Source organism: Selaginella moellendorffii, unplaced genomic scaffold (genome assembly GCF_000143415.4).
Source record: "Selaginella moellendorffii unplaced genomic scaffold, v1.0 SELMOscaffold_10, whole genome shotgun sequence".
Lineage (NCBI taxonomy): Eukaryota > Viridiplantae > Streptophyta > Lycopodiopsida > Selaginellales > Selaginellaceae > Selaginella > Selaginella moellendorffii.
Window position 1 is genome coordinate 1846021 of NW_003314271.1, and position 62304 is coordinate 1908324.

Sequence of the window (62304 nt, forward strand, 5' to 3'; positions counted from 1 at the left end):
AGTGCCGTACAGCCACCTTGAGATGATCATCGTCAACCCAAGTCTCTTTGACCCAAGAGATCGTGATCTTCTCGACCCAGCCGAGTTAATTCCCTTTGTCCCTTTCGAGTTTTCATCAATCTCAAACGCATCACGCAAGTCCTTGCGGTCGCCCAGGGATTCGTAAAGCTTTCGCAGCTCGCCATGGAAGTATCTCGTGCAAAACCGTAAGCCTTTTCTCCTTCATACAAAGCCAAGAAGCCGCACACCAATTTCGAATGACGATCGAATCTTGATCCAGTAGCCATTATCAGAGCTAACTGAAAGCTTTATATTCAAACAGAAACCCTAAGCGCCACCTTTCCTTTAACGTAAAATTTACAGTTTTCGCTAGCTTTTGTCTTTCTCTGCATGAAGATCATAGCGTCACCTGAGGCTATCTCCATGGAGGCAGCTGTGAGCAAAGAAACAAAAAAAAACAGAAAAGCGTGCCTGTGTGTTAATAGTAGAAGTTTGGACGTGGTTGGCGATTTCGTTTCCGTTTGCGTTTTTTTTCATACGGGCTTCTTGATTTTTTTCGTCGTTTAGAACTTACTCCTTTGTCTCCCCAGATCGGGCTCCTTCTGGAATTTGGCGGCGAGCGCGACCGTCTCTCCAAGTATGGCGATGGCGATCGGCTTATAAACGACGTAAGCTGGCTTCGCATCTGGTAATCCTCCTCGCTGGTTAGTGGAAGAGGACCAGTGCTTGTGGATCTCAACCTGTGTAAGACCTCCACAAAAAAGTTTTAGAATGTGGAGGAAACATCCTCGATCAAGTACCTGTTCCATGGAGGCACGAAGTATCTCTTGGACAAAGGATTGTGGAGAACCAGATCGCGGAGAGTGAGCGCCGAGATCACGGGCGAGTCTGTAATAGATACACACAAACCAGTCGATATCGTGTTTGTAATCGGAATTGGATTACCTGGATACTCTTCTACGAAGCTCAAGCTGGCTCGTGTCTTGAGACTATACCTGCGGGGGGTTAAGGGAACAAGCCAGTTGTTGCGTCTTGCGCAAGAAAGTTTTCTTACTTGGATGCTCTTCGTCCTACAAGCGCTCGGATGAAAGTGTTCTCGCCAAGTTCTAGCATCTTGTGCCTCATGAGAGCGTTCTGCTTTCTCAAACGAGCAATCTCAACGTCCTTCTTCTGGCCACCTGCAGGCATGTAACTTAGAATCCATCCAAAAAAGAGCGTTTACTGCGTTTACTTCTCTTCCTTGCTTTAAGTTATCGTGAGACTCTGATGTGGTGGACGATGACAATACCGGCCCTCAAGGTATTTTGATAGGCACGAGCTTTCATGGGATCAACACGTAAAATTAAGTAAAACTGCTGCACAGAACCTGCCTGCACGAAAAATCGAGAAGATGGTCTCTTTATGACACCGTCGAGAAAAAAGAGAAGAAAATCAACACTTACAGATTTAGTCTCGCCGTCTACTCGCATTAGTGTCCAAAACAGCCCAGTCTCGGGCCATTTCAAATTACAATCCCCGAGAACTATTTCGATCATACTTACTATCCTCCTCCTGCGAGAAAATCGACAAAAAAAAATATATCAATGTCCCTGGCTAAAGAGAAGCTTACACTTGTGAAGGAAACAAACAACAACATATCGTCGAAAGACAGTTAGCAAAGGCGCTTCCAGACCAGCTGCACAAGAAAGAAGTTCTTACCATAAAAACAAAAACACTTTCACGTACCTGGAAAGAATCTGATTCACCATTTTGATTGTATCTAGATACTCCTCGTCGCTAACATACTCTTCAAGCCTCGACGTCTTATACAAATCTGCCGGATCAAACGCTCCGTTGGTGCCAGAGCAGCAGGCTGCAGGATAAATTCCATAGTCAGATACGAACGAAATAAAAGGAAAAAAGTATGCAACTTACTACCACCAGCAGCGACGAACTGGCACGCAATAACAATGGGGTCCTGTTCCTCATAATAGCTTGACGCTTGCAACAGGTCGGCTGTAAGCTTCTTAGGACCGTCCTTGGAACCGAACTTTTCCACCAGTTCTCGCAACACATAGGAAGGATGGACGTACTCGATCTCCGACATGCACACCGGACACCTGAAAAAAAAAAAAGTTTTGACGTTTAAGAAGCATGAGAAAGACATGACAACAAAAACGAAACACTTACAGCTTCGAGCGGCTCATCTTTCTCCGTAGGCAGGAGTGACAAAACGCATGCCCGCAGTCGATTTCCACGGCGTACTTGAGCAGCTTGTGGCAGATTGAGCAGTCCAGGAAACTTATGGGCTTCTCCTGACGCTTTTGAAGCTCCAGCTTCTCTTTCTGCTCCCTCGTCAACTTTCCTCTCCTTGCCTTCTCCTTTTGCTTCTTCTTATCTTCATGTTCCAGCTCTTCCTTGGCCTTCTTTGCTTCTTCCTTGGCCTCCCTCTGCTGGAACCATTGCTCCCTGTGCCTCTCGACAGCCTTATTCAACTCGTTCTTCCTTTCCTCGGAGAGTCCCCGCTTCTTCTTGCTTTTCTTCCCTGCTGGATGCTTGCGAGAAAATAAAGGAAAGCAAAGCCATCCGCCGGACTTAGCTTTCTTCTGCTTCGGAACTTTTTTCTTCACGGGCTTCTCGGGCTTCTTAACTTCCAGCTTAACTTCAGGCTTTTTCTCGGGCTTCTTCTCGGGCTTCTTCTCGGGCTTCTCAGGCTTCTTCTCGGGCATTTCAGGTTTCTTTTGCTTCTTGACCTGCACACTCTCCACACTCGACGCCTCGGACCTCGCAGGACTTGGAGTGGTCGGTCTACTCGTTGGTCGACTTGGAGGCCGGCTACTCGCTCTACTACTCCCTCTACTACTCGCCTTGCTACTTCCTTTGCTGCTATCACTTTCTACAGGCTTCTGGATCTTCACTTCCGGAGGCTTTTGCTTTTGCTTTTGCTTCCGCGGCTTCTTGGAGGACGAGAAGAAAGGCCAACACAAGCGTGGCTTTCCCGGTGGCCTTGGAGCCTTCGGGGCCTTCGGGGCCTTTGGAGCCTTTGGAGCCTTGACTTTCTGAGGCTTTGGAGACGATGGTGGTGACTTGGGCCTGTCTCGCTTTGGTGACTTTTCTCTTTTCTTCTTGCCTGCTTTTGGAGACGACGGACCCGAGCCAAAGCCACACAATCCCAGACCAGATGAGCGAACGTCCGCCGGCTCGGACCGAGAAGGGGCTGCTGGCATGTTGTGCTTACCCTGGTACAAAGGATTGTCCTTGATCTCAAACCTCCGAAATAGCGGATTCCGAATCATACAGGAACGCCCTACGCTGTTGAAGACTGCCCGGATCCAAAGGTAGAAACCAGCTGCTCCTTTCAAGTCAGCCCGACCATCGAGTGTTTTCCCTGAAAGAAAAAACCCCAAGAACACATAAGTTTCAGCAAGAAAAACTATGATCGTTCTAATGTCTAATGGAGAAAACGAGCTCGAGAGCTCGAGAAAAGAGGAAATCCTAAATGTAGCCCACCGTCTAGTTGTGCCCGTCGAGTTACAAGATCCGGCGCATGGCTACACTCGCATTCGCAGCGTACGAGATGCAACATAGGGCCCTACGCATCATCGTACCTCGCGCCTCAGCCGGATTGAAGAATGCGGGAACGAGATCGCGCTCTCTACGCCATCGCCGCACTGCCACTGCCGCTGCCGCCTACGCCATCGCCGCCGGGCGCCCAGCATTGGGACGAAGCGTCACTTCCGCCCTCACGCTTCAGCTGAAAGAACTTTTAGGGCTCCTAAGGTCACTTCCTTTCCCGTTTACATGTCATAGTAAGCAAATAACACGTCAGCTTGTTTACCTTTACATGTTAGCACATGTCAGACAGAACATCCAATCACAAGTTGACACGTCACTTTTATGTTCATCACAATGTCATAACCGCGTTTTCCACTTCTACTTGGATTGTTCCTCCGGAGAGGAGGAACTGGGCCTCTCCTTCTTCTTGTAAGCGTCTCCCAGCCTCGCCGCTAGCCTCTCCCGCCGCGCGTCGCGCTTCTCCTGGAGCAATTGCCGCTTCTTCTTGTCCGCCTCGTTCATCGCCGCGACAACCTTGGCGGCCTCGTCCTTGGACATGAGCTGCGGCCGCGGCGGCGCTGGGAAAATCCCCACTTTCCACAGCAAATGCTGGACGATCTCGGTGGGCTGCGCTCCAACCGAGATCCAATACCTGGAAACCAAACAGCGATCGAGCCCTGGAGAAATCTAGCGCCATTCTTACTTGATCCTATCGATTTTCATCCCAATGCGCTTGAGCCCATCTTGCCCTGGAGAAGATCATCGCTGGAGACACTCACAGAGACGGAAATCCAGTACCTGGCAAGGGATTGTAGTAGCCCAGGACCTCGACATGCCTCCCGTTGCGCGGGGAGCGCGCATCGGCGGCGTAGATGCGGTAGAATGGGAGATTGCGGCCCCCAAATCTCGCGAGCCTCAGCCTCACCACCATTGCCCTAGCTCCAAGGGTTTTTAGGGTTTTTAGAGGGGGAGAGATGCGAGCGCCATGAGCTTCTTGCTGCGGAGCTCCTTCCAGGCATCGCAGGAGCAGCCTGCGGTAGATGCCAAGCAGGAATTTCGCGGCGGCGTCACGAATCTTGGCCTCGAGCAGCAGATCCAGGCTCCGGGTGATCTCAAGGAGGCAATGCAAGCGAGGCCGAGGACGCGGATCCCAGTCCAGGGCCACGCGGATGTATCGAGCAACGAGGGATCCGTGCTTGTTCCTGGAAGTAAGCTGTTCATGGTCATGGATTATCCTCGCTCACTTTTCTTTGCAGAGGAGCTTCCGAATGAATGGAGCGCGGCACCAGATTTGACGCATCTCAGCCATTTGGATCGTGGATTCGTTTTTCCTGGTGAGTGTTTCTTGATTTCCTTCGCTAGAGCTTGAGAAATTCTTTGCTTTGCAGGTGAACAAATCAAAGTCTTTGTCACGGTCTCCTCTCGCGACCTCACAGTTCCCGAGATTATCACTCCCTTCAAGGTTGCTGCGGTGATCAACAAGAACGCTTTGCTCAAAGCCAATCCCGTCGCCGGCGAAGTTCTCGAATCGAATGCCGGCGAATCACTTCGCGAGGAATGGCACAAGAAGAAGAGCGCGCAGCTCCTCGAAAGCTTCCAAAGGTCCCATTTTTACGTGAGCGTTATCAACGAGAACAAGGTGGACGAGTCCGACCAGCACGACGAAGCTGAGAGTGTGGTTCCAGTAGTGGTGGAAAGAGATGGATTCGACCCTGTTGCAGCTGGAGGAATCGCGAGACGAGCCATCACCTCTTGCGCTCTTGCGAACGGAGACATTGTGGTATGCACCGAACTTTCGACTCAATTCTTTTCGAAATTGCTCATTGATAAGATGGCAGGGTACAGGTTATGCTGGAAGTGACAGTGGTGGTTCCACGCTCGATCACGCACGAGGCGGTCCTCGAGGTCCTACAGTACGAGCAACACAGCTCTCCCATGTCGGCTTCCAAGACGATTCCCAAGGACTTGGATCCAGCGCAGGATCTTTTGCACTGGCTGCTGCCTCTGGATAGGAACGCGTTCACGACGCAGCAATCGTCCGCTGTCCCGGCAGCAAACGCTGCCACTGGTACGCAGAGGCTTTCATTCGGAGCTGCCAACTCAACGCTTTTCTCGTTCGGTCACTTGAGATCGTCTTCGGCTGGTTCTTTGCCTCCAGTTGCTCCGGCCGCAGCTCCTGCGGCAGTTCCACCGTATCCACCATCTGCACTAAACACTGCTCCAGGGGAATGGAACAAGCTGTATCCGGAGAAAGATCTTGGCTCCGAAGAAGTTGGAAGCGAAGGATTGCTCTCTTTCCGGGGTGTACCGCTGGAACCTCAGCGCTTTTCCGCTCACTGTGGATTGGAAGGCCTTTACGTACCTGGAAAACGATGGTGCAAGAAGATATCCGTCGTACAACCTTTACGGATCAATTCATACTCCGCAGATTGCAACGCCGAAGATCTCATTTGCGTCCTTATTGAGGTTCGTTTTTAGTTTGAACTTTCGTTCTCATTTGCCTCCCTTTTTTTCCTGCAGAACGTTCTTCCTTCTGACATGTCCGATGTCTGTATTTATATTGATTCAATTAGTATCATATGCCAAGCGACTAGCCCCGGTGCAGTTTCACAGCCAATTCCTGTTTCATGCGTGGAAACTGGCGAAGATGACAAACTCCCAAATCTATGTCTCAGGTTTGAATGTTTTACTTGTTTAGTCTCTCTCATGGAAATACTCCTTTTTGCAGAACCGGAGAACAACATTCATTTATTTTGAGACCCACGAGTTCGCTACTGAAGGTAGAAAGTTCTGGCAAACAGAGTTATTCTACTCCTCGACAAGCAAAAGAAGCATCTGATGGCGGGAGTTATGCAGTTCTAGTGGCCTGTCATTGTAGTCACACTCGTAAGTTCTAGTTATGGCGTTCGATCTTAGCATTAACTTGTTATCTGATACCAGACTCGAGATTTTATTTGAAACACTCGCTGAAGTGGAAACCACGACCCGCGAGGGACCTTCTTGTTTCAGTCTCGCTGGAGAGCAGCACGCCAACTGGAGTTCCAAGTGAAGCTCTCCCCCAGCTCAAGTCACAGGTAGACAGTTTCAAGTTATTTGCCTTCACTGGAACTTTTCTCCAGGTCGTGACAGTCCAAGCCACAAACCTTACATCCAGAGAACTTGACTTGACACTTTTAGCTCCAAGCACTTTGGCATGCGCACCAGTATCAGTGACTCCAGTAACAACAAACGCAGCTAAGAAATCACCCGTAGGGAACTCGCACAGCTTCCGTGAAGAACAAGAGAAAGCTCGGAAGAATTTTAGATCCATGTCAATGCCTCCTGGACGAGAAAAACCGAAGGTCAAAGAAGCAGAACAAGCGAAAGAAGCCGAAGAGTCGTCAAAGAGAACGAGAGAGAGAAGAGTTTCCGCTGCTGAGATAGTAGCGGAGAACAGCCCTGCAAGGACTCATTTGTGGCTGCAAAGTACTGTTCCACTCGGGTAAGTTTCTCTCGATGGTCTTTCAAGCTTATCTCGTGTTTCTCTTTGGATTCTTTGTCTCACGAGAGTGAGCTTTTGATACAGGCGACTTCCTGCGCATTCAACCACGGTTGTGAAGTGCGATTTGCTCCCGCTCGCCGATGGGATCATCACTCTGGACACTCTTCATTTGGCCTCAAAGGATCGCGGTAAGCTTCCAAGTTTTCTTTTTGCTTCGTGCGTGGAGGGAGTTCTTAGACTCTTGTTCTTTCTTTTTTTCCAGAGACATTGTTTGTTCCTATCAATCCTCTCCAGATACATTCATCGTCGGGAATTTCCAAGTAACCAAAAATTCTACTAGTTCATGTTTAAACTAATAAAGGAACCCGGTTCGTTGTGCCCAACGGTTGCGATTGTGCCACGTTGTATCCTACGGTTGGGATTAATATATGGAAGCGCCTCTCTCGAATACAAAGAACGCACAGGAGCTTCAAGGGACTTCTAGGGCTTCTCTCGCGGCGCTTCTTCGCAGGTATGGCGATGCCGGGAGCCTCTCGCGTGTCCGGCGGCTCCACTCACGCATCCGCGACGACGTATTCCTCTGCAATCTCCTCGTCCAGGCGTATGGCAAGTGCCGATCAATCGACGACGCCCGGCGCTGCTTCGACGCCATCGCTGCCAAGAACGTCGTCTCGTGGACCCTGATGATCGCGGCGTATGGCCAGAATGGGGATTACAGGACAGCGCTGCGATTGTTTTGGGAGATGAATTTGCAGGGCGTGAGGCCGGACAGGGTCGTGTTTGTGGAGATTTTGAGCGTTTGCGCCAAGACTGGGGATCTAGCCACGGGAATTTCGATCCATCTCCAGATTTTGGGATCGGGGATCTTGCACTGCGACGTAGTCCTGCGCACAGCGATCGTCACCATGTATGGGAAGTGTGGAGATGTGGAAGCTGCCAAGGCCGCGTTTGACGAGATCGAGCAGCCGAATAACTACTCGTGGAATTCTCTCATCGCAGCGTATGGCCAGAAGGGGCATTGCAAGGAAGCGTTGGAAACTTTCCAGCGGATGGATAGGCCGGATAAGTTTACGTTCTTGAGCGTTCTTGGTGCTTGCTGCCATGCCGAAGAAGCTCAAGAAATCCACGCCCGGGTGGTCTCCTGCGGGCTAGAAATGGACGTGATGGTGGCGACTCAGCTCATCAGCGTTTATGGGAAGTGTGGAAGAGTTGCAGAGGCCCGTCGTGTGTTTGAGAAAGTTTGCTGGGAAGACGCTGTTGGCTGGAACTCCATGCTCGCTGCTTATGCCCAGAACGGGCTTCCAGATCAAGCGCTGGCTCTCTACTGGGCTCTGAATCAGGCTGGAGTTTCTCCCGATGAAGCGACCTTTGTGAGCCTTTTGGACGCCGCCGCTGCTTTGTGCGCGCTCAAGGTGGTGTTGGAGATCCATGCACAGGTTTCTTCGCGGAGGATTCAGTCTCACATCGTCGACACGGCTCTCGTTTTTGCTTATGGAAAATGCGGCCGCCCAATGGATTCGAGAAAGGTGTTTGACAGCACCAACGGAGCAGTAGTGACACATTGGAATGCTATGATCGAGGCCTACTCACAAAACGACATGGAACGCGAAGCCATCCAACTTTTCAAGTATATGGACCTGAAAGGAATCAAGCAAGATGAAGTCAGCTTTATAAACGTCATCGGTGCCTGTTCTACTCTCGAGGATCTAGCGGAAGGTGAAAGGCTGCACCAGAGGATTGTCGACATCTATCACAAACAAGATCGAGTACTGGGAACCGCACTGATCAACCTTCACGGCAAGTGCGGGAACTTGGCTCAGGCTCGGTCGCTCCTAGACTCGATGCCATCCAAAGACGTTGTGTCCTGGAACACGATGATAACGTCCTACGCCAGGTACGGCCACTCGAAAGCAGCACTTGAACTGTTCGAGACAATGGTGTCATCCACAACGTCGAGCTTGCGGCCGAGCTCGGTTACTTACGTTGCGGTGCTCGGTGCGTGCTCGGATTCGGGTGCCTTGACCGCTGGGAGGAGAATCCACGAACACATTCTAGCGAGCAAGGCAGAGTGGGAGCTTCCAGTCGGGAACGCTCTCATTAGCATGTACGGGAAGTGTGGAAGCGTGGAGGATGCAAGGCTGGTATTCACGGCGATGAGAGAAAAGAGCCTGTTCTCGTGGAACAGCATGCTGGCCGCGTACACCCAGAACCATCAAGGCAGCGCAGCGGAAGCGTTTGATCTCGGGAGGGAGATGGTCCTCCACGGCATCAAGCCCAACGAAGCGACTTTCGTCAGCATTCTCTACGCTTGCAGCCATGCAGGCCGGTTTGACGAAGCTTACGTCCAGTTCGTCGCCATGGAAAGCGACCACGGTGTGAGGCCGGTTGCCGAGCACTATGGCTGCATGGTGGATCTGTTTGGGAGGCTGGGATGGCTGGCGGAGGCCGAGCATGCCGCCAAGAATGCGCCGAAGGGTGGCGATATCGTCTCGTGGATGAGTGTTTTGGGAGCTTGTAAGATCCATAGCGACGATGCTCGAGCCAAGCAAGTGGCAGAGAAAGTTTTCCAGGTTTCCAGAAGTAGTCTTTCTATAAACAACTAGCTCCGGAAGGTAAGGTTTTTAACTGTACTTTTTAACTCGTGCTGACACGAAACTCTTGTTTTTCAGGGAAGAAGAACAAACGCAGCCGCCTCTTCTCTCTCTCTCTCTCTCTCTCGCTCTCGCTCCGGAATGGGTACCAAAGGGGATGCGCTTGCTTCTTCGAAGCTCAAGATTGAAGTTGGCAAACAACTATGGCTGGCGGTCCCGATGATCGGTGTGAACCTGGTGCAGTTCAGCCGGACTATAGTGTCCGTAATGTTCGTGGGTCATTTAGGGGAGCTCGAGCTTTCCAGCGCTTCCATCGCCTCTTCCTTCTGCGTCGTCACTGGCTACAGTCTCCTGGTAAGCTTGTTTCCATCTTTTCCCCCCAACCAAGCCGAAGTGTTTTGGGCTCTTTTTATTCAGATGGGACTTGGAAGCGCTCTGGAAACACTGTGTGGACAGGCTTATGGTGCCAAGCAGTACCACTTGCTGGGAGTGTACATGCAGAGAGCAATGATCCTCCTCAACATCGTTTGCTTGCCAATCGCGGTGATGTGGTATAACATGGAGCACGTACTAGTCTTCTTCAAGCAGGACCCTGATATATCCATGAAAGCTGGGATATATGCTCGGTACATGATCCCTGGTTTGTTCGCACTGGCTTTTCTTCAGCCGCTGGTGAAGTTTTTGCAGTCGCAGAGCAAAGTCCTTCCCATGTTTCTGTGCTCGGCGGCGGCATCCATCGTCCACGCGCTGCTCTGCTGGCTCTTCATCTTCAAGTTGGGAATGGGAAACACCGGAGCAGCAGTGACCGTAAGCTTCTCTTACTGGCTTAATGCTGTTCTCCTGGTGGCTGTTGTTGTAATGACGCCTTCGGCCAGAGAGTGCTGGCATGGATTCTCCGCGCAGGCTTTCGAGGGCTTCATCGAGTTTCTCAAGCTCGCCATCCCGTCGGCAGTCATGGTCTGGTAAGTCTACTTTTTTCAAATGACCCGGACTGATATTTCTTTTGTTGTGCTGTAGCTTTGAGTGGTGGTCATTTGAAGCTCTGGTCCTCCTGTCCGGGCTACTGCCAAATCCGCAGCTGGACGCATCCGTGTTTTCAATCATGTGAGTGATGTCTCTTTCTTTCCTTCTTGTTTATTATGTGGCTTTTTGACAGCCTGAACACGATCGCGACATGCTATATGATTCCCAGTGGCATAGGTGCTGCGACAAGGTACTTGTAAACAAAGCCCCTCGTTTATATTCTAAGGAGAACATTCATATCGTCTGCAGCACAAGAGTTGCCAACGAACTCGGGGCTGGGCGTGCTGCTCCAGCTCGCTTTGCATTTCTCGTATCCATGGGACTTGCAGTGATGGATGCAGTTATTATCTCGCTAATAATCGTCTCGTTGCGCAACGTTCTCGGGAAAGCCTACAGTAACGAAGCAGAGGTGGTGGCAGAGGTTGCCGAAATGGTTCCTCTGCTTGCTGCTGTTATCGTCATGGACGCATTGCAAGGCGTCACCTCAGGTACCTTTGAAGCATTTCAATTTTTCGAAGTTTTCTTGGGGCCTTCTATGTTCTTCAGGAGTAGCAAGGGGATGTGGCTGGCAAGCACTCGCTGCATTTGTAAACCTGGGGGCCTATTACGCGGTTGGACTGCCATTGGGATGCACTCTGGCATTCCACTTTGGACTCCTGGGAAAGGTAAACTTATTGGGCTGATCAAGCGTATATAATTGTGTGGACGTTTATCTTTGGTACAGGGGTTTTTGATTGGTCTCCTGTGTGGAGTCACCCTTCAGGCGGCATTTCTCTTGTTTATTTCTGTTTTGACAAACTGGACACAGATGGTATTACTTGTTTTTTTCTTTTTTCTGTTACTAATGTGTTGCAATCCAGGCGGAAGCAGCCATCAAAAGAGTGGAAGCTCAAGAAATTATAAGGTTGTTAGAATAACTCTACTTTATTGTTTTAGAATTTGTGTATACAAGAAAATCTAGAAGTTGTCTTCCAGATTAAAACTATTAAAATTATTTTAAAATTAAAGTTAAATATAGTTAATTTTCTTAACTCTGGTTTAATATTAGTTTTGAATCAACTAAAATAATAGGAAAAATTATTTATATGAATATTTGTTAATAATACTATTAGTATGTTGTAACGAATATATATATATATATATATATATATATATATATATATATATATATATATATATATATATATATATCACTAGCAAGGAATGGATTAATAAAAATTAGGATTCAAAGATGTTTTAATTAAAAATAATATTATAAGTATTCGTAAATTCTTTCATGTGATGAAGTGAAAGACTTGTTAAAAACATGCTAGTAATTTTTAAAGATTGTCAATCAAGTTTATCTATACTATTTATAATTTGTTTATGGTGAATAATAAGATTGTGTATAAAGATTTTGCAAGTTTGTTTCTAGTCTTCTTGCTCCCTCCGTCTTTGACATGCATTTAATGTGACATTCTTGAACTTGAGACAATTTTAAAAACAAATTAAATATAATACTGACATTACTAATCATGTCCAATTAGAGCACTACTGATACAGTAGATAAATAAAATTAAAAACAAGCTCACCCAAAAAAAAGGAGAGTTCTTGTCTTGAATTACATACTATTGCATTAATAAATAAGGGCTCTATAACTCTAACTTATAATACTACATCACAATATGTATATAAAGATGTCTTTTGACTTGGAAGAATTTCTTGGTTGATCATTGTAGTCTATCAATAAGTGCCTAAAAGAGCAAGGAAGAAAAAAATATAACACCTTTTAGAAATGTATAAAATATAAGAATTTTTCAAAGAAGCTATAGAAGGACCACAATTAAAATTGTTGTGCACATGCTAAGGAGCAAGAAGACACACAAAACAATGCTATAACTATGAGCTTATGTAAAGGATTGTTGACAAAGGGTTTTATTTTCTAAAACAAATATAATCAAGTAACCAATGTTATCACAACTTTCTATAACTTAAAAAAATATTTGGAAAATTTAGAGCAATTTAGCTCCTTTTCCATACTCCTCTCCTAGAAGAACTTTCCAGCCCCTTGACAAATGTTAATTTCTCTTCACAATACCAAACACATCTTTGTTCAGCATCAATGACTTCATATATTATATCTTTGCAAGTTTGTTCCTCATGATTTATGCCCCTAGAATCCATCCTTACAAAAATTTAGCACTACATTAACAACCTATGCAGAAACTAAAGAGCTTTTTCCAATGTCTTTGAAACTTGAGTCATTTAATGTTTAAGATTTGTCCTCTTTTCATCTTTAACTCAAGAGTCAAGACAATAGCTTCAAGAATTGATGGTAAAGAGGTAGTAGAAACTACACATAGAAATACACATTAGTTCCTATTAGATTTTAAAGATCTTGAAGTTAGGAATAAAAAACAAACTAAAAAGCTTTGGCGGACTGTCAAAAGTTTTATTAGGAGGACGCAAAACGGGGGGTTTTTAGCACCTCAAAGGCTAGCCTCTGGCAACTCCTACCCGTTACTCCATGCAGTTTATGTTGGCTGGCATTATCCTGCACTGGATACCACATTGCAACTTACTTTCTGAAATTTATTCAAGTTTGCAATTATTATTGTTAGCTTATAACTCATCGAGAGCATGATTTTTGTTCTAAACAGGAAATTTCTTGTCACCACCACAATAATTTTACACTATATATCTATGCTGTAAAGAATGTTCTTTATTTGAATTTTATAAAAACACATTTGCACTCCTAGGAAAAACTTGTTCTAAGCACTATAATACTTTAGAAACTCCACTTACAAAAAGACAAGTTTACTAGATTTCTTTTATAAAAGATTAATGGTAATTTGTTTTGTAAGTTCTTTTGCATTTCTAGAAAGATTAACTAATAGTTTCATGTTACTATTGATGAGCGCTTTACTTACAGCATCAAAGATCTTTATTTATATACTAAGTCCAAGTGATGAGAGCTAGTTCTTGAATGACAGCTTTAGTAAGTTTTCTTATACGAAAAAATCAGATATGATCATATCAACATTAAAAATTAAAGCTTCATACTTAAATAATAGCCAATATTTATAAAAACAGAGTGATTAGAAAAGAATAGTTTGTAGAATTCTTTCACCTTATTATCAAGTTTGTTTCTCAAGATGTCAAGTGACTACAAACTTTTCCATTTATAATGAAAAAAATCAATGAGATTAAAGTAGTTGAAGTTTGGGATTTATATCTTTTAGTTAGGTAAAGACCCAATTTACTTTTTTAAAATTCTGAAGATTAGCAAATATTGTAAGACAACAAACCCAGGAAGAAAAATTCCTTTACCTCCAGAATCTAGGTTTCTTTCATGAAAGGCATAACTAAATCTTCAAAATAATAATTTAAGATAGCCAAGACATAGCTTATATAATGCTTTTTATTGTCAATGAGAGGTTTAGCAACTTGGAGAGACTGCTAAAAGTCATACTCTTAGCAAAATAAAAGGAATTTCTACCTAGATTGAAAATGAAATAAAATCTCATTAGTGCTTTAGCCTTTCTTTATATATCCCACATCCTAATAAATTAAAAATGTTGTGGATTGTTAGTGAAATAGAGTTGTTGTCATGAGATTATAACTTTGATGGATATGTGTTGTATTGTTTGTCACCATTCTAGAACTTGTTCAGCTGTTTAACTCATTGTTCTACAAGTCGATAAAACACTTGGTGTTACTCATTATAGCAATGGTCATAAAAGTTAATCTTGCAATTAATTTATTCCAAAGTTCCATTCCATGGTTATCCTATTATAAATTATCATAGAGTAAAAAGTGAAAATTACATGTGCTACAAAGATTCTCAAACCCATCACAAAACTTTTAAATCCATGGTTTAACCTTTTGAACTTCACAAACCTCATCTAGAGAAGATAAATCTAGTTTCACACTTTACAAAAACTGAATATTAAGTATAATAACTATCAACAGTATGAAAAAGAAAGAATGTTAGGATCAATTATAAAACTCCTTAGACAATGAACACTCTTGAAGTTATATATTTAAAGCTTCAAAGCCCATTAAATAATATAATCATTAAATTCTTTTATTTGGACAATGAAGTGACAATAATATAATTGCTCTCCAACAATGTAAAAAAAAACAATATAAATATGCATAAAACTTTTCAAAACCCCAAATTTTTACTAAACACTTCGAGTAGTTCACTTGTTAATTACAATATATGGCTATTATATATAATGAGATAATGCTAACTAAATACATTTATACTCTTGTGTCAACACACTTCTAAAACTAATTTCAAAAATATCCATATATAAAATAAAGAGTCAAGCATAGTTAGAATATTTAAAAAACTAAAGGAGTTGTTAACACTTTTTTGAGATTTGTCAATATCCACTTACAATTTTAAATAAAAGATGATGTTGATGACTTCAATAATTCTTGCAATAGTGTAATATATTAGAAAAATAATTAATAAAATATATGAAATATTGCATGTTACTAAGGAAGTGCTACAAATCATTCATACACTTCAATATAAGGAATTTCAAACCAACCTTAAATTTGTTAAAATAAATTTGCAAACCATTGCAAGAAATATGATACTTAAGATAAACTATGTCTTTAGACCCAAATATGCATTTATACTGCTTTAACTTCAAATCAAATTCCCATAACCAATTTAACAACTTATGGATATTATGAACATACTCCTCCCACATCCTCAATATATCATTGATGAAATTAATAGTCACCTTTGATATATTGAGAGAACCTCATCCATTATCCACTCAAAAGTTAATAGACAACTAAATAGGCAAACTAACAACTTTGCTCTAAATGATCCAAAAGATTGATAGTGTGAGGAAGAGGGTGTACATTTGGGATAGTCACAGTTTAACAAATGTTAATTGATGTAAAATTGAATACTTACATCAAGCTTTGTTAAAAGATAAATTTCACATGCCTAAAGACTCTAAAACTTTTATATAACCCTTTTTCTCAATATTTTTTTGATTAAGATCTTGATCTCCTTTAGTGATTAATGCCAAATAAGAATCTAAATCAAATAAGCATCCTTAGTTGAAATAAATCTTGGCCCTAAAAGACATGTCAAAGTCAAAATGACCAACATACTCTTATTGCACAAAAATCTTCTAAGGGATCTAAAAAGGGAATAAAAAAGCAAAACAAAAAGATAGTAGGTAATAATGGAAAGGTAAAATTGATGAAGCAAAAGTAAAAATAGATTAACAAAATAAAATAAAAGTGAAAGGAATAAAAGAGATATAAAAATTGTTACACGTTGCATGTAGTAATGTTTGGTTTGCTTAATAGTAGTTTTATTATTACTTATTAATCCAATTGATCAAATAAAGTTTATAATTATAAGCATGTTTGTAATTTATAAACACAACATTAATCTTATTTCATATCAACCTTCTTAATGTGTGTGCAGTGCAGAGCTATGTAATTTTTTGTGCCAAGTAGCGCACAGCATGCAGTACTCACCGGGGCCTGAGTCCTTGGAATGCGCTCTCATCAAAATGGATGAGATTCTGTTTGATAAGATTGCCTTCTCAACCATAAGCATGGCTCTCAAGCTGGTAAGCTCTTGGAAAGTTTTCGTTCTCACTTTCTTGGTTATTTGGTTTACGTATCCCTTGGCATCAGTACATCCAGGATTACAAAGCAGGACGGTTTAGAGTTCACTCAGGGGTGATCGATAAGAGGCCTGGTGCCAATCCATTTGATCCTCAAGGCTTCATTCTCTGAGACTACCTTTCAGGAGAGTTTTGTTTCAAAAACAGCAGGAAAAATTACCAAGGCTATTTGATCTTTTTGTTTTGTTTATTCTCTTGGATTATCACTCATTATTCCACTGTTCCCAGGAAGAACAAAGGTTCTTGGGGTTGTTTGGTTTTATGGCATTTTTTGATAGATTTAAATATTTCTTCCTTTTGCCTTATTTGTTTAAATTTTCCAAAACCCGAAAACCTTTTGGGTTAAACTCTGCCGCGTGGCATTTTGGACGGTGTAGATTAAGGGCCATGTCTTTAAATCAGGGTAAAGGATGATGGCGAGCACTTTTGTCGAGATGCACGGCGGTATGCCAGTCATCAAGGAGCTGATAGTTGACAATGACGAGCTTATGGAGGCTTTGGCCGAAGCTGGCGAGGCAAGCAAGAAAAGAGAGCGAAAGGAGGAAGACAAAGATGGGCAACCCCTCAAGAAGGTAAGGAAAGAGGAACCCTGCAAGGATCAAGGGCAAACAATGGCAAGTACTCTTGTGGAGATGCATGGCGGTATGCCCGTCATCAAGGAGCTGCTAGTTGACAACGACGAGCTCATGGAGGCTTTGGCCGAAGCTGGCAAGGCAAGTAAGAAAAGGCAGCGCGAGGAGGACTGCAAAGATGGCCAACCCCTCAAGATGGTAAAGAGAGATGATGCCCGAGAGGAACCCTGCAAGGATCAAGGCAGGTCCAGGGGCCCTATAATCATGAGGATCAAGCTGCACAAGAAGGGAGATGCAGTCGTCAAAGAACCCTGCAATGATCACTGCAAAGATCAAGTCGCGAGGATCAAGCTCCACAAAGAAAACAAGGAAAGCAGTAGCGCTCTTGTAGAGGAGATGTCGAAACCCATCATCGCAAACGAGGGCAAGAAGAATATTCCAAACAAGACAAAACCTCCAATTGCCAGGAGCGAGACAAAGCCTCCAATTGCTAAAAGCGAGATAAAAGCGCCAATCGCTAGCAGCGAGACAAATATCGCTAGGAGTGAGACAAAGCCGCCAATCGCTAGGAGCGCGACAAAGACAATGGCAAGGGCAATCAAGCCTTGCAACATGGCAAAAAAGGCGTCACAGCAGCAGAGGAGTCATAAGGAGCTTGAGACGAGCGCTAGCATGAAAATCGAGTGTGCGCCAGTGAAGAAGGTGCTCAATGTTAGGTGCTTGAACGTGCCATTGGGTGATGCTGTGAAGAGACGAGATGCCCCCGTTCACTATCTCGATTTTGGTGTTGGTGACGGCTGCGCTGCTCGTTCCACAGCTCCAAAGATCAAGTGGAACCCCATGCGCTCCTCCACTCACGCATGATTTGCAACAACTTCGTTAAGATTAAGATAAGAACAGAATTTTTTTAGTAGAACAAATTTGTCTTGATTAATTTGTGCAAATCAAAGAATATAGTTTTTTTTTCCTCCCATGATAATATTACCTGGACGCTGCAAAGAACACCGACAACATAAAGCTAGCCTCTTCAAACAAGACCGAGTGTGTTAGTGCTGCATTCTGGCTGAAGAAAAACTTCCAAAACAAAAGCTAAACCATCACTCCTCTTCAAAAAAAATAAAAATAAATATAGTGTCCCCCCCTCAGTACCAATGAAAAACAAAAAAAGAAAAAAGAAAAACGAGGAAAACCAAAAGACAAAAGAAAAAAAGAAAAGAGTAAAACGCTTTGCTCTCTTACGTTACCTCCATGGAACGCTGGATGGAATGCTGCTAGAAGTGTCACTGTGATCCTCTATTCTAAGCCGCCGGAGGAAAGAGCTAGCTACTGTGATCAGCTATGGAAGGATATGGCCTAAAGCGAGCGTCTGGATTCCCTCCTCTCTGGGATTGTCTATTGCCTGCTCCATAGTTCGCACCATAGCCTCCTCCATTCCCTGTTCCATCACCTGTTACTCCACTGTTTCCCATCCTTCCGCCATAATTCAATCCAACACCGCCACCACCACCGCCACCATTGCCACCGCTTCCACCACCACCGCTGCCACTCCCACCAACGCCGCTATATCCATCTACACTCCCAGCTCTCCAGGTGTTGCCCAGATAACTAGAGTATGCATCTGCATAACTCGAGCCATAGCTACCTGCATTACCACCACTGCCACCACTGTATCCTCTACTGTTATTCCCATATCCTTGCCCACCAAAGCCAGCAGCAGCACTGCATACCCCGTGTCGCTACTATAACCATAGCCACTCCCGCTATACCCCGGACTCATCACAGCATTCCCCTGTCCGCCACCTCCGGAGCCACCCCATCCAGCATTCCCATATCTGCTCATATTACTCCCACTGCCTCCATATCCACTGGAACCAGCAGCTCCACCATATCCCAGAGCACTGCCACCACCCCAAGCGTTCCATCCACCTCCGCGGCCAATGATAGAATCAAAAAGAATATATTAAAAATGGTTTAAGAAAGTTTATAAATTATAAACATGTTTATAAAGTATAAATACAAGATTAATATAAATGAATAACAACCATTAGATAGTAGAATATCCTAGAATATTCAAGCATATTCTAGGTATATCCATTACTATCTGCAAACCAAAAAATATAAAATAAAGGGGATAATAATTAAAATTATATTTGACATAATTGCTGCAATCAATCTATACTAAAGATGAGGTTAAAAACTCCATTTGTAATGATTGAAGTTTAAGTTCAAAATCACTTACTATCATGAATGTGATTGCAAGTATCAAAAATTACCTATCAGTTAATCCTTTTGGATATTCTTTCTTTAATGCTACAATGGCAGAAGGTTGGTATTATTGGTTCTTTTTTTAGCCCCTCTTGTTCAAGTGTTAATAAATTGGGCTTAGCATTTATACTTAGCCAAATGAACATAAGGTAGGAACTCTTATGTGTTTCTTGCTAAAGATACTTGGCCTAGCTTTTAATTCTCTTTTGCTTTGTTTTACACTGGTTTAACAAGTATCTGTGAGACACAAATCCCTAAGCCCCAAAGTGGAGTTAAGAAGGTGCCATATGGTAGTTGCTAAAGTGGAAGCTAAATAAGAGTAATATGTTTAGACTAAAAAACTCTTACTCAAAATGTTAATAGTGGGAATGAAATTCCCAACTCTAACACTTAAGTGCTAAAAGAACAAGCACAAAGTGATTAATAAGTAAACCTCTAGAAAAGGGATACAAGAGGATCAATATATAACACATGAAAATGTCAAGACCGAGTCCAAAATAGACCCAAGATACACCCGAGATAAGGTTTGAGAAGGAGTTCGAGATGGACCCGAGATGAAATCTGAGAAGGAGTTCGAAATGAACCCAAGATAAAGTCTGAAAAGGAGTTTGAGATGGACTTAAGATGGAATTGAGATGGAGTCTAAGATGGAGCCCAAAGTTGAGTCTGAGAGGGGGACCGAGACTAAAACCAAAACCAGGCCCGAGTCTGAGTTTGAGTCCGAGCTTGAGGGTAAAAGCCCAAAGTGATCATCTCCCAGACCTTTGAGGGTTTGGTGAGCTCCAAAAGTACAGTAGAAGGAGGACTCTAGCTTTTGAAAGCTATCCCACTTGTCCGTCCATATTAGGCATAACTAACCAACCTAAGGTATAGTTTTAGCTTTCACTTGTGTGTTTATCCTTGTTCTACATCTGGTTTGGGTCTAAACCCAAGTTCCACACCATGCTAGTTGGTGGAGTACTCATATCCTCGCGTTAGACCACTAGAATGCTAAAATTGCAATAGACTCTATTTAGCTCTATTTGGCGTGTTGGTTCTGGCATTGGGATGTTAAATGCTCTAGGATTGTTCTAACTCATTTCGTGCTCCTGTCCCTTTGCTTTTTGGGGTATATGCTCAAGAGTTGCTCTATGCTTTGATTCTTTCACTTTCTAACTCTATGCTTAGGAGTTTGGCTCCTTTCTTTCATTCAATGGCTGAAGGTTTGAAACCCAAGTTCCACACTACTGTTCTTGGACATGTGGCATGTGGCATATGGCATGTGACACATGGCACATTGAGGGTTTAAGTTTCACTTCATAGTTATCCTATGGTAAATCATTATAGGATAAAGGGTGAAAACCATGTATGCTACACCTATATATACAACAAAATTTATTTTATCTCACACATACCATAGAGAATCAAGACTAGCTCTACACCATAATGCAAATATAGAAGACAACATGTGACAATAGATCAAGTTATAAGAGATAAACTCAAACCTATATCAACTAATATAAAGAGGAGAACAAAGGATTTTTTGTCATAAAATTAGCTTAGAAAGTGAATATTGGTGTCAAATAAACCTTTTGATGATACTTCTAAAAGAAAGATATTTATATAAAGACCCTTCATTATTTATATAACTTCTTATTTCCCAAAAAAATCTACATGTCAAAACTTTCCATTGCAATAATACCAACAAGATACTAAAGTCTCCACCTAAGAAATAGAAAATATCAATTTAGGAAATGCCAACAATACTAATGTGAAGCCAAGTTATGGCTAACTTCATCACATGTCTAATAGTAAATATCACAACTATAATTATATCTTTATCTTTATTCTTGAATATAAATAACAACAACATTAACATCTATTAGAACATGATCATTTCCTATAGAAAGTGGGGCTAAAGCACATACAGAGGTGATGTTTCATAACATTATACCAATTAAAAAATATCACTAAGGGTGTTACAGTAAGTGTATACACAAGTCTCACAAGTTTTGATAAGATGTCACCCACAACATGCCCAACTTAATTTACTCCAATATATTCAACTCAACACTATACAAGAAATTCTAGAATCAAATACTAAATTACATAACTAGCTTCAATGACCCTTAACAAAGACAATACAATTGCTAAAATGCATTGTCATAATTATTAACATGTCCAAATGTGTGTTTAAAGATGTCTAAAAGAATGTTTTAATTTACACAAGTGAATGCACTTAAACTATTGTATATATGTTTGAAGATATCTAAGAGAAGGTTTCAATCCACACAAGTGAATGCACTCAAACTATTGTATTATTAGACATATGTAAGCTTCTAACTTTGGACATCCCAGAATGAACCACTTCTCAAATTCATAACCCTAAATATCACAAAATCCTTAATAGATTGAAAAAAAGGGTGCACTTTTATTCATGAGCCCTTTTCTTTTATATTTGAACCCCATGAATTGTCTCTTAAATTGTTCTCTTTGGTTGCTTATAACATAATATAATATATTTATGCTATCCCTTGAAGACATATAGGAAATTCATGCAAATGCCAATATCATCTTAAAAATGATAAATAGCAATCATCATAAAGTGATTGAACTAATGGTACATATCATCCCCAAGATTTCTAAAGAAAAAATCTAACTAAATATGAGGATTAAGAGCAAAAGAAAAAGAAGTTGCACCATGTGTTATAAATACTACTATTAACTAAGTCTGATTGTTTAACTACAACTGCATAATATCAAGCAATTTCACTAACAGTTACTCCAATATTAGAGGAGGAGGATTCTATTGTAAAGGAGGAATATATTACTTTACAATGAAAATAAACAGAAAAATGAATAAAAAATAAAAGAGAAGAAATGAAAAAGCTATAAGAACAAGAGAGATCAAGATGATGCAAAAATTAAATCTAAACCAAAAGCTTAAATCCAAGCAATTCTTAGCAAGTGTGCATATTTAATTAACCCCCTAAGTGATTGATTTAAATTGAAATTAATCTAATAACTATCAAAATCTCATTATGCAAGATGTACACCTGGACCTAATAATCTAAAAATTTTACTTGGTTTTTATATAAGTACTTTTTTCTAAAGCAATGCTAACATTAATCTAAATTAAATAGTAATTTAATATATTTAATTTTGAAAGCTATAATTACTATTATATAATTCCTTTATCAGAAAATATTTTATGTAAAAATTAAAAAATTTTGCTGCACATTGTATGCAGCAATACTTAAGTTTATGGTAGACAAAACTAGATTATATTAGGAAGTGTTTAGGAAAGTTTATAAATTATAAAAACAAAATGAATAACAACCATTAGATGGTAAAATATTCTAAAATATCCAAATATATTCTAGGTGTATCCACTATGCTATAGGTTTGCTTAAGCAAAGAAAAATAATTAATAAGTTTGCAAATGTTATAAATTGCATTGATAAGTAAAATAAAATCCTACTTATTTTCTACTAGTAATTCATGCAATAAGAAAATAAATCCATATTTTAATAATATTATACTTGTAAGTGCATAGAATATAGAAATGGAATATAAAATTGTATATATTACTTAGCCCAAAAACCCTGAACTTAGATATAGGAGCAAGTGTTTTGGATTGAAACCAATTCAAAAATCCCACTACACTAATATTAGTAGATGGCATTGTAGCCATATGCTAATATTAAGATATGGCACTGTAGCTGTACACTTGGACCTCATATCCCTAATTTTTAAAATTTTAATTTAATTTTAAAAAATATATAATGTTATTCTTTTATAAATTATTCTAAAATAAAGTAAAAGTAAATAAACAGGATTGATCTAGATGCTATACAAAATCAAAATTTTAGAAAAATTACCTCAATTAATACTACTAAAAAACTACTTGATTTTAAATTTTGACTTATCATTTTTACTAAGTATTTGATAGGTTTCTTTCTTGAGCCACATTTTTAAAAGATGCAACATCTTAGAAAACACATAAAAATTTATGCTAGTGATAACATGTTCTGTTGTATAAAAGGGCACACAATATAATCTTCTATGTCAAAAAACAAATATGATAAAATAAAGTAAATAAATAATCTTTAAAATTAGCTAAAATAGTATAAATAAAAGTTGAATACTAATTTGACATAATCAAATATCACTCTCTAATATCATGCACCCCACAATTATTAGCATTAAAAAATAACTCTAACACTTTATAATTTGCTAATATTGAATCTAATAAAGGTAATAAAAATACCAGTCTGGAAGCTAGCAAGCAATCTACTAGGAAGGCTCCAGAGACTGGATGTACATGGAGAGGAGAGTACCCAAAGTTGTTAGAACTCTCCTTTAGACTACAAAAATATATCTATAACGTGGTCAGCTGCTGCTAGGAAATTCACTTGATATTCAGTCGAAAGAATATAGAAGCTTCCTCCACTAGAGGGGCAAGTCGTAGGCGTGTATGACAGGGTTTCTTGCTCCAAAATATCCGGTCCAGATTCCACTGGAAATTTGAAAGGCCGCCCACACGGCGTAAAAGCACATATAGCGTGGAACTCAAGTCGTAAATCGTAATCACTGGAGCTGGCGAATTTTCAAAATAATCAGAAAACGTTGCAACAGATGTCTGAGCCCGGGTTCGAAATCGTAATCACTGGAGCTGGCGAATTTTCAAAATAATCAGAAAACGTTGCAACAGATGTCTGAGCCCGGGTTCGAACCGGGGACCTCTAGTGTGTGAGACTAGCGTGATGACCAACTACACCACCCAGACTTACATGCTCCCCTACCTATTCTTAAGGTTCTAGAATAGAAGATATTTGTGCTCTTTTTATAAAAGATCCAGCAAGGATGGAATTGATTGATGGAAGCTCCCAGTTGGATTGGAGGGGAATTGATTGGCAACAGTGTGTCTTGTGCTGAGAAGAGGAGGCAAGCACCCTGCTACACTGGTGGATTGACAGGAGAGCAAACTTTTATCATCATATCATTCAAGCAGAAAGAGCAGCAGAGCAGCTGGTCAGGTCAGACCATCTGTCCCCAAGAAATATCTTCAGCAGAGAAAAGAGTTTAAATAGGAGTTTTGGGCAGGAAATCCTCCTAGCCTGGGAGAAGAGCAGCAGAGCATTTGTTTGACAAAGAAGATGAGTGAAGAGAATAACAGAAGACAATGGTGCATGGCAGCAACAATCTTGTGACAGTGCCAAAAACCATTCTATTCCCTTGGAAGCATTGCACATTAATTCCTTGTGGGTGGGCTGTTGTGGGGTGTGATCTCTCACATTTGAGGGACCACCAGAAATTCTGGCATGGGCTAGCTTGCAGTGCAGCAAAAACATCTCCCAGCCCTAAAGTTTTTGAGCTCGTGTTTCTTAACAGATGCTAGCTTTCATTCACTCTGCCTCTTTCCTGGGGTTGCTTGTTTCCCCTCAAGTTTTTTTACTGGCCCTGAATTGATTGATTGATTGATTGATTGTGATGTGTAAAGCTTGCATTGGAGCGATGAAGCACAACATCGCCCACACAAAAAAATGCAAAAGAAAAATAAAATAAGAAAAGGTGTTTTTGCATATTCTGGAACTTTCAAAAAGGCTGGGCAATTAGCAGCCGCCATATCTCCATTCTCTGCCACAGCCAAATCTCTTGCCGGTCGCCGTTCGAGCAAAATAGAAACATGTGATGCAAGCGATGCAAAAGAAATTACGAACTAAAACGATTTTAAAACTCGGAAAAGAGAGAGAGAGAGAGAGAGAGAAAAAGATTGTTTGGACATGTGAGTGACACGATCATGAATCGTCCGTGCAGTATACGATTATGAAGTTGAAATTAGGCACACACATCCATCCCAAGTTCTTCGTGTTCTAGGTAGAGAGAGAGATGCTAGTGAGATAGCATACCTAGTTCTTTCAAATAGTTTTCTTTTTTTCTGTGTTGATCGTCCTGTTCATCCAAGGGCAGAAGAGATGGCTGGAGCGATTCCAATGCCGGGAGTAAATCTCAGTGGCAGCTCCAGATCTCGTTTTGGTGCCAAGCTCTTCACCCGCGGGATCGTCAAGGCGGCTATGGTGACCGACACAAAGCCCAACATCACCGACGAATTCGACAGTCCACACGACAAGAAGAAGCTCAAGATCAATGGCAATGGCAGCTTCCGCGAGAGAATTCCCGGCAAGAGCAGGATCCCGCCTCCAAATTCCTCCTGGGACGAACGAAAAGAGGAAGAAAAAGAGGAGGAAGAAGAAAAAGTTCCCACAAGCATCCACGACTACATGGAGCAGTCACTGGAGCTGATTAAATGCGCCGATGGCGGCCCTCCTCGCTGGTTCTGTCCTCTCAATTCGCCATCGCCATCTTCTTCTTCTTCGTCGTCCTCCAAGATTTTGGCAGATTCTTCTCCACTGCTGCTCTTCGTTCCAGGTACTACTTGCTCAGATTTTTAACGGAATGAGAGGCTGTACTTTCATTCCGTTTAAAAACTGGTTCCTTGACTGACTTTGGTTTCTAGCGTTGTGATTCCAGGCATGGATGGCACTGGCCTTGGTCTCATCCTCCATCACGAAACACTAGCACCGTATGTCTCTCTTGATCCATAAACCAAAAAACTCTCTCTCTCTCTCTCTCTCTCTCTCTCTCTCTCTTCTGCTCGATCATCTGAGAAAAAACTTCTCTTTGAATTCCAGGCTGTTTGAGGTGAGATGCCTCCACATTCCAGTCATGGACCGCACTCCCTTCGAAGGTAGAAACTTTTTTTCTTCTTTGCTTTCGAAGCTTTTTTCTACTTTTTGTCTTTTGACGCTTGAAAAATGTTCATATTTTCCTTGAACTTTAGGTTGCCTTTGGTTTCGTTTTTTCCAGGACTGCTGGAGCTAGTGGAAGGCGCAGTCAAGGCGGAGCACGGACTCCATCCAGGCAGGCCCATTTTTCTCGTGGGTGATTCGTTTGGAGCTACATTGGCGTTGGCGGTGGCTGCACGGAATCCTTCGCTCGATCTCGTCCTCATCCTTGTCAACCCTGGTAAGACAAGTTTAAAGAAAAAACCAGTTGTTTTTTTCCTTCCTTTGAATCGATCTTTTTCCTTTTTTTCGTTCCAGCCACCTCCATTCAAAGATCTCCGCTTCAACCTCTATTTCCAGTCTTGGATTTAGTTCCCGAGGATGCGTTCCACTATGTTCCATACCTCCTCAGCTTCACAATGGGTACGATCCAAGCTTTGTTTTACAAATTAATCTTTTTGTCTCTTTCAGGTGATCCTGTTCGCATGGCTTCTGCCAAAATCCCAAAAGACTTACAGCAGCCATTTGAAAGATCACAGAAAGTTGCCGACTCTTTGGTCGATATGCTTCCAACACTACCGGTGAGTTCCTCCTCGAAAGTTTGTGGACCTTCGCGAGTTTGATTTTGATATTTTCTCTTGCGAATGCAAGGGCTTGGGCCGAATAATTCCCAAGAGCTCGCTCGGCTGGAAGCTAAAACTCATCCGGGCGGGGGCCTTGTACGCAAACTCGAGGCTGCATGCCGTCAAGGCGGAAGTTTTGGTTCTCGCAAGGTTTGGTTTAATCAAGTTGACGTTTTCTTTTATATATCCTCCTTTTTTTTTTCTGTAGCATGAAAGACCAGATGCTGCCAAGCGCTGAGGAAGCGAAGCGATTGAAAGCTGCTCTAAAGAATTGTAAAGTCCGAATTTTCAAAGACAGCGGCCACACGCTACTTCTGGTTTGTCCCGTTTGTTTTCTAACACTTTTCGTGCTTTGAAACTGATAGAGCTTGACAGGAAGATGGTCCCAGCTTGGCTACCACCATAAAATCCGCGCTGATGTATAGAAGATCAAAAGAGCGAGACGTTGTCAAAGACTACGTTTTGCCTACCAAAGAGGAGTTTCATCGACAATATGAAAGCACAAGGTAGTAGCAAATCACTAGTAGCTGTGAATGCTGATTGATCGTTTCTTTTTTTCTCTACTTTCTCTTGCTCTTTTTTCTTTCTTTCTTTCTTTTTTCGCAGGACTCTTCGCCACCTTGTGAGCCCCGTGTTCTTGTCAACTGATAAAAACGGCCAAGTAATCAAAGACCTGTCCGCTATACCCGACGAGGAGCCACTTCTTTTCGTAGGCAACCATATGCTCATGGGGCTGGAGCTCTCACTCATCGTCGGGGAGATTTACAAACAAAAGAAGCTGCTCGCCCGAGGCCTGGCACATCCTTTGCTCTTCTCCCACAGGTTCCACTCCGAGTACTCGGACCAAGGCTTCATCGATCAGATCGGTCTCTTTGGTGCCACACCCGTCACTGGAAAGAATTTTTACAAGCTTCTATCCAGTAAACACTCGGTTCTTCTCTATCCGGGTGGTGCTCGCGAGGCTTTGCATAGAAGGGTATGGTATTTATCTCTTCTTTTCTTTGTCAACTTACCATCTGGATTTTTTTCCCAGGGAGAGGAATACAAGCTCTTTTGGCCAGAACAGTCCGAGTTTGTCAGAATGGCTGCTCGTTTCGGTGCCACCATAATTCCTTTCAGCTGCGTTGGCGAAGACGACATGGTTGAGGTAATTAAGTCCATGCAATCGCATGCTCAAAGTTAAGTGTGATTCATCTCGTTTTCCAGCTCGTGATGGACTACGATGACATAAGGAGCAATTTCTTCTTGAAAGATCGGCTAGTACTCACAACGGACTCCAACCTAAGGTAGGAAAAGATGGTCTTTTTCACGTTAACATTCTTGTTCTTCCAGGTCTAAATCAGCTGGCGAAGTAGCAAACCAGCCTCTCTACCTTCCAGTTTTCGCTCCCAAAGTTCCTGGCCGATTCTACTGCTTGTTTGGAGCTCCAATCTCCACTGCTGGTAAGATCCAACGAAACTTTCGCTTCTTCCTTTCTAATGCTCGAGTTCTTCCAGGGATCCAAGAGCGAAAACACGCAGATTCTCTCTACCTCAAAGTAAAAACCCAGGTGGAGTTGGGGATCTCCTACTTGCTCCAAAAGCGAGGCCAGGATCCATACAGAAGCGCTCTCCCGCGCCTCGTATACGAGGCGTCGTGGGGAGGAACGAAGCAAGGTCCGACGTTCGATCCCTGACCATGACACAACATAATTTTTACAAGAGGTAAAAGTGTAAAGGGAAAATTCTTTTCTTTGTAGAGAATCTTATCCAGATAGCCACGTGTCTGGCCACGGTCGGCGAGAATCTAGGGCCCCTCTTCCGCTTCCGACGCGTGTACGTCCACGTGTCAGATAGGCATTAAAGTTAGGGCTGTTTTGGTTCCTTGTTCGTTTTGGCGCGCGCCGCTCCAGTGCTGTCGATTTCCAACACAGTGAAAGCAGCGAGAGATGGTTTTTTGGCGCGTGATGGAAGTGATTGTCAACAGCTAGAGACAGTGACGAGTGTGAGTGATTCCAGTGTTTGCTTGTACACTCCATCCAAAGAGGGCCCTTTTTGTGTGGAGTAGGAACTAGTGTTGGGTTTAAGGCAAAAACAAACAAGCGCTACAAGGACGATCAAAGTACTCGCGCCCATCTTCGTCAACTTGATTGCTTCCAACAAAAACCCCAGAGAGAAAAGAAAGAAAAAAAGATCTATAAATTCATTGCAAAGGAACCGAATCAAAGCCGTGCTCATAACTTTGAGCTCTGGCAGCCATGGCGCCAGTGTTTGCATTACAAAGTACTTCACTTCCCAGCAGAACCGAAAAGAAAAAACTATATAGATGATACGAAGGATTCAAGCACACTTGGCATCACTCCAAAGTCGTCCATATCTCCATCAGCTCTAGCGTCGCTCACACACAAAGTGAGTGAGAAGATCTCGACTGGTTTGTACCGGAGCTATGGCGACGCGAGCGATTTTTTAAAGCCCGCTGCCTCTAGAGGAACAGACAGCAGAGGCTTAAAACGAATCTCACCGTATAGTGAAGAACACTGGCAAGAACACCACCTCGAAATGGAACTGATAACGACGCTCTTGTATTTCAGAGAAAGGAGGATGTCTCCGCACTATCCAAATTCACATCAAATGGCTCTCTTTCACACTGCTAGCTACGTAAAATAGTGTACACCTTAGACAAACATAAGAAAAAAAAGACCAGCTCATAAACCAAAGAGTGACAAGAAAAAAGAAAAGCAGAAAAAAAGGGAAAAAAAAATTACAGCGGGGACGGATACCGATTTTTCACACTGACCATCTCTATCGTCTCTGTCTGTGTGATCCGCATGAAAAAACTGTCTGAAGAAAAGCCAAGCATGAGAGAGCTAGAAAGCAAAAAAGCAAAAAGAAGAAAAAAACCTCTAGAGATGTAGCGAGAGATCGAGCGGCGACGACTCCTCCCATTGGAGTCCCGGGTTCTGGACAACACATCTTTGGAAACTTCCCGAATTGCTGGCAGCGGCGGCAGTAGCGGCCGCGTGAAGAACTTGGTCTGCGGTGCTGCTGGGAAGGAAGTGAAAACTCCCCGGCCATCTCTTGCTGCTGCTCATCGCATCATCGAATCCGAAACCAGCGGCACCGCCACCCCCGGACATATCGTTGAACTTGGCACCCACGCCTCGTCCAAACTTTCCAATCATCTCGGGTGCAACGCACTTCCCCACCCCCGGCTGCGTCGAGATGAAAGGCTTGGACCAGCCATGGTGTCCCTGCGGGAGCTGCGACGTAGAGCTGGCGTTGGTGACGCTGAGACCGTTTCCAACGCTGGTTTGAATGGCGGAAGCGTCCGAGAGAACGCCTTGTGGAGAGGTCTTGTGGTTGCCGGAGTGAGCTTGCAAGCATAGCGATCGACTCAAAGTCACTCCACTGGAAGAAACTCCTCCTCCTCCGCCTCCTCCTCCAGCTCCTCCTCCTCCTCCTCCTCCTCCTCCTCCTCCTCCGTGACCAAAGTGGTGATGGTGCAAAGCTCCAAAGTTTGGCTGGCCGAGGCCCGTGAACCTGCCGGTTATGGTGCTCGACGCAGCCGCCGCTGCTGCCGCCGCCGCCGCCGCCGCCGTGCCACACCGCTGGATCCTCCGTGCCGCGGTGCGCTCCCGCTTGTGCGCGTTCTGGTGGCCGCCGAGAGCTTGCGAGCTCGGGAACTTCCGCTGGCAGTAAGTGCAGGCGAATTGCCTGGGCTCCGACCCCTGCACGCCGCTGCCGGCGCCATCGAGCATGGTGGTGGTCGACGGAGGAGGCGTCGCTGTTCCTCCCCCGCCCCCTCGATCCGAGCTAGAGCTTGGAGAGACCCACTCGCTCGCCTTGAGCTCGTTGTCCCCGACTATCTCGTCGCTGTGATCTTCGTCAAGGGGACTGCCTTCCTCCATCAAGCTTTGCTGCTGCTGGAACATGTTGTACCCCACGGACGATCGATCGACCGAAAGGAAGTTACTCGAGCTCTGCTGCTGCTGCTGCTGTTGTTGTTGATGGTGGTGGAAGTGCTGTAGTTGCTGCTGTTGCTCGTCGCTGCTGCTGCTCCTCCTAAACACTGTTACTGTCGATGCCATTGCTCCGTCCGAGTCGCCTGTTCTCAAGCTCAAATCCAACGAGAACTGCTTTGACGATTCTTCGTCCATTGCCTCTTGTTTCTTCCTTCCTCTGGAAATGGATTCTCTTGGCTCTTCACGCCTGTAACAACCAAATGGATCTTCATCATGTCAGTAAAACCAACACAATAAAACTTTTTTTTAAAAAAAAGAAAGACAAATTAAAATGACCACAGACTGTTGAATAAAAATGAAAAGGAAAAAATAAAAATAGCTCTCTCTCACTTTTTTTTTTTTTTTTGCTTTCACACTTCACACCAGATCGCTTGCATGCTAGCAAGCTAGAAATCTTTCTAGAATGTGGCGAGGACTAGACGAGCGAGAAAAGCTCTATCATCTTTCACACTTTCCTATAAGCAACTACTCTCTCACACTCACACTCGCTCCAAGATTTGGGGCTTTTCCCGGAATTGCGAGAGGCATCCACATCTTCTAGCACTACCAAATTGGGGGAACCAGCATTTAGATTCACGAACCGAATGCAAGCAAGAAAGCATCAAAAGAACAGAGAGAGCGCGAGCGAGAGAGAGAGAGATCGATAGGAAAGGAAGAACACCCACCGAGCTAGAGCTGGAGTGATCTAAGCCGCCGGCGCTGGCGCCGCGCATCCCCCACCCCTCCTCTCCAATCCGCTGCATCCGCTAGGGCGCCGGGGAGGAGAAAATCCGCGCCTTGCGAATCGCGACTCTAGATCACGGGAGGCCTGCGCGAGAAAACTCGGATCCCTAAAACCAATCCGACAATGCTTGGAAGCTCTGCGGGTGTAAGTGTGTGTGTGTCGTGACGGAAGAAAAGCCCCTCTCCTTCTCTTTTACTAAGTACCGAAGTACTTATCACCAAGTTGATCCATATTATTTTACCTTGCAAGATAAAATTTCGAAGTTTAAACTCCGTCGTTGTCCGCGGTAAATGCACGCCTTCCGTACCGCTCCAATTTTTTTTTTTTTTTTTTTCTTGCACTGTCGCTTTTGGTGACCAAAAAACTGACTCGGCCAAGGCGAATATTCGGGCACCTGTCGATAGCAAACTCTGGAACATCATACGGTCGATTTTAATCAAAGTGGTCTTATGCCTCCAGGTGGGCGCCAAAAGACCTCAAAAGCATGTATTATTATTAATCAGCCTCCATTTGTTTTATTATTATTCTTCGTTTGAAGGGGTAAAAAAGTAAGCGCTTTTGGACTTGCAGTGTTCTCTTTTTCGAGGATTCCTGAGATGCCTTCGCCTCGCACTTACCGCGAAAATGGTGGGGCTTGTGCTGCGTCAACTTTATAAAGGCGGAGAGGTTCTCTCGTTCAAGCTTCCAGTCCACATTCCTGTTAAGGAGTTTCTTCCTCTATTATATACAAATCTTGACCCATGGAAGTGCGAAAAGGTGGCGGCTTCGTGCATGCACACTGCCCTAAAGCTAGAAAACAAGAAAACAAAGTGGCTTTGGGGAGGAGGAACTTGGTTGGGGTGGAACATGTCATGATCCTTTTAAACTAATCATTTTTTAGGTGTTTTTGCTCAGTTTGTACACAAAGACTATCTGGCCGCACATGTTACTAGATTGGTGTTTGAGCGTATCTTTTGCTGGCTTTGAATTTGAAAAGGTCGCCCTGGGGATTATCATGTTGTTTGATACAATCCACGAGAACCCAAAGCAATGATCACGATGAGACAAGATTTATATCAGTAACGAATCGAAACTCATTTTCTATGCGATCAATGTTGTACGTAGTGTCTCGTTCTTGCGGGGCTCCTCCTGGCTGGATCGATCGAATCAACCGGAATCTCGGATGTTTCAAGCCCGGTCTTTTGGATCGAGGCGATTTCTTGTTTTATAAGCTGTAATCCCCTGCTGCTTGCTTGCTCGACTTCGTGGCTTCATTCATGCACCAAAGAAAAACGAGCTCACGCATCATCAGTACTTTGAAGATTCCCTCCGTGCTTATCTATAGCTTAACCTTAAAAAGCAGTATAGTTGATTTAATCGTCCTACGTACACTTGCGGGACAAAGTCGCTCGTCCTTTTAGAAAAGGAGTTCTTCTCGTGACATTGACAAGAGTTTTCGAGGAAAACAACACGCGAAGCCGCGACTTAAAGCAATATTCTATCGCTGATCCATTTGATTTTGACGAACACAAACAAAACGGAAGGATTCAAAGTGAGACAATGAGATCTCCTGCAGAGATCCCCCTTGCAACTAAAGGTGTCGCAAAATCTTAAAAAAGGAATTTTTAAGTTTTAGAAAAAGGAAGAAGGAAACACTAGCCTTGTTTCGTTTCTCGTGTGAAGTACGCAACAAAGTTGCGCCAACTTTTCCTTGTTCCCATGACGCCCATGCTACGTCACGTCCATTGGAGCAATAAAAACTACATACTTGCATGGTTCTACAACATAGGCATAAAAAGGAATGTAGGAGCTAGTATGTTGAAAGGAAAAAGCCTAATCTATACCGTACGATTGGTCCAAACGTTCTCGACGGTGGAGATTGGCCGAGATTGAAGATTATCTTTCTCTCATGTTGTCTGTTTGGATCCAATGTATCTTCTCTTGTTTTCTATTTTGTTTCTTTCATTGTCTCGTGGAAAAGGATATGTAGGATCACTCTCCGAATCAATGCACAAGAGGACAGAATTTGGAGGAAATAGCCCCTGGTGTTGTTTGCTTCGCGAGAAAGACACCCAACTGAAAACCACCACACGCACAGAGAAACACACACACACAGAGAGAGAGAGAGAGAGAGAATACGCAAGATGAAGTATCTTGTATCATCTCTATCGATCGATCGCTATCGCAGCACAGTAAAAGGTGGCAGTATAGAAAAGAAAAACAAAGTCTAGCTTATAGTAAACGATCCAGGGTCCGTGAACTGGGAGCTCGCCAGGCAGCACTCATTTCAACAGCGACAGTTAGCAACGACCCCACAAAAACACCATCACTGTGGAGTGGGGTACTTTCTCTCGGATTTTAGGGCTATGTCAGCGTCGTACGGGCGCCCCCAGACAATCCGTACGCGACTATGTGTGCATGCACGCACGAACACCACGAAACGCATTCATCTCTGTGCGTTGTTTTTGTGTGCTTTTCTCGTTTCTACATTTATTTTGTGAACATTTCTGGATCCGTGTTGAATGAATCCATCCATTCCGCCGCTGCTGGCCGCGCTTCCGTCCGCTTTGTCTTTTAATTCACAGATTTCTGGAGCTGGATGAAGAGTAGGGAAGAGAGGAAGCATCTTTTTTTGTGGCCTGGAGGAGCAATCGCTTTCCGGAACCTTGAATGTGTTCTTGGCTGATCGGGTGTCGTATGGATGGTCTACACTTAGCTACGCTCTACGAATTCTTACACACACAAGTATAGCAGCAGTGCTATGCCAACTTACAGCAGCAGCAGCAGCAGCAGCAGCAGAAGCAGAAGAAGGCCCGGCTACAGGACATCTTATGAGTCGTATAATGGTACTCTCTCTGATAGGAAAAAGGAAAAAGAAATAAATGAATTTATTATTAAGTTTTGTAACCATCCATTCATTCATTTGTTTGTGGGAAGAAGTTATCTAGAACAAGTTCTACTTGTTGGAATCCACGATTTGTCCAATCCAATAGTGTAGCTCGATTCTTTACTACTGGCGATTCCTAGTGTCCAACACTTTTTTTCCCTTATATTTTTTTATCGCGGGCGAACATCAAAGATCCGTCTTTCTTGTCTTGTCTCCTGGAGGCTGGAGCTGCGAGGACCTTTATCGGAAAAGAAAAGGACAGCCTTTTGTAAGTATATAGACAATTCTTGTGTCTTTAGAAGTAGTGCACACAGCTTTGGGTTGGACATTTCAACCAAAGCTTCACAGCTGTTGCGGTTTGATATCTTAGTAGTATTTTAGAATCCATTCAAAGCCTGCCAGATCGTTGTGAAGCTATACATGCTGGATAGAAAGGTGTGTTGCAGCAACTTGGAATTTGACACCTCCATGAAACCACAGCTCGTTTCCATCCAATCCCTTGAAACTTCATGACGTTACTTATTCTAGTACATATATAAATATATATGTTCTGTTCTTGGTAGCTTCTTGTAAATTCACTGCTACTTTCTTGCATTTTATATATAGGTGTTTCTATCGAGAAATTTCTTGCTAGCAGATCAATGACCCATTCGATCTCCCCAACCAACAACAAAACAAAGCTAAAAAAGAGAGGAAAACTGAGGAGTCTGTACCTTCCAAGCTTGAGGACATTTGTGTTAGATCTTAAAGAAGTAGCACAGAAGAAGGGAAAGAAGAGTTGCCCGACTTTTTGGAAAGTTTCATGTCTCGCCGGTTGTCATATATTAATGACACTTCACAACACTTTGTTGGCTAGAAATGTTTTTTTTCCCATTGGATTGTTTGTTCATGCGAAGTGGACCCTGACTCTAGTTGGCTGCTAGCTAAGACGAAAGTATCATCATCACTGCTGGTCGAGAAGAAAATCTTTGGGAAATCGCCTACATAGTTCCTCATGGGCCCAAATATATTTCCTAGTTCTGCTTTCAAGCGAAACTCTTTATATATCTTCCAGCAATGAATTCTATGGGACATAAAATTAGCAGCTTGCCTTTCTATCTTGTTTTGAGACACGTAGCCGCACGAAAGAAAAGACGAGAGATTTCCAGCTGGATGAGATTGTCCACGCAAACTTTGTTCAAGCTGTATGGCTGCTAATTAGAGAGCATATCACAAGCTCTTGGCAAATGCAGCACGAAGAAAGAGCCTTCTTTCAGCTAGAATTTGTAATATAGCATTTTCTAAAGAGAAAGAATAAAGTCTCCACCACATTCCATATTTTCAGGCATGCATGCCTGAAAAACTTTTGGAAAATAGAGAGGATCTAGCAGCAAGAGGAATACTCACGGCAATAAAGAAGATCCAGCAGCAAAAGAGAGAATGAATATGAGATGAGAGAGAAAGGTAGATTAGAGTGTCATGCTTTTTAGTTGTGCACATGGATAAAAGCCTGTAATTGAAATATGAACCTTTGTAGCATTGTTATATGTCCTTGATCACCTTCCCTTCCCTCAAATATTAAATCTAGAAATTAAAATGGCAACCTGTACAAAATAGGTTGGCTGTTAGGGCTCTGGTTTTTACGCTTTTTTAACGGTTTAGATTCCAATTTTGGATGGTATTTGGAACATATAGAGTGGATCGAATCAAAAGCTCGAGGGGAAGGCATCTAGTCCCCTAGTTTGTGGCCTCCCGGCTAGTTTGATTACTTCCAAAACAGTGAACTCTATATCTTTCACATGATTTTGCCTATTTTTTGCAAACCATATGTTAGCAACATTCCTAAACTACGTTAACCTCCAATGCATTCCATTTTCCCAAGAGCAACTTGGAGGCCAACTTGGCTTTGCTCCAGGCTTTTTCAATCTTAAGCTCTCTAATCCTGCTCTAGAGTGATGGCAATCAGTGAAAGGAGAATGCCAAGGGGAATCGTCAAGAGCATTGAAAACGTAGATGAGTTCTAAGAAATATTTTCATTTTCATTGATTTCCTTAAAATTGAAGGACTATAAACAATTCTAGGATTGCATGGCAATCTCATATAACTAGACTTTGCCATTATAAATGCTTAATAGTGAATATTTTTATTCTAGGAATTTTCTAGAATTTTAGTAATAAGAATACTATTCATCTTTAAATTTCAGTTTAAATTTCATTAAACACCTCTAATGAATTTAAAATATTTTAAGTTTAAATTCATATTACCATCAGAGAGGCTAGAAATTATAAGCTCAAATATATAGCGGTATGAGCTCAACACACGGCTAGTGTGCTTTAATGATACCAGGCATGATATGGATGATCTGTTGCGGGAGCCACTGTGTACTCACTAGTATGACTTTGTGTGGTCTTCGACAATAGTTTATATACCAGGGATAAGCTTGTCACCGTTCTACTTGTCCAATGCGAATGGGTATGAAGATGATTTTTCAAGATTTCTCATGAAAGTCTGAATGTGTTGTTGCAGCAGACTTTGTTGATCAACACAAGTTTCCAAGGAGGAGGCTTCTGCATGAATAAGGCAATGTGTGATTGGAACCAATCTAGTTGCAAGCTTGGGGATTAGAAGCATGGACACATTCTGTTTTCTTTCCCTTAGGGAAAGAAAATTACCTGGTTCTCCAAGAGGCCAACGAGATCGAATTGCAGACATAGCATGTGGAAAGCCAAGGCATCTTCCACCTGGCCAGCGTTGCATAAGAGGCAAAGTCGTAGATACATGGGAAGTCTTAGGCATTTCCCCATTGAACGGAGATAAGGGAGCTTCAATTTCAAGGAAAATGAGGAAAGAGTAGGTAAGCAATGCATCCTCTATTTCCCAAGTGGTCTTATGCTTCCAGATGTATTATTATACCCCCCCAAATACATGTTAGACTGTTGACATGAAGGATGGTTGTGTAGTTGGAACTAGTGGTGGCTGTTCATAAGTACATCTCGTATTAATAATTTTACTTTGATCTAGCATTGCAAAACCTGATGCTATACTTCAAGGGTGAGGTATAGAGCTATATGCCTACACTGCAATGTATCAATCTCTTAATTCAGTGAAGAATTTTCCGGATGGCTGGTACAGGCATATTTAAAGTGTGTATAAGAGGTATGTTATTTGGTTTTATTGAGTGTTACTTATATCCTTTGATTTTTTAGAGACTTAACTTTCCTCTAGCTTGTATGGGATGCAATTATTTTATCAATTGTTGATTCATGTATTAATTGGTGATAAAGTGTTGCAACACCACAAGACATAGTTACTGCTGTTCAAATACGGTAAAAAGAAACGGGTGAAGAAGTTGATGACTTTGAAGGTGGATATATCTAATGCCCCACATAACCTATTCTATTCTTGGTCTCAGCCTTGCTTGCACACACTCTTGCTTAATGTGGTCTTGGCCTTAAACTGCTACACTTCCACATCCTCTACTAACTGGCACTTAATCTCTCTTCCTAACTGAAAAGTCTTGCAAAGAATTGTATGCAATGTTTAGAGTTTTGACATAATTCTAAATCTAGGCTGTTGAAATCTCTCAATCTTTATTTTTTGCTTCTTGTTGCTTGTTAGTGCTTTTGCACAGTTTGCTACCTTGATCTAACGCCTCAAGCACCCAACACATTCAACACCTCAACTATCCCAAGTATTGCAATAGAGATTGCAATCAGAAGGCTCATCCTCCTTCTCATCACTGGCCTCCTAGCTAGCAAATGCCATATGCAGGATCAAGAGGGATTTGATACCATGAAAGTGGAGAGATGTGGACACAAATGAGGAGGAAAGAACTCTATATCACTATATATGAATGGGTATATATATATAGAACTACTGCCATGTGGGCATAACCACTACTATATCATCTCTCTACTATCTAACAATACCATTCATGATTGTTGTTTTGCCAAACTAAGGTGCTGGTGTCCACTCAAATTCAAATTACTTAAAACTCTGCAGAAAGCTATGTTTTCTTCTTCCAATCAATATGACAATATCCAAGACCATTCGTTTAAGTTCGGAGGTGCTCCAGTAAGCTTATTTGATCTAAGCACCTTCTTGATTAGTAGCTAGACCACCTTGGCTTCTACCATACATTTTTATTCTTTGAAATCCTTAGGAGTTTGAGACTTCACCAAGGCACTTCATTGTTAGCAATAACAAGAAAAAAGATTTGTGTTCAAAACTATAGCCTTCACAAATGAGGTGTACAGTACTTACGGCTGCTAACTTGTTCAGGAATCTCAACTATGGGATCTGGCAAACTTGAACATCACATTCTAAGGGCGTTGTGGGCCAAAGTTTGACAGCTTTCGAATAAATCTTTTTGTACTAAACCTTTAAAACATGAGTTGGTGGCTATTTCTTCCAGTGAAATATTTTGATGATGTTTGCTGCATGGCCAGGTCGAGTATCATCTGCCACCTCCCTCATCTGCAAGAATCCAGTCCGCGGTCACTCCTGGATTCTATGGCATTCCACAGCGATCATACAATTGGGGAAACAAGGGGGGGACTGGATTATGCAAAAGCCCATGGCTCTATGGACATCCCAAGTTTCCAGGGATTCTTCAAGGTTGTTTGACTCATGCTCCGTATCGATCTGGAATCCTATATTTCCTAGAGGTACCATGCCACGATCGATGCTTGGTGTTGTAAGGGATCGCAGCTGGATGTGAAGAGATGGCAGTGGAATCGTTCAACAGCTGCGTCGATCCGACGCTTCCCTGGGTGCGAGTGATAGTATGTGGATAAAAAAATTATAAAATAAATTTAGAAAAATGAGATCGAGTTTTTAATTTAATTAGATTAACTGATCCATGGTGGTTAATGGTCCATTAATTGTTAATTATTACTGTTAGATGGTTATAGAATCTACCGAAATATTGGGATAAATAACATCAATATATTCCTATTTGGTCTGTATATAGAATAGCCAAGAAAAGAATTGCTTCAAGCCGCATTTGCTAGCACATTAATATAGCTATAAGATCAGGCATGGCCTTTCTTCTCTTTAACTTGTTTCCATGACTGGATGATCTGGTCTGGCTCAAACCAAGAAAATAGGCTCACAACCATTGCTTTTCTATAGTATGTATGGTTCTTGTGATCTTTTTGTGTCTCTTATTCCCGCATTGAATTTTATGGTGGGACTTTAAATTTCAAGGGAGGCAATGAGTTCCAACTCCCTCTACGAGTGTTGATGGCTAATTTCACTTGTAAATGTCACGCAACTTTCCTCCTTTGGCACTACAAACCCATTCTCTGGCCTAGGAACCACTATCTCATCAGAGATAATCATTAAAATTAACTAATTGTGCTACCGAGCCCTAACCCTCCCGAGCTGGGAGGTATGGCGCGCTCGAAGGCGCCCAGGGCATTTGTCCTGCGCAGGCATTTGCTGTGCGCAGCTGCGGCGATGGCGCTTCTCGTCGTGTGGGCAATGTGGATGAGCAAGGAAAATGAGGGGGCCGGGAGCGGCCACACGAGGTATCTGTACTGGGGATCCAGAATTGATTGCCCTGGTAAGATGTGTGAGGTCTGTGGAGGTCTGGGACACCAAGAATCCAGCCTACGCTGCGCTCTGGAGGAGGCGATTCATCTAAACAGGTAAGAATCCTCTCCCCTTCTAGATTTTCTAGATTTCTTAGTCCTTTGTGTGGATTTGCTCGCCAGGACATTTGTGCTTCCTTCGACGATCTGCATTGTTGGAAAGCACAACGATCGAATGCTTCCTGGGACGTCCTCCAGGTGAAGCTACGTTTTCAGTTTCTTGGAATTTCTATAAGCTGGACGTCTGCTTGATCCAGTTGGGACTCGAGAGAGTGTGCTGTGGAGGCTTTGTACGATTTGGATCTCATGTCCTCTACTGGAATTCGTGTCATCACGGACAGCTCCAGAGAATGGATCTCTTCACTACGAGCAGCGCGTAGCGTCGAGCATGCTCTGGTGAACGTTCATGGATTAACTCGTCAAGAGATCTCTCAAAGTCCACTACACTCGCATGCATTGATCATTAATCGGACAGCCAACTCGCTTGCATGGTAAGCTTTCTCCTGTTCTTAACCCTTCTTACAAGTTTTTTTTTTCCAGGTTTGTGGAATGCAAGGATAGGAAAAACCGCTCCGCCGTGATGCTCCCATACGCCTATCTTCCAACAATGGCCGCAAAGCAACTTCGTGAGGCTGCCGAAAAGGTCTTTACGTTTTGTTTTATATTTCTCTCTCGGAAAACTTAAGATAGATGGACTAAGTTTGCTTGCTTGTGGCGCATCCAGATACAGCAACGTCTTGGGGACTATGATGCGATGCATGTCCGGAGAGGAGACGTGCTGAAGGTTAGAAAAGACGGGCAGGGGGAGAAAAAGACCAAGTTTCCACACCTAGACAGAGATACACAGCCAGAAGCAATTCTCCGGCGGATATCCGCCTGGGTATCACGGGGACGGACACTCTACGTTGCGTCCAACGAGAGAAAACCGGGCTACTTTGATCCATTGGGATCCAGGTACTTCGATTGGATTTTTGCTGAACTGTGGTCGTGATCTTTTCTTTCATTGCCCCCTCTTTTCTTTTGCAGATATAAGATTGCATCTTCATCTAATTTCAGTGACATCCTGGGCCCTGTTATTCATAACAATTACCAGCTTTTTATTGTAGATCGGCTGGTTCTCTCCGGCGCAAAAACGGTCATACAGACATTTAAAGAGAACCCCGGGGACCTTAGCCTGACAGACGACGAGAAGAAAGTCCTCAGGTGGCAAAAACCTGTCTATACGTTTGATTGAGAAACGGCACGCAGCACAAGCAGAAGCTTTGTGCTTCCCAAAACCAGGTAGCGTATTGTTACGTCTTAATGCACTATAGTACCCGTACACATCTTTCCAGGTTTTAAAAGCATTGAACGGGGAACTTTAGCTCATGTTGCGGTAAGCATACTAACTTTTCGTGGTCCCAACTCCAGAGCTGAAACGGCTTATTGGATGTATGTATGCATTGCGTGCATGGGATGTTAGTGCATACATGCCCATCGATGTGATGCATTAAAGCTTCGCCATCGTGCTTCTCGTGGTATGGACTATAAAGTCGCTGCTGTTTTGCTCGCGGCCTTTAAAAATCATTTTAAATTGATAAAACTTGTGTATATTTCTATACTTGATCTTCCAGGAGTGGTGCCGATAAACCCAGTCGATCTCTTGCTTGGAGCGCCTGCAACAGCAGGTAATCAGTTTAGGACAACTTTTTCTTCACTCACTCTTTTTTCCCAGTTTGTGCTGAAGGCAGCGACGAAAAACACGAGAGCTTGTACGAGAAATCCAAACAACGATCCGGAGAGCAGTCCCTGTGCACACAAGATGAAAAAGCTCCAAGCGTGAACAACTCATCGAACCTCTACTCGAAGATGAAAGACAAATCCCAGCACATACGATAAAGGCAACCCCACAACGTAATACGCTCCAATGTTTCCAAGTGCTGCTATGGATTGCCATCCACATCCGGAAGCGACTCCTGCAACAACAGGAAAGGAACTGAGTTTCGCCGTTATCCCACTGGGCATATGATACGAACCATAACCAACGCTGTGGAGGGCTGAAAGGATGACGAAACCGCTCGCAAACGGTATCATCCTTCCAACGTAGGACACAACTTGGCTGTCGCTGCTAAAGGCGTGTCCCACGACGTTCCTGGAGAGCAGCAAAACCAGCATTGCCAAGGTTGCGTAGACTAAACAAATGAGCACTGCTACTCTGAAAGCAAAACGTGCTACGAGTGGGTTCCCAGCTCCGAGCTCGTTGGAAGTTCTCACGCTACATCGCAACAAAGGTTTAGAGGAAAAGACGTAAAACACTCAGACTTAAACTTGCCTCGTAGCAGCGCTTATCCCATACGAGGGGATCATCCAGAGGTTGATAATTCCCATCCTGTGACGTGAAACTCATGAAGTGAGAGCAAAACATCTGCGGAGACACTTACACAATAGAGAGCACTGACGTCTGGAGCGCCGGATTCGGAAGAACACCGGAGAACAGAATGAGAACTTCGAAAGCCCACCACTCCAAGCTGCGGCCAACATTCCACATTGAGGCCAAGAAAGAATGGAGTTATCAAAAGAGCGAGACACTCACCAGACCATGAGAGCCGATGGAATTGCGAGCTTCAAGAACTGGGAGATGCCATGGAAGGCCTCCGTGGTGAAACCATGCCAGTAATTGGCAAACGTTGGAGAAGCCGCAGCGGCAGTGACAAGAAAGAAGACAAGCAGCCAGTACGTGATACTGAGAGACACCGCGGCCCCGGCGTTTCCCATGCCGAGTTTATATGTGAAGATCCAACACAGGAGGATATGACAGAGTAGCGCCAAGATGGACGACCAAAAGAGAGGAAGAACCCTGCTCTGCGTCTGGAAGAACTTCACCATGGGCTCAAAGACGGTGTAGGCAAACAGGCCTGGAACAAGACGTCTGGCATACCTCTGAGCTCCGGCGGAAATCTCCGGATCCTGGCGGCACCAGAGAAGCAAAGGCTCCAAGTTGATCCAGAGCAGCGACACTGGGATACAGATGAGAGCGAGAACGAGCACCGCTTGCTGGATGAAGACGCCGACCTTGTGATACTGCTTGGCTCCATGGGCTTGGCCGCACAGAGTGTCGAGAGCAAAGGCGAGGCCGATCTTTTCACATCAGGGAGAGAATTTTGTCAACGAACATGTGTAAGTTTTCTGTCCTTTTTTTTTTTTTCTTTTTTCAGATCTGAGCTTACCACGAGGCTGAAACCCGAGACGTTGCAGAGAGAAGTGGCGATGGCGGCGCTGGAGAGCTCCAGAGTTCCGAGGTGACCGACGAACATGATGGAGACGAGCTGGACGGCGATGAGCACGACGTTGAATCCCGCCAGAGGGAAGATTATCCATGCCTGCTTGGCCGCCTCGCTTCGCACTCGATCCAAGGTGAAGTTATTGGCCTCCTTGGTCTCCTTTTGCTGCGCTTGGCGATCCTCGCCGCCCTTGGCGTCCATCTAATCCCTCTGTCCTTCTGTGTGTGTGCTGTGAACTAGAAGACCGCAAGTGTATTGATCGAGAGCGTCATGGCCATGCATTAATGGGTGTTAGCATGCCCATTCAAAAAGTAGTATTCATGCAATGCCTGGTCAAGATAGTTTAGGTGTTTTGTTAACATAACAGTTCTCTACTCTATAATCCCAAGTGTTGAAACTTTATATTTTATGATATTCTAGAATATTTTACCATTTAATGGTTGTTATTAATTTATATTAATCATGTATTTATAATTTATAAACATGTTTATAATTTAAAAACTTTCCTAAACATTTCCCAGTATATTCTTTTTATTCATGGCTAATTATGCAATAAAGTTAATCTTGATTTATAACTTATAAACTGTTTATAATTATTGATCAATTGGATTATTCAAAAATACTAATTAAGCAAACCAAAATTATTTTAGGTTACTCAAAAAAGAATATAATACAATAGATGCAAATTCAATCACTCTTGGTCCCTCTAGTCTTCAGTCAGGAATTGGAATGGAATCTGATAGTGACGCAAATGTACATAAATTCTCTAAATAACATTCCACTTGTATCCAGCTGGGGAGCATACGATTTTATTTTACTTTACTTCTCTCTATCTGCTTGTTTCCACTTCAATCTTCCTAGTTCCCTGTATTTCTTGTATTTGAATCCACCATTCTCATGCTTCTTAGACCATGTAAATAATATATAAATGAATGAATTTATTTAGAGACTCAGAGTGTATATTCAACCAAGGCGACCTTTGCCAACTTTCTACTGGTTTGGATGGTCAAACGCAGCTAAACGCATTTATCTAATCAATGCGACAGCACTACGTCGCACGAACTGTTCGTCCTGGTGATCGTGTCGTCGAAGATCTCTCGAGCTCGAGCTGGACATCCACACTTGGCGAGAGCGAGTTTATGTTTTCTTACCAGTAACCTGCGTACATCACTCCATCTGCATCATAGAAGCACGAACTCGAGGATTTTGAGCAGTGGAGATCCTCTAGTTATTGGGAAGAATAGAATCACCATGCAAAACAGTCCCGCTTGTCCCGGCAGTCCTGCTATCTTCATCTTCCTGTGTGACATGGGAAATATGATTGAATTCAATCAAGGGTCTTACGATTGTGTTATACTTACATAAAGATTAGCTCTGTAAACTTTTTTCACTGTGTTTAGGCAATGCCACCAAAATAAAGTAGTTGATGCAAAGTGGATATGTTGCAGGATTCCTTTGGAAACGCTTGTTCACACATGAAGCAAACTTTAAATACTAAAACCTAGGATTTTTCTGGATGTTTTTGTGCTAGATGCGCACCAAAAATTTCTGCATTTGCTAGAGTTGCATGAGCCATTACTTGCCACCACCAAACAGGAAGCTTACAGAATTAAGTGCTATGCTTTCTTATTTTCAGTTCCTATTTACATTGGTAGTTATGGTTTGACTTTGTATCCTGGCATATGCATCTCTTGCTATTGGAATGGAGAGGTTTCTAGTCCGGTGAGATTCCTGTTGACCAATCGCATTTTCAAGCCTACAAGTCGAAATTCAGCGAATGATAATTGTAGGTCGCGTTCTCAGCAGTTTTTCTATACTCCTGGCATAACGCTGCAACGCCTTCCTGCATGCTCATGGGGCCGCAAGCAAACACTCCCACATTCATGTTAATGGTGCTCTTGGCAAGACCAGCAAATACACCTGGTAACAAAGAAAATAGATTAGATAAAAGCATGACGAAAACTTACTCGCAAAATCTGGACGATGTCCATAGTGAACGCTGACAGGCTTGAGGCTTTCTTCCGGAGATCCCACATTGGTCATTGTTGTGGGCGATGGCGTCCATTGCCTCTTCCTCCTGACGGAGTTTGCAACGTACGCAATGGCTGCTCCAGCAATTATAACACCAAAGAGTGACTCGAGAAAAGCTAGGAGTGCTCCAAGAGATCGATCAAAGTCCTTGTCCTTGGAAGTATAGTGACTGTAAATCCAGAAGCGGCCAATGATCCCGGCCAGGAACATAAACCCGAAGAAGGACGCGAAGATGACGGCCGCTTCGACGACGCCACTCCCAGCCAAAGGTGGAGAAATTGCTCGCAGCTGCTGAGCAGCATACCTTGTCACGGACTTTGGAGATGGCTCGGCGTGGATCAGCACTGGGCCGCCTTTTCTTATGCTCGGAGCTTTGAGCAGCTGGATCTCTTTCGGGCCGGCGTTGTTTTGCTCCAAGTCTGCTGCTTGCTCGCGGGTGACATACGCTTGGACTTCGATGTTGAGAGCGTGCGCAAACTCTGGGCAGATCAGAGCTGGAGTGATCGAGTTGAGGATATGGAGCTCGTCCGACGTCTTGACTGTGTAGACGAGGATGATATCTTTGGGTGGCGTGAGAGACTTTGCTTGGATGCTGTAGAGGATATCTTTGAGCATGGACAAGAATGGAGAGATGCCACTTCCTCCAGCAATGAAAACTAGTACCTGGTATCTGGAAGGATCAAGGCCAGCTTTTTTGTCAAAGTACTAAAACCATGAGAACTATTACCTTGATATGTAGTCCAAGTTGTGGCCATAAGGACCTTCTATTCCAGCCTCAAGTTGCAGCGATCCTCCATTATCTTGGATCATGCTAATGATCTTTGAGGTCCAGTCTCCATTCTTTTTTATCAGTAGTGTAAGACGGTCGGTCTCGACGTTGGAGCTGGAAATAACCGTGAAAGGATGCCAGTCGAGTTTGGAGATGGCTGGCAAGTTGAGAAAAACGAAGCTAGCTGCGCTGTAATGTAGCTCTGCTCAAAATCATGACAGATTTTCTAGTTGGAATTCACATGACGAAAAGTTTAAAACTATGAACTTACCTGGTTCCTTTGCAAACACGAGCTCAATGGTCTCAGAGCTCAGCACTCTTACTCCCATGACATCAACCTTTTGTCGAGATTGCACAAATCTCAAGAGTCGATTTACGGCGAATAACATGACGCCACCCAGAACCATAGCGTAGAATCGATCTCCAAGGTGCAAGCCAAAAAAGAGGATGAACAGTATGTATAGATGATGGGTGTAATAGAAAAGCTCAAAATTTGCCTTGCGAACCCAGCCGATAGAAGTCGCCCACATTACTAGTCCAATTATCAACGCAATGAGTCCAGACAAGCCACTTATCTCGTCGCTGTGCCAGGCCCAGAGCTGCGAAGAACACTAGTGAAAAAAGCTCTTTTTTCCGGAACACATACCTCGTGGATCTTTTTCTCGATTATCCAGTAGATTATGTACAACAGCCCATGAACAGTCCAAGCCACCAGCATGGTGATTCCAATCCAAATGTGGTATTTGACTGCGTGCTCAAAAGGAATGTTGAGAAGTCGGAGAAGTGTAGAGCCTCTAGTCACTGGGAAGAACAGGATTGCCATGCAAAAGAGACCAGCTAGACCCGCTTCCACTGCTGCTATCTCTAGCTTCTTGTGCCACCTGAGGTAAGCAAACATTACATCTTTGAGGAGAACAAAGAACCGTGGTCATGGTTACTTACAAGGGCTCACGAAGCTTGGCTCGATTTATTGAGTTCACCGATCGTATGTAGTAAGCCGTGAAGGTGTAGACGGTAAAGAGCACCAAAGCGCATAAGAAAAGGAAGTCCGCCGCTGAAACAATCGAAAGTGGTCCCCTGATGAATAGTGGGTATGTTTCTGGATTGCTCCTGAAGGCTCGTAAGCTGCTGTTCCTGCTCAGAACAGGCAAAAGTTCCTAAGAATTTGGAGGGAGAATATCTCGCGGATACAACTCACTTGATCTTGAAGGCCTGCTTTCTCTTGTGGTGATAAGCCAGAGCCGTTGCGATCCCCGCGAAAATGATCGGAGCGCAATATACCACGATCTGCGGTCCTGCAAGGGTCGTTAATGGTACCCATAGAAACTTTAGAAGCTGCTTACCATTGTAATATGCTTTGGTCCTTGTTTGAGCCTGCGCGGGGGTCCAAAACTTCTGATACGCGTCCAATGGTCTCATAAACCACAAGAACGTCCACAAAACCAGGACGACTATCGCAGAGAACTTGAGCACTGCTTTTGTTCCACCGTGCCTCGCGCTCTCCATGGCTGCTAGATGTAATTCCAAACTAGCGAGCGAGCCTTAAAGCTACCTGATAGAAGCGGGATTATATACAAGCGAGGACGTTGCCTACTGTGTTGTTCTTGTCGCGCAGCGTTTTGACTTCGTAATATATAACTCAACTTTACCACAGCTTGCATTACATGTTCTGCATATCCCGCTAACAACTGGGTGGGAAAACTGCCTCCCGGGCCGCCTGGATTCCAGTGCTGACTTTTGGTTTAATCCAAATGAGCCTCGTAAGTCGCGAACGGATTGAGCGAGAACAACTAGCTTACAAGCGCGCATGTTTCTAGCGTGGCACCACGCGCGAGCCCGTGTGAGCAAACTTAAACGTAAACTTCTCTTTCGCTGGAAGGTCAGTACGCAATGCAAAGTCGTTTAAAACACAAAAACTAGAAAAAAAAAAAAAAGAATTATCATACTTAACGCTTCCACTATCGGCCTCGATAAAGGCAAGGCTCAATAGACCGTTTTCTGTAACTTTGAGACACTGCAAAAGGGGTCTCAAAGATTCCCTGTAATGTAAGTGTAAAAAATATGGTACCTGTATTACAGGTCGTAGTTTAATGGATGATAACTAAATCTCGGTGCCTGGCACTGCGAAGCCACCGTGCGTTGCATCTCTACAGGTCCACACGCAAAAACTCCAACTTTGGATCCCTGCAGTCGCTTCGCATACGCATGGAACACATCTGATCAGCCAGAGTAAGTACTAGGAACGAGTAACTTTAGACTCTAACCTGGAAGATGTGGACGACTCCCATAGTGGACCTGCGAAGGATGAGTCGGTTGGCTAGATATTGTTGAAAGCATCCTCTCGGGCTTCTTGTTCACGCCTTTGTCGCTTCTTGCCAGCCGATTCCAAAGGGCCAGAGTTCCTCCACCAAAGACAACGACGCCAATCACGGTTGCTATGTATCCAAAAAGACCACCCAGCGAGCGAGAAAACACGTCCGAGGTGTTGTGGTCGACCGGATACACGACGAATCTCTCGAGGATGCCAATGACGAACAGGAAGCCTGCCGAAGATGCCAACACCAGCGCTGCGTGGAGCATCCCATTTTGGATCCCCTCGGACCCAGATATGCTCCTCGGTTGAGACTTTCGGGTGCTGAAAATGATGGTGCTTGCTGTCGTCTGAGGCTTCTCCAACTCGGGGCCATCCTCTCGGGTGACATAAACTTGGACGTCGATCTTCAACCGGCTAGCAAAGTCTGGTGTTATGAGCTGTAGGACAGAGAGGTCGTCGGACTTTTTCACGGCCCAGAGAAGAATGATCTCCTCAGGTGCCAAAACTTTCTGGTTTTCAATATCATAGAGGAGCTCCTTTATAATGGAAATAAATGGTGAAATTCCACTGCCCCCGGCGACAAAAATCAGAACGTCATAGCTGAAAAAAGTTGAGTCAGATTTATGCTTCCCAACTGAAAGCCTTACCGAGCGACGTAGCTCATGTCGTGGCCGTATGGCCCTTCAACAGCAGCCTCTACTATATGCGATGTGTCGGCGTTCTTTAAGTACTCCTTGAGTGTCAGCGTCCAGCCTCCGTAACACTTTATCAAAAGCGAAAGATGCTCCGTGTCTACTTTGGACGAAGATACGATGGTAAAGGGATGCCATTGCAGTGGAGACACGACAGGGAAGTTCACCATAATGAAACTTGCCGGATTATATGCGAGACCTGACATAAAAATGCGTTCGTAAAAGATGGTCCAGAGAGAACAAACAAGCAGAAAGCTACTTACTCGGATGCTTTGCAATAGTAAGTTCCATCGTTTCCGAAGACATCATTCGAGCTGATAAGACGTCTACGATTCTGCGTGACTGTATGAACCTCAGAAACCGATTCAGCAGAAACAGCAAGATGCCACCCACAACCGCACAGAATAACCTGTCTCCAACGTGTAATGCAAAGGTCAAAATGAATACAATATAGAGCTGATGTGTGTAGTAGAAAAGCTCAAATTTCTTCTTTCGAACTGGGCCAAGAGATGTCATCCACATAATCACGCCGATAATGTATACAAACAATCCAGAAAGGCCGCTTATTTCTGTTTTCTTCCACTGAACAAGCTGAGAGTTTGACGAGAATGTAAGAACGAAGATTAAAGCAAACTGCTTACCTCTGTCATCTTGCCAGTGACAGCCCAGAAGATCACAAAAACCAGTCCGTGGACTGTCCAAATCACCATCATAATGTGTCCAATCCATTTGTGATACTTAATCGCGTGCTCAAAGGGTACATTTAACAAACGAAGAAACACCGAGCCTCGAGCAACTGGAAAGAACAAGAATGCAAGGCAGACAATGCCGACGAGTCCCAAATTCGTTCCAACCATCTCCAATTTTCTTTCCCATCTGAAAAGGAAACACGTTATGTATGAAGCACTCAAAACAGAATAACTCCTCACAGTTTTAACTGGTGCTTGTGCAGATAAGCAGGAGTGATTTTAGCAAACTTTGTGCTCAAGTACTCCGATAGTGTCCACACGAGAAGAGCCACGAAGAGAACGAGGCATGTAAGCTCCGCCGCAGAGGCAACTGCAAGTGGTCCTCGAACTACAGCAGGGAAAGAAAATGGATTTACTCGCACTCCATCCCTCCTGGATTAAAACTTTAGTTTAAGCGTGAATTCAAAAAGAGGATCTACCTCCTAGTGCTGTCGTCTTTGGAAAGCTGAAGATAAATCGCACCAACCACAGCCAAGATGACGACGGGAGCCGAATAAAAAAGTGTGAAGGACCCTGCCAGGACCTGTGTCAGCCGACTCTTGTGACCTCACAAGCAAGATATATTCGTTCTTGTTCTACCAGCAGCAATGCAAAGAGAATGAAAGAGCACCAGGACTTCTATACTCAATAATTGCAAGCATGAGAGTTTCCTCGGCTAGAACCTCAAGACGAGCCACAATGCGATCGATCACACACAAGAAGCACTCAACATGTTTACCTGCGACTCCATAAGCTTTCGTTGTGGTATCCTTCGTGAACGACTGCCAGAACTTGGAGTAGGCGGAGGTTGGTCGCATCACCCACATCAAAATCCATCCTCCGAACAGCAGCAGCATCAGCAGCCGCCACACGACCCTCGAGAGAGCAGCCATGCCACCGATGAATTGGGAGGAACGGATGAATCCCTTCAAAAAGTACACTGCAAAACAAGGAAGGGGAAAAGCAAACGAGTGAGGGAGGAGAGCGAGCAGTAATCTGAGAACTCACGGCGCGAGTGTGTTGCCTAGCGACGAGCATCATGCCACTGTAGAAAACATTGCACACGGATCCAAGTATATAAACAAAACCAGAGATCATAACCGTGCGCTGCTTTCCATGGTTTTGATTGGCGATTTTAGTGTGTACCATATAAGGACCACCACCACCATCGGTACCATCGATATGATTGAAAAGAATGAGCAAACATTGCGTCCGTCAACGTTAGCCAGCCGAATCGAAAAAACCATCTCCGGACCCGGGCCCATGCACCAACAACAAAAACACCGTGCCTTACGTGTGCTATGCTGCGCTAAGCGTGTGCTTGAGCCGTGATTTGCATGCATGCACTCACAGACTAAGCAGTCAAGCGCCAGTCAGGCAATAGAAACAAAAAGAAAGGCGACAAGACCAGAGATGCATGCTTAAGTTCCAAGGAAGTAACAGCAACAGCAACAACATCACAATACCAGTCGTTTTCTCTCGAGTGTGTTGTGGTAGGCTGGCAGCAAACGCACTGAGTAGAGCTTGGACCGCCACTATCGGAGGTCCGCACCTGGATGATGTGGTGTTACTCACAAATCAAGTGGAAGCGCACCACTAACCAGAATAAATGTGGCCATCGTTTTCGTTGTCAAATTAAAAGATCTAGTGATGTGAACTGGACGGCCTGGCGGAGAATCCTTGCTCTGTTCGCATACGACACGTCGGTGCTGCGTAGATCCAACGTAAATCTCTTGTGCTCTGATGCAAGCAGCGCGTTCCCTCGACACGAAGCAGCGTGAAGGACCTGCAGTCGGGCGTAAGAGACAGAATTGTAAAGCGTTTGCGTAGGACCTCTGGAAGATTTTCTTCACCGTATGAGTAGTTGCCCATCAACGAGAACTGAAACACGACAGCGTGACGTCAAGATGTTGCGCGATATCAAACACATATACCCGTTGTAAAGAAGAGTGGTTTTGCATAACCGCGCAGAGCACTCTGGAACACGAGTCCTGGACGTTGTTGTTAGCAAAAGACAACTCCAGCAAAGACGTGTTTTCCTGAAAATCGGTATGCATTTCTTTTGCAGAGCATCAGACACGCCACAAACCTGAAGCCACAAAAGAATTGCACAAGCCCCTGCCGCAGTGATCTTGTTGTCGCTTAAATCAAGTGCCTGCAGTTATCACAAAAGCGCTTAGAGCGATGTTGTTCAAACTTTTACCTGAATATGAGCATGTTTTCTCAGTCCCTCTGCCAAGAAAAATGCATGTTCGTCTAAGAGACAGCACTGCTGCAACCGCAGAGTCTTCAACTGTGTCGGTACAGCATCAAGTATTGGTTTCGCTACTCTGTATAAACGTAGATAAGAACCAAGACATAGAAGGAAGATCTACTTAACAAGCGCTCTTCTTGAATAGCATCCGTGTTACAGTTTCCTGTAGATGTACGAAAAAGAAACTTCGACCAATGTTCAAAAATCAATACCGTTAAAAAGAAGCTCCTTCAGTCGACTGTACTTTAAAGCTGCAAGTGCTTCCTCAGGTATGAATTTTCCAATACCATTTTCCCGTACATCCAATACTTTCAGAGATCTACAGTAAAATGCAAGTTTTTTCCAAAAGAAAAATCACAGTATACTGCGTACCTTGCAAACTCAAGGGCCCGAGCGATAGCTGTGAATCCTTCTGTCAGGATGCAGTTGTAAGCGAGGCGAAGTACCTGGAGCCTTACAACGTGAAAAAATAAGAAAACGAGCTGTTTCACATAGAGAATAGCTACCTGCTATGTTTCCGAAGAGAAAGGCTCAAATTTACTGCCGCTTCCTTTGTAAAGCCTGTCTCACTATGCATTGAGAAACTTTTAGCAAAAGGCTATAAAGGTGACAAGCTACCTGATATCTAGCAGTTGGAGAAGCTGCATTTCTGCTAATATTTTGCCAACATAAAGACCATTATCTCCTAGCTGAACCTTTGCAAGGCCTGCAACAGTTACTGTAAATACCCGCTCGGAACGTAACGCTATGCTCACAAAGGGAGAATAGAGCTGGAAATTGAGCCATATATACGTCGAACGACAAGCTGCCCTCTCCTGTCATTATCCACTCCCAGAATGCGGACCGTATCTGACAACGAGCAAAACAGTATTGCACTTTGATAAACCCAAACTTACTGTATGCGTGTACACCCACTTTCCCTTGTGCGATACTTCAGCAATGAAGCTATCGTTTGTGCCTAGAACTTCTTTTCAAGAAAAGCCACAAAGAAAAAATTTCATGCGTACCTCCGTCCTGTCGATCAGCTAACTGTTGGAGATAAATTGACATATATAGTGATTTCCATGAAGTTGGAGGTGGCCTGTCTGAGGTGATCCATTCGTCGTACGCTGGATAGTGCTCCAACGAACAAATTGACATTGTTGCATCGTCATGCATCATTTTCTTGCAGTTTTCCTCCCAAAGACTTCTCGTATCTGTTAAATGCCGAATTAATTAGCAAGCAAGAAGCGTTTCCTTTGTAGGCATACCAAGACCCAGAGATAAAAAATCATCCCTTTCTTCAGCGTAAAATAAGTCTTGCGCGGAAAACTGCTCCGCAACACACCATGCTAAGTCTGGTGGCATTGACGAGACATCCGGTACATCTGTCCAAGTGCCACGAATTGATCAAACAGGAAAATCCTCCTAGCACAGACCTTTTAGATTGTGAGCAATCATCGCCGCAGCAACCTTTAGAAGATTTTTTATGCCAAAAAAATGAGCAGCATGAACAATTTCCATCACTTGGCTTGGTTCTACCTTTTAAAAAAGAAATGAATGATAAAAGCGAAGAACTGAGCTTACTTTACCTCGAACTGAAACGTTACTCGCGGGGCGTTTTGTCCCCAATATTTCTCTGCCTTAAGACTGTCAATGTACTCTATAAAAACGAACCGCATTACAGCTTCCAACACCTTGAAGTTGATCAGAAAAATCTCGCTATGAGAGAGAGAAAAAAAAAGAACTACCTCGTAGCGAAAATCTGGGAATCGGATCACATTCTCCAATCTTTCTCTAAACTGCACTGGAAAGAAAGACACAAAACCACCAATGAGAACGAAAATCCAAAGAGAAAAGTGACGAACCTTCTCCGCGAAGAATAACATCGACGCATTTTAGCTGCTCCACTATCTTCCTAGGAACAAAGAACTCCACCTCCTCCTGGCAGACGATCCGGAGGTAGCCATTCCCGTCCGCCGGAGTGATCTCGAGCGAGATCGGGGCTGGAACCGTCGGCTTCCCCTCGAAAATCTCAATGCTGTCCGCTGCCGGCGCCAGCGCCTTCCTGTGCTTACGCTTCCAAGGCTTTGGCGACAATGCGCGCACATCCCTGGCCGCCATAGCTGTGCAGATGCTAGAACTCGATACAAAACCCACTGCGTCGCTCGACAAAGCCCTAAATTATAGAGAACTACATGAGTCCCTACCGCTAATGCAACGTCACCTTTTATACAAACCATATCTATTCACATAAATACGATATATTCTTCCTTTCCAGTCTACTAAATCTTCTTAGCTCGCGAACTTCAAGAATCTACGATGTTCTTCATGCCGCGCTTTGATCGCAGTAGCTCCTGGCGCCGCGCGCTCGTCAGCTTCACGAAATCGGCCTCGGATTTGCGGTGGGACTTGCCTTTGATCGGCGTCTTGAACTGCTCTCGGTGCTTCTGCTGGATGCGAGCAGCCTTGCTCGAGATCACTCCTCCTCTTGGAGCTTCCGGAGCTGGATCATCGTCACTCGGGCTATCGTGATCGTCTCCACTGCTCTTGTGACCCACCTCGAATCTCCGCTGCTCCAGGCACTCTGCTCGCTTCTTCCTGGCTCTCTCCAGCACCTTCTCCATGGTTGATCTCTTGTGAAGGAACACCGGGCCCTTCTTGTACTGGTTCCGCGACTTTGATCGCTCCATTGCTCTTCTCAGCATCGCTTTGAGGTGCTCGGATCCAAGTTCCTCGTCGGTGGCTTGCGTGAGTTCCTCGATCATCTGGACAGCGCTCTCCTCTGGAAGATCAAGCGTTGGAGCGGGAGTATCCGTTTGAACTTCGAGTTCCTGGACAATCATAGCTACGGCTTGGTTCTCGGAGGCCTCAAGAGTTTGATCAACTCTGCCTTCCACAATGAAGCCTTTCGACTCGCTGAGCTCGGAGGTAATTACTGCGTCTGGAGTTGGAAGTGAGAGTTCCTTGATATCAGTAGCTGCTGGAGATAGATCATCTTCACTTTTCCCCAGTGCTGCTTCTTCAGCTGCGAATTTGGGCACTGATTCGTAGACATGGTGCTTCTTTTTCGCTTCTTGTCGAGCGACACCCACTGCTTCGTCGAGAAGGGCCTTCGTTTCAATGACAACTCCTTGTTTGGCAACAGCCACCACTGCTGCGTCGGAAAGGACCTTCGTTTCACTGACAACTTCCTGTTTAGCGACAGCCGTCACTGCTTCGACGAGGACCTTCTCTTTGGTGACAACTGCGATCTGATTCTGATCACGAGAAACCTCCACAGCTGGAACTTTCTCGTCCTGTTGCTCGTGAGAAGCCTTAATCACAGCAGGCAAAGTTTGTCGTGCCTCCACTACTTCCGAGACTTCGCCACCTTTCTCGGTTGTCTTAATCTCCACTCGAGCAGCGGACGGAGTTTCTTGCGCCCCCATTTCTAACGCTTTGCCACCCTGTGCTTGATCGTGAGAAGCCTCTGCCAAGGCAGCAAACGTTGGAACCTCGACATCTTTCTCATCTTGTCGATCCACCTCCGCGACTGCTTTCTCAGGATGATCTTCGTCGTCTAGCTCAATTGCTTCCGGCGATCTCTCTAGCTTTGCGCATCTGTCACACAAACACAAACACACGCATTCAGGCTCTTTGCAAACTTGAGAAAACTTACCTTCCATCACCATGATCCAAGTTCTCTCGAGCATCCATCGACGTCTTCACCTTGTCCGGTTCCTCGGCAACGCTGTGCGCGTCGTCAAACTCACCCTTGTCATCACTCGCAGTACAAAAGCTATGCTTGTCATGCTCGCCATCGTCACGCTTCTCATCGTCGCGGCTTTTCACCGGCGAGATCGCATTTTCCTCCGTGGTACACTGGCTCGACTGAGAATCACCCACAGCGCTTCCAGTTCTCCCAGCGGCTGGAGGAGCCACATCCTTGTCCTTGCCACTCTCGCGGCTCGCTGGAGCCTGCCCAGATCAAAGCAAAACTCGATCGATCTGGATCCAAAGTATGAGGTGGGCTTACCTTGAAGAGCGCCGCGAGCGCGTCCGCCATGAAGAGATTGGTCTTGTTGGCCGGAATTCCATTCTTCTTGCACAGCTGCTGCAAGCGCCGCCTAGGGAGCTTGTGGTAATCCAGGGCCGCCTTGTCGCGTGCCATCGCCGCTCGGGATTTCTAGGGCTCGCGCTCCTCCATCTCCTTTTAACCAGCTGGGAAATGAGCCGTTGTGGCATATTCTGGCAGCCACTGTCTGAAATTCCGAGCGATCTCTTGTACGAATGGACTGGAAGATCATCCCGTACAGCTCCAGTGATCTAGCTCCTGGAAACTTTCTTTTTCCATGCGTACCAGGAAATGACGTCAGGCTCACATATGGAAGACATAGATCACGTACCAAAGTTTTATTTTCTTGTCAGCTTCTTCCTTGCAGCCATTGGTAGTTAGAACTATAAGCTTGGAAGTGCAGAATCGTAAAAACGACCTGTACAAAACTCATGGTTATAGTTGTATCAAAGATTTATATGTGAGGCACCTTCTCATACTGCAGGGATGGCTCAAAGATGGAATCCAGCGCTGGCAAAACTGAGGGATAAAGTTCTCCTGGATCATCTGTACAAAGAAGATATCATAATGTTGTCTAGAACACGAAGAAGTGAAGAAGAAGAAAAACGTACCGGAGTTCGTCTCGTGATCTTCAAACCGAGTTTAACTCGGAGGAAGAATAGATGTTGGACATCATCACGTAGGCGGAGGCATTCCCTCGATCCAGCTCCAGCACCGACTCAAAGGCAAGCTTCCCCACTTCCAAGTTCCTCCACTTGTAGCAAGCACTTAACAGTGCCATCCAGCTCTCGGCGCTCGCATCCACCGGCATTTCTTTCAAGAGCTCGGCTGCTTCGTCCAGCCGGTTTGCTCGTCCCAGGAGGTCCACCATGCAAGCGTAGTGCTCGGCCCCCCGCGGAAGTCCGCGCTTCCTCCACATCTCTTCGAAGACTTCCTTTCCTCTCTCCACGAGACCTTTGTGGCTGCAAGCCGTGAGAACCGAGAGATAAGTCACTCCGTCCGGCTGTAGATCCTTCTCCTGGAGCTTCATCTTCTCGAAAAGCTCGAAAACCCGATCAGTGTCTCCCTGGCAGCTATATCCCGAGATGAGAGCACTCCATGTCACCATGGTCTTCCTGGAGATCTTCCGGAAAACTTCCTCGGCTTCTGCCATGCTTCCACACTTCCCGTAAAAATCCACCAGCGAGTTTGCCACCATTGTGTCCGTCTCCAATCCAGCACTGCAAATCTCGGCATGGAATCGTCTACCTCTTTCCAGCGCTCCCAGAGCAGCGCACGCCTTGAGAGCTGCGACATAAGTCACCGAGTTGAGCTCGCGGCTGCCTCGTTCTTCTCTCATGCGTTCCACAGTCTCGAGCGCGGCCTCACTTTCACCGTTCCCCAGGAATCCCAAAACGATGCAGTTCCAGGAGACCACGTCGGGTTGCCGAATCCTTTCGAAGACGTGAAGAGCATCCACCGTGCTCTGGCTCTTCGCGTAAGAATCCAGCAGCGTATTTGCCAGCATGGTGTCAAGTTCCACGTCGAAAAACCTCACTGCTCGAGCGTGGATGTCTTTGAGAAACTGTAAGCTGTGAGAATGCTCCTTCTCGGCAAAGCAAGCACAGGCTTTGAGCGCTGCGAGGAGAGTGACACGATCCGGTGAAGGGCCTCGGCCTTGGATCATTTGCGAATAAAGCTCGAGTGCCTTCTGGGCTTCACCACTTTCAGTGTATCCCAGCACCATGCAGTTCCACAGAGCAACGTCGTCTCGCAGATCATTTCTCAAGCTTTCGAAAATCTTTCGAGCTTCCGCAGTAAATCCACATTTAGCGTAGAGGTCGACCAGGCTTGTGGCGACAGGTAATTCCAGAGCCTTCGCTTGTTTAGCCGCTGTAGCATGAATTTCCCTGCCTCTCTTCACTGTGTTGATCTTCCCGTACCTCCCTTCGACGAGCTTGCCATCTTCTTTGCTCGCGAGACTGGACAGAGATTTAAGAATAGCAACCAACACAGCCGTGCTCGGTTCGCCACCTTCGTCTTGCATGAATTGATAGAGCTCGAGAGCTGATTCTTCGTCTCCATTCTGTGCATGAGATGAGATGATAGCAGTCCAAGCCATCCTTCTATGCTGGCGAGAGCTTTGAAAGACCAGCACAGAATCCGCTAATCTCCCACATCTTCCATAAAAGTCCACCAGGCTCGTCTCGAAAACCATCTCCATCTCGTCTCGGTACCTCACAGCGTGTGAGTGGATAACTCTGCCTCTTTGCAGTGCCTCTCGCTTGCCTTGTTCGTTGGAAGCCATGGAAACGCATGCCTTGAGAGCACCAAGAAGTGTCAGGCAGTCCGGTAAGCAGCTTTCGTCGCGCATTCGCGAATAAAGCGTCAAGGCCACCTCGGCTTGTCCACTCTGTGCGTATCCCAAGATGATAGAGTTCCACAAAACGACGTCCCGGTGCTGGACATTTTCGAAAACTCGACGAGCATCAACCATGCTGCCGCATTTCGACAACATATCCACCAAAGTTGTCGCCACAACGATGTCCTTGGACAGATCCAAGCTCCTGGCTTTCTGAAACTCGCAGAAGATAGCCCTCCCTTTCTCCAGGAACTTGTAGCTCCCAGCAAGAGATTCCTTCTCGGCAGCGCTCGCGCAAGACTTAAGAGCAGCAAGAAGCGTGACGCGATCCGGTTCGTGTCCCTCGGCCTTCATCCGCGAGAAAAACTCCAGTGCCGAATCGGCGTCACCACTTTGAGCGTAGCCGAGTATCAGCCCCGTCCACAAGACAACACTAAGTTCCTGGAGGCTCTCGAAAATTCTTGCAGCATCCACCATCCGTCCACACTTTGCGTACATATCCACCAGGCTGCTCGCAGCAAAAGTGTCCAACTCCACACCGATTCGAGCAGCCCGAGCATGAACTTCCTTTCCTTTTCTCAAACTCTCGACCTTCTCTGCTCGGTCTCCACTAACTTCGTTCTCGGCTATGGCAGAGCAAGCCTTGAGCGCGGCAAGAACCGTGACACGGTCAGGTGGGCAACCGTGTTCCTCCATCCTCGAGTAAAAATCCAAAGCTTGATCGCCATAGCCATGCTTGGCGAGGCCGAGAATGATGCTAGTCCAAGAAATTACGTCCTTCTCTTCCATCCTGTCAAAGAGCTCGCGAGCTTCTGATATACAGCCACATTTCACGTACATGTCGAGGAGGCTGTTGGCGACAACGAGGTTGGAGACATCTCCGCTGTGAATCACATCGCCGTGGATCTTCTTCCCTGTTACCAAATCCCTGGAGAGCTTGCACGCCTTGAGAGCAAAGATAATGGCTGCTAAGCTCGGCCTACAACCCCGTTCTTGGAGCTCGAAATATTTCCTCACTGGAATGGTTGCATCAGTGTTTGTGGGAGCGCGTACCATGGGACGCCCTACATTGTGCCCAAGAGCCCTAAGTTTCCTGCTTTATTTTGTAAACAATTAAGCGAATTATACTTACACAATGACTCTACAAGAATATGAATTTCGTATAATGTGTGAATGTTTATAGAAATATATATTTTATTTTTTTAAGAGTTAAAATATAGACCATAATTTTTTACCATTATTTGCATTGTAAATTATAACATTACCTTCATTTCTTACAAGTAATACTGTATCTAATATACATGGCTCTTTTAAGCAATATCTTGTTGCCCAAACTATATTATTATTACTTTTAATAATAAAGTTTCCATTTTCTTGTAAAACTGCAACACAATTATAATTAATGGCATTTATTCCAAAATTTCCCATACTTTTCCACATAATATTGTTGGTAGAAACTTTGTGAAATTTAAGTTTACAATTATCTTTTAAAGTAAATCTAAACAAACCATTTGGTGATACTAAACTGTTATTTTCTTCTATATATGATCCAATCTCATTTTGAAATCCACTTATTAATGAAGATCTATAAAGTGCTTCACAATTCCAATTTGAAATATATATTTCCGAATTTAAAATTTTGATATTTAAATTGGTGTTACCTTTACCTGTTGATCTTAATTTGTATTTTAATGAGAAATTTAAATAAGCCACATGTATGTAACCATAAAATGAGTTTGGGCTTGATAATGCTTGATATTCTAAATTATCTAAAATATATGTAAAAACTTTTAACAAAACATCATCTCGATATTTTTCAAGTTCAGTTGGATCCAATAAACAAAATGAAAAAGATGGGAGAACCTTATCTCTTACAATTTCAATTGGTTTCAATATGGTTAATTTAATACTAATACCTGCATTTTGTAAAATGAATGCTGGAATTTTAATTTCTCCTACAGAAAAAGTTTCACCATTTTAAAAATAATCTTTAATATAATCAAAGATATAGTTTATTAAATTATAAAAATCTTCAATATTTAATTTATTTGGACTTTCAGCACTTATAACAGCTGGATAAAGTGGCTGATCATTATCATTTCCTATATTAAAGGAGACATAGTAACATAAAATTATAAAAATCAAAATTTTGATTCTAGAAAGCAATAAATTCATAATATAGATTAATATTGCAAGTATTTATAAAATTGGAATATTTTTTTAATGTGATTTAAATATATTTATCACTTATCTATATAAAGAAACTAGAAATTGCATTGGTGGTGAATACCTATGATTTTTTTTGAGTATTATTTTAATCATTTTATTCTAAATTTAACCCTGTTTTTAACTGATTTAAAGGGTTTTAATATTCTAGTTTGTTACCAAGTGGCATTGCACAAATAAAACATCTTATTTTAATGATCAGAGAAAAATTTAAAATTGAGTTAGATTTTAATGCATGAAAGACTAGATCCAAAGTTTGCGTATACTCCAAAATTCACCAATATGCAGACAAGAAGGTGCTTCTTGATCAAGAGGATGAAATGAGACAATGGTCTGCCTAATTCCCACTGTGAGGCTGCTGCTGCCAAATATCTACTACAGCAATCTCATCCAGCAAGTGATCTAAACTCCCATCATAACTACTATTAATGATTTTTATTGACAATTCCCAAGTTTTGCATAACAGCTTAGACTCTCAGCTCATGGATCTGGTGGAGTGACTTAGCCAGACACTTGCCAAGTCACAAAACTGGAGCCAGCATCTTTGTTGCAAACACTTTTCTTTTGAATACCTTAGCAAGAATGACATGTTGGGGGTTGAGGTGCTATGATGTAATGTCATGAATTTTTGCTGCGCAGGCTCAACTGAGACATCTCCAAACATCCCTTCTAGTGATTCACAGCCTCCACCACAATTGGGACATACCCCAATGCAAGATCTAGCCAAGATGCTTAAGATTCGACAAATGCCCAAGGTACTAGACTGTTTTTTATAGGCACTTCCAATAGTTTGAGAGGCATTTGGGAGGCTCTTATCTAGCTACATGCAGCTCTACTCCTTGCTCCATTACACAACACATGCCAGCAAAAGGTGGCAATCCTTTTTAGGTACCACCATTAACAACCAATTTTTTGGCCTCTTTATTTGGGGATTGAGCTTTTGATAGGAGGTTCATGGTACCAAATGAGCTCTTAGATGGGCTTTGTACCTCTGGAGGAAGTGACTAATGAAGTGGTAGATGAAACGATAACTCTTGGGGAAGTTGAGAAAGATGTAACTTTTTCTTAATTGGAAACAAAGCCTATCTCTTGTTTATTAATGTGTGCTTTGTAAGAAATATTTATTGCTTCTAGTGAGGAGACATGAGGCATTTTTCACGGCCACCACTTCACATGGACTAGATTACCCACAATAGAGCAACACATCTTTCTTTACCTTCTAGAAGTTGATATCATTAGCTAAAGATTATAGTGCAAGTGATCATGGAATGAAATTTGGATATATTGTTACTATAAATCCTTAAAAGTTAAAGAATAAATGGAGATAAAATATCTACTAAAAATTCTTTCATGAAGGGGAGAGAGATAAAATGCATTACATGTGGTATTAAAGAAAATGAAATAAATTTGAAAAAGGGCACCGGTTTAGGTTTAGGTTTAGGTTTAGGTTTAGGTTATTATTGTGCCAACAATATGTGGCACCCTAAACCGCCACATATTGTTGTCTACATTTGCATCGTTTAGTAGAGGCAATCTTCATTCTTTATAGCAATAGCTGTGAGGCGAACTTCGTAGTGCATGTGGGAGATCTCGAGTTTGGGTTGCAATTGGTGTTGAGTCAAGTTTTTGACCTCATCCTTAGTATGAATTGCTTGTAGCACAATCATGCGAAGTGTGATTTTAAAGCTTCTCCCCCCATTATCTCATCCTTCTTTATATTTCATTCATTTTTTTCACTTCCATATATCTTTGTCCCTTTGTTTTTACCTTTGCTTCTATTACTTTTGTCTCCCCATTATTTCCTCTTATGTTTCTGTCTTATTTTGCTCTTCCCTTTTCCGATCCTTCTAACAATCTTATTGTTGTAGTAGTTGACCGGCTCATGAAAGAGTATGCCGATCTCTTTGAATTTGATGTATTGTTTGGGGCCAAGATTACCACATGTTATCCAATTCTAACTAGAGATGCTCATCCAATTAAGGTTTT

The 62304-nt window shown here is 43.7% G+C and overlaps 13 protein-coding genes, 1 long non-coding RNA gene and 1 other non-coding gene across 24 annotated transcripts; 5 read left to right on the forward strand and 10 right to left on the reverse strand.

Moving 5' to 3' along the window:
- Positions 1-291: 291 nt before the first annotated feature.
- LOC112345773 (E3 ubiquitin-protein ligase rnf8-like) lies at positions 292-3727 on the reverse strand. 2 transcript variants are annotated; one of them, XM_024673147.1, is made up of 11 exons: positions 3490-3727; positions 2170-3367; positions 1915-2099; positions 1726-1852; positions 1610-1675; positions 1443-1551; positions 1232-1370; positions 1055-1178; positions 946-995; positions 801-888; positions 292-740 (listed from the first exon to the last, which is right to left on the reverse strand). In XM_024673147.1, exons 1-7 carry the CDS (start codon positions 3563-3565, stop codon positions 1251-1253), a joined length of 1881 nt encoding a protein of 626 aa, XP_024528915.1. In that variant the 5' UTR covers positions 3566-3727; the 3' UTR covers positions 292-740; positions 801-888; positions 946-995; positions 1055-1178; positions 1232-1250. The 2 variants fall into 2 exon arrangements, with proteins under 2 accessions (XP_024528915.1, XP_024528916.1); XM_024673148.1 differs by lacking the exons at positions 292-740; positions 801-888; positions 946-995; positions 1055-1178 and having other exon boundaries at positions 1237-1366.
- A 112-nt stretch (positions 3728-3839) lies between these two features.
- On the reverse strand, positions 3840-4474 carry LOC9650307 (30S ribosomal protein S16-2, chloroplastic/mitochondrial). Its single transcript, XM_002968470.2, has 3 exons — positions 4333-4474; positions 4238-4283; positions 3840-4186 (listed from the first exon to the last, which is right to left on the reverse strand). Exons 1-3 carry the CDS (start codon positions 4463-4465, stop codon positions 3913-3915), a joined length of 453 nt encoding a protein of 150 aa, XP_002968516.2. The 5' UTR covers positions 4466-4474; the 3' UTR covers positions 3840-3912.
- Positions 4475-4505: 31 nt separating this feature from the next.
- LOC9650308 lies at positions 4506-7393 on the forward strand. Its single transcript, XM_024673145.1, has 10 exons — positions 4506-4742; positions 4791-4868; positions 4923-5314; positions 5380-6000; positions 6055-6209; positions 6263-6420; positions 6475-6608; positions 6654-7015; positions 7100-7203; positions 7278-7393. The coding sequence occupies exons 1-10, from the start codon at positions 4520-4522 to the stop codon at positions 7337-7339; spliced, it is 2289 nt and encodes a 762-aa protein (XP_024528913.1). The 5' UTR covers positions 4506-4519; the 3' UTR covers positions 7340-7393.
- A 50-nt stretch (positions 7394-7443) lies between these two features.
- Positions 7444-11642, forward strand: LOC9631396 (protein DETOXIFICATION 16). Of its 2 annotated transcripts, XM_002968175.2 has the most exons (9): positions 9517-9627; positions 9685-9960; positions 10024-10568; positions 10624-10710; positions 10763-10819; positions 10879-11117; positions 11176-11294; positions 11354-11440; positions 11490-11642. In XM_002968175.2, the coding sequence occupies exons 2-9, from the start codon at positions 9748-9750 to the stop codon at positions 11544-11546; spliced, it is 1404 nt and encodes a 467-aa protein (XP_002968221.1). In that variant the 5' UTR covers positions 9517-9627; positions 9685-9747; the 3' UTR covers positions 11547-11642. The 2 variants fall into 2 exon arrangements, with proteins under 2 accessions (XP_024528914.1, XP_002968221.1); XM_024673146.1 differs by lacking the exons at positions 10024-10568; positions 10624-10710; positions 10763-10819; ... (2 more) ...; positions 11354-11440; positions 11490-11642 and having other exon boundaries at positions 7444-9627; positions 9685-9762.
- A 12166-nt stretch (positions 11643-23808) lies between these two features.
- TRNAV-CAC lies at positions 23809-23882 on the reverse strand. Its single transcript has one exon. It is a non-coding gene; the product is annotated as a tRNA-Val (tRNA).
- Positions 23883-24896: 1014 nt separating this feature from the next.
- Positions 24897-28366, forward strand: LOC9631398 (acyltransferase-like protein At1g54570, chloroplastic). The gene is made up of 14 exons (XM_002968177.2): positions 24897-25525; positions 25628-25679; positions 25789-25844; positions 25964-26122; positions 26200-26304; positions 26353-26462; positions 26533-26654; positions 26713-26821; positions 26880-27010; positions 27111-27480; positions 27538-27651; positions 27711-27790; positions 27837-27946; positions 28001-28366. The coding sequence occupies exons 1-14, from the start codon at positions 25072-25074 to the stop codon at positions 28177-28179; spliced, it is 2151 nt and encodes a 716-aa protein (XP_002968223.2). The 5' UTR covers positions 24897-25071; the 3' UTR covers positions 28180-28366.
- Positions 28367-29032: 666 nt separating this feature from the next.
- On the reverse strand, positions 29033-31408 carry LOC9631399 (putative lysozyme-like protein). Of its 3 annotated transcripts, XM_002968471.2 has the most exons (3): positions 31170-31408; positions 29384-30691; positions 29033-29323 (listed from the first exon to the last, which is right to left on the reverse strand). In XM_002968471.2, exon 2 carries the CDS (start codon positions 30637-30639, stop codon positions 29386-29388), a length of 1254 nt encoding a protein of 417 aa, XP_002968517.1. In that variant the 5' UTR covers positions 30640-30691; positions 31170-31408; the 3' UTR covers positions 29033-29323; positions 29384-29385. The 3 variants fall into 3 exon arrangements, 2 of the variants coding, with proteins under 2 accessions (XP_002968517.1, XP_024529003.1); XM_024673235.1 differs by having other exon boundaries at positions 29033-30691; XR_002992168.1 differs by lacking the exons at positions 29033-29323; positions 29384-30691 and adding an exon at positions 30706-31047.
- Positions 31409-39440: 8032 nt separating this feature from the next.
- LOC9650309 lies at positions 39441-40944 on the forward strand. Its single transcript, XM_002968178.2, has 6 exons — positions 39441-39724; positions 39791-39865; positions 39925-40158; positions 40208-40310; positions 40392-40621; positions 40694-40944. Exons 1-6 carry the CDS (start codon positions 39468-39470, stop codon positions 40899-40901), a joined length of 1107 nt encoding a protein of 368 aa, XP_002968224.2. The 5' UTR covers positions 39441-39467; the 3' UTR covers positions 40902-40944.
- A 105-nt stretch (positions 40945-41049) lies between these two features.
- On the forward strand, positions 41050-41494 carry LOC112345828. Its single transcript, XR_002992185.1, has 3 exons — positions 41050-41184; positions 41281-41334; positions 41382-41494. It is a non-coding gene; the product is annotated as an uncharacterized LOC112345828 (long non-coding RNA).
- Positions 41223-43328, reverse strand: LOC9631400 (protein DETOXIFICATION 17). 2 transcript variants are annotated; one of them, XM_024673344.1, is made up of 9 exons: positions 42874-43117; positions 42585-42784; positions 42240-42523; positions 42088-42174; positions 41979-42035; positions 41683-41921; positions 41504-41622; positions 41369-41455; positions 41223-41322 (listed from the first exon to the last, which is right to left on the reverse strand). In XM_024673344.1, the coding sequence occupies exons 1-9, from the start codon at positions 43022-43024 to the stop codon at positions 41263-41265; spliced, it is 1284 nt and encodes a 427-aa protein (XP_024529112.1). In that variant the 5' UTR covers positions 43025-43117; the 3' UTR covers positions 41223-41262. The 2 variants fall into 2 exon arrangements, with proteins under 2 accessions (XP_024529112.1, XP_024529111.1); XM_024673343.1 differs by having other exon boundaries at positions 42240-42784; positions 42874-43328.
- Positions 43329-44539: 1211 nt separating this feature from the next.
- Positions 44540-47561, reverse strand: LOC9650310 (probable ferric reduction oxidase 1). The gene is made up of 8 exons (XM_002968473.2): positions 47071-47561; positions 46926-47022; positions 46670-46861; positions 46374-46608; positions 45999-46326; positions 45686-45929; positions 44895-45628; positions 44540-44847 (listed from the first exon to the last, which is right to left on the reverse strand). The coding sequence occupies exons 1-8, from the start codon at positions 47231-47233 to the stop codon at positions 44684-44686; spliced, it is 2157 nt and encodes a 718-aa protein (XP_002968519.1). The 5' UTR covers positions 47234-47561; the 3' UTR covers positions 44540-44683.
- Positions 47562-47647: 86 nt separating this feature from the next.
- LOC9650311 (ferric reduction oxidase 2) lies at positions 47648-50752 on the reverse strand. 3 transcript variants are annotated; one of them, XM_024673103.1, is made up of 10 exons: positions 50470-50752; positions 50201-50401; positions 49902-49995; positions 49663-49854; positions 49375-49609; positions 48997-49324; positions 48689-48932; positions 47992-48641; positions 47796-47943; positions 47648-47741 (listed from the first exon to the last, which is right to left on the reverse strand). In XM_024673103.1, exons 2-9 carry the CDS (start codon positions 50352-50354, stop codon positions 47801-47803), a joined length of 2040 nt encoding a protein of 679 aa, XP_024528871.1. In that variant the 5' UTR covers positions 50355-50401; positions 50470-50752; the 3' UTR covers positions 47648-47741; positions 47796-47800. The 3 variants fall into 3 exon arrangements, with proteins under 3 accessions (XP_024528871.1, XP_024528870.1, XP_002968520.2); XM_024673102.1 differs by having other exon boundaries at positions 47648-47943; XM_002968474.2 differs by lacking the exon at positions 50470-50752 and having other exon boundaries at positions 47648-47943; positions 50201-50463.
- A 114-nt stretch (positions 50753-50866) lies between these two features.
- Positions 50867-53881, reverse strand: LOC9650312. 3 transcript variants are annotated; one of them, XM_024673104.1, is made up of 19 exons: positions 53563-53881; positions 53446-53501; positions 53287-53391; positions 53134-53236; positions 52966-53082; positions 52723-52911; positions 52612-52673; positions 52471-52564; positions 52334-52421; positions 52222-52284; positions 52088-52168; positions 51928-52034; positions 51842-51878; positions 51665-51791; positions 51551-51616; positions 51396-51500; positions 51295-51342; positions 51063-51247; positions 50867-51013 (listed from the first exon to the last, which is right to left on the reverse strand). In XM_024673104.1, exons 1-18 carry the CDS (start codon positions 53816-53818, stop codon positions 51092-51094), a joined length of 1860 nt encoding a protein of 619 aa, XP_024528872.1. In that variant the 5' UTR covers positions 53819-53881; the 3' UTR covers positions 50867-51013; positions 51063-51091. The 3 variants fall into 3 exon arrangements, with proteins under 3 accessions (XP_024528872.1, XP_024528873.1, XP_024528874.1); XM_024673105.1 differs by having other exon boundaries at positions 50867-51017; XM_024673106.1 differs by having other exon boundaries at positions 53446-53496; positions 53563-53699.
- Positions 53882-53938: 57 nt separating this feature from the next.
- Positions 53939-56289, reverse strand: LOC9650313. The gene is made up of 5 exons (XM_002968476.2): positions 56221-56289; positions 56083-56169; positions 55713-56016; positions 55356-55654; positions 53939-55297 (listed from the first exon to the last, which is right to left on the reverse strand). The coding sequence occupies exons 3-5, from the start codon at positions 55845-55847 to the stop codon at positions 54004-54006; spliced, it is 1728 nt and encodes a 575-aa protein (XP_002968522.1). The 5' UTR covers positions 55848-56016; positions 56083-56169; positions 56221-56289; the 3' UTR covers positions 53939-54003.
- LOC112345763 (pentatricopeptide repeat-containing protein At2g03380, mitochondrial-like) lies at positions 56263-59161 on the reverse strand. Its single transcript, XM_024673100.1, has 2 exons — positions 56363-59161; positions 56263-56297 (listed from the first exon to the last, which is right to left on the reverse strand). Exon 1 carries the CDS (start codon positions 59146-59148, stop codon positions 56383-56385), a length of 2766 nt encoding a protein of 921 aa, XP_024528868.1. The 5' UTR covers positions 59149-59161; the 3' UTR covers positions 56263-56297; positions 56363-56382.
- Between the last annotated feature and the right edge of the window lie 3143 nt (positions 59162-62304).

Bases quoted from the DNA above. Each gene is read 5' to 3' on its own strand.
- LOC9631396 (XM_024673146.1), top strand. From the start codon at position 7,444: ATGGAAGCGCCTCTCTCGAATACAAAGAACGCACAGGAGCTTCAAGGG.
- LOC9631400 (XM_024673343.1), bottom strand. From the start codon at position 43,128: ATGGACGCCAAGGGCGGCGAGGATCGCCAAGCGCAGCAAAAGGAGACC. The intron at 42,785-42,873 runs GTAAGCTCAGAT...TGATGTGAAAAG, and splicing joins TCTCGGGTTTCAGCCTCGTG to ATCGGCCTCGCCTTTGCTCT. The intron at 41,922-41,978 runs GCAAGTTTAAGT...GTTGCGATGTAG, and splicing joins GGGATAAGCGCTGCTACGAG to CGTGAGAACTTCCAACGAGC.
- LOC112345763 (XM_024673100.1), bottom strand. From the start codon at position 59,148: ATGGTACGCGCTCCCACAAACACTGATGCAACCATTCCAGTGAGGAAA.
- LOC9631399 (XM_002968471.2), bottom strand. From the start codon at position 30,639: ATGGACGAAGAATCGTCAAAGCAGTTCTCGTTGGATTTGAGCTTGAGA.
- LOC9631398 (XM_002968177.2), top strand. From the start codon at position 25,072: ATGGCTGGAGCGATTCCAATGCCGGGAGTAAATCTCAGTGGCAGCTCC. The intron at 25,526-25,627 runs GTACTACTTGCT...TTGTGATTCCAG, and splicing joins ACTGCTGCTCTTCGTTCCAG to GCATGGATGGCACTGGCCTT. The intron at 27,947-28,000 runs GTAAGATCCAAC...GAGTTCTTCCAG, and splicing joins AGCTCCAATCTCCACTGCTG to GGATCCAAGAGCGAAAACAC.
- LOC9650307 (XM_002968470.2), bottom strand. From the start codon at position 4,465: ATGGTGGTGAGGCTGAGGCTCGCGAGATTTGGGGGCCGCAATCTCCCA. The intron at 4,284-4,332 runs GTACTGGATTTC...GATCTTCTCCAG, and splicing joins CTACTACAATCCCTTGCCAG to GGCAAGATGGGCTCAAGCGC. The intron at 4,187-4,237 runs GTAAGAATGGCG...TTTGGTTTCCAG, and splicing joins ATGAAAATCGATAGGATCAA to GTATTGGATCTCGGTTGGAG.
- LOC112345773 (XM_024673147.1), bottom strand. From the start codon at position 3,565: ATGTTGCATCTCGTACGCTGCGAATGCGAGTGTAGCCATGCGCCGGAT. The intron at 2,100-2,169 runs GTAAGTGTTTCG...TTTTTTTTTCAG, and splicing joins AAGATGAGCCGCTCGAAGCT to GTGTCCGGTGTGCATGTCGG. The intron at 1,552-1,609 runs GTAAGCTTCTCT...ATTTTCTCGCAG, and splicing joins TGTTTGTTTCCTTCACAAGT to GAGGAGGATAGTAAGTATGA.
- LOC9650309 (XM_002968178.2), top strand. From the start codon at position 39,468: ATGGCGCGCTCGAAGGCGCCCAGGGCATTTGTCCTGCGCAGGCATTTG. The intron at 39,866-39,924 runs GTGAAGCTACGT...TGCTTGATCCAG, and splicing joins CTTCCTGGGACGTCCTCCAG to TTGGGACTCGAGAGAGTGTG. The intron at 40,622-40,693 runs GTACTTCGATTG...TTTCTTTTGCAG, and splicing joins TTTGATCCATTGGGATCCAG to ATATAAGATTGCATCTTCAT.
- LOC9650311 (XM_024673103.1), bottom strand. From the start codon at position 50,354: ATGGCTGCTCTCTCGAGGGTCGTGTGGCGGCTGCTGATGCTGCTGCTG. The intron at 49,610-49,662 runs GTGAGGAGTTAT...TTTCCTTTTCAG, and splicing joins CACAAGCACCAGTTAAAACT to ATGGGAAAGAAAATTGGAGA. The intron at 48,642-48,688 runs GTAAGGCTTTCA...AACTTTTTTCAG, and splicing joins GACATGAGCTACGTCGCTCG to CTATGACGTTCTGATTTTTG.
- LOC9650313 (XM_002968476.2), bottom strand. From the start codon at position 55,847: ATGGCACGCGACAAGGCGGCCCTGGATTACCACAAGCTCCCTAGGCGG. The intron at 55,655-55,712 runs GTAAGCCCACCT...TGATCTGGGCAG, and splicing joins CGCTCGCGGCGCTCTTCAAG to GCTCCAGCGAGCCGCGAGAG. The intron at 55,298-55,355 runs GTAAGTTTTCTC...TTTGTGTGACAG, and splicing joins TTGGATCATGGTGATGGAAG to ATGCGCAAAGCTAGAGAGAT.
- LOC9650308 (XM_024673145.1), top strand. From the start codon at position 4,520: ATGAGCTTCTTGCTGCGGAGCTCCTTCCAGGCATCGCAGGAGCAGCCT. The intron at 4,869-4,922 runs GTGAGTGTTTCT...TTTGCTTTGCAG, and splicing joins TCGTGGATTCGTTTTTCCTG to GTGAACAAATCAAAGTCTTT. The intron at 6,001-6,054 runs GTTCGTTTTTAG...TTTTTCCTGCAG, and splicing joins TCATTTGCGTCCTTATTGAG to AACGTTCTTCCTTCTGACAT.
- LOC9650312 (XM_024673104.1), bottom strand. From the start codon at position 53,818: ATGGCGGCCAGGGATGTGCGCGCATTGTCGCCAAAGCCTTGGAAGCGT. The intron at 53,237-53,286 runs GTAAAGTAAGCT...CTTTTTTAAAAG, and splicing joins GAGTAACGTTTCAGTTCGAG to GTAGAACCAAGCCAAGTGAT. The intron at 51,343-51,395 runs GTATATGTGTTT...GTCGTGTTTCAG, and splicing joins ACCACTCTTCTTTACAACGG to TTCTCGTTGATGGGCAACTA.
- LOC9650310 (XM_002968473.2), bottom strand. From the start codon at position 47,233: ATGGAGAGCGCGAGGCACGGTGGAACAAAAGCAGTGCTCAAGTTCTCT. The intron at 46,327-46,373 runs GTATGTGTTCCG...TGTTCTTCGCAG, and splicing joins TCGAGAAAAAGATCCACGAG to CTCTGGGCCTGGCACAGCGA. The intron at 44,848-44,894 runs GTAAGTTTTCGT...CTTTGTTACCAG, and splicing joins ACATCGTCCAGATTTTGCGA to GTGTATTTGCTGGTCTTGCC.